A 71117-nucleotide genomic window follows, 5' to 3' on the forward strand; every position below is an offset into this window, starting at 1 on the left:
CCAATAATATGTTCTATGCGCCCTCTGATTAATGTTGTGTTTGTGGAATATGAGTCAAAGCAGCAAAATCCACATGTTTTTGTCCATCTCTGGGGGCAGCCATTTTGCCACTTGCACTTTGTTAAAATGACAGTTGCTCAGGACTCAGGTAACAACCAACCCACGGCTCAGACATTTTCAGTTGATAGTGGCAGAATGACCGCCCCTGAGATGGATATAAACAGGTGAATTTTACTGCTTAATTCATATTCCACAAATGGAATAGTAATCAGAATGCAGTGTTCCAGACTAGTGGAGGCGCAAAGAACATGTTAGTCTAAAGAATATTTTTGAGTTGACTTCCCTCGCCTCCCTGGCATTTCAATTCATTGCCATTATCTTCTATACCACTTTTTAAAAGTGAAAATGTAATTTGTCAGATCATGTTGTGTGTGTGTGTGGGGGGGGGGGGGGGGGGTATATTTATTTATTTAACAAATTTTAACTAAAACAAAACAAAAAAACTAATGGCATCCGGAAACTTTGCACCTTCCATTTTTCAGCCCTCCAAAAACATCGCTGTCTCCGACAGTGAAAGAAAAAAAAAAAGAAAAGGACTGGCAGCCAACAAGCCAATCAAAACTCGGGCAGATTTCGATTTTTTCCCACTTCCCGCTGCGATTGGCCCATTCGGCGCCTCGGGGAACCGCCTACTGAGCAATAATTGGTCAGGTTTCGCGGCGCTGTGGGTGTCATTTGAATAGGCCTTGTAGAGAGTCATTACGAGTCGCCCTGTGCTTGAGAGCGACTCAAATAACAGCAGAGGAGGCACTCAATGGAGCAGAGAACAGCGCGGATAACCTGATGAAAGACTTATCTGGACAGAACACGCCGTGCAGCTTTATCCGCGAGTGATAAGCGTGTCGGAGCAACCGGGCGGAAAGTACGAACAGTTTTGGCTAGTTTTGCCTTCTAACGGCTCATCGGACGTTTAGCTGCAACATAAAAGGTAGGCAGTTAAGTGTGCTTCGACTTCATTGCATCAAGTTTGTTTTGCTTTTATAAACTCCGGATGCATTTTATGTGTGCTGCTAACGCTTGGTTACTGTTTACAGTCGTTAATTGCGTTGTTTTAAAGTGTTACTTTCATTCAAGCATCCACACAAACGTCAACTTCGTTATGTAAGCATCAAACTTTGTACACTTGTGGAAAAGCCACATGCTTCTTTTTTTATGTAGTAGTCCCATTTGTTGTTATTTGTTTACCACAGCGAAGAGGCTATAATTAGGCTTGTAGTCCCACACAAACAAACATGACTTTCCAGCACCTGTGATGGGACTGTGGTTGCACAGCATGGCTTTCCCCCTCACAGGCAGCTCTGACTTAACTTGTGTTCTGACTCACTCACAAGCCCATAATGTGGACCAGGCATGGTGCCCGTGTGTGTACGTGTGTGGTTTGTGTATGTGAGTGAAAGAGAGAATAACAGATTGTGTGTGCCTGCAGGGAAAAGAAATGGGGAGAATAAAAAGTGTGTGTACTCCAGGCCAAGTTGCAGTCCTAAAAAAAAAAAATGCTTAAAAGGCTTTCCCTCTCGCCTTCTTTTTCCTTTATTTATTTATTTATCTTTTTTACTTTTCATCTCAGCCTACCTGACAGACTGCACGGAAGCCCTAAAATTACACCCCACCACTTAATTATTTACATAAAGGTAGCAAGGAAGCATCCCTGGTGCTCCACCTGGTCTAAAAATAATGTTTTACCTTTTAAAGTGACACATCCTCACTCATTTTGTGTGTGCGTGTATAACCGGGTTTGTCATTGTTTCCATGGGAGGGAGTGGGCAAAAGCCCATGTGCAAAGCTTGGGTTTATTAAATCCTCGTAGGAGAGGAGATAATGTGTCTTTATCCCCCTTGACTCGAGGTTAATACTGTACTAGCCTACCAGATCATTCAGGGATGTGTATGTGTGTATGTGTGCAGCACACACATTGGGAAATACATAATATGTGTGTGTGTGTGTTTTAGTGGAATAAAAAAACAGAAGCTTTAAATCCAATCACTATGATTTGGGTTCTTGTCTCCAGTTTGAAGTCCACTTATGGCACATCCATTCAGGTGATGACGACAATGGAGCAGTGGTGGCGTTTTGAGACATCCCAAAGAAAAAGATTGTGGGTGTAAAGAGAAGTAGGCAGGTGCTCATGATGAAAAGAAGAAGGAGAAGAGAAATAAGAGATCAGAAGTGACGCTCGTGATCTGTTGCAGAAACTTGTCTCGGCATCAACAAAACCATCCAAGCTGCCTTGGCCATACCTTCTCGGTGTTAGATTGATGATATGGATGGTAGCAGTGGGAATGACAGGGTAACGTCTGTTGCAATATTGTTGTGATATTTACCAGTTTTTGTTGTTTTACAAGACATCGCCAGCCCAGTTTTTTTGCTTTGACTTATTTGCAAGCACAAATTCAGGAGTCAAAAAAGTGTTGTGCCTGGTTCAAAAACACTGAAAACCACCACTACAATAAAAATCCTGACAGAACAACCAACGTTTTTTTGGGTGCAGGCTAAGCGGTTGATAAAAGCAAGTGATTTGTGTGTGACTTCACAGTCTGTTTTTAAAAGGTTCAACGCGTTAAGGAAACCACGAGTGTGTGATGTACCCGGACTTTAACCTTGTTTATTGTTACTAATAGGGCTGACCGTAAAGGTTTTCACCTTGAGAAAAACAAGCCTCCCCTGTACGGACTGTTATAGCCTATTAGTGCCAAAGTACATGAGGTGCAAAGTAAGACCAAGGCAAGGTTTAATCACACCTTGAGTAAGTAAAGCTTCCTATCTTGCCCTTCGTACCGGAATCATACATGTTAACAACAAAATTAGTACTTTTAAAGACACTTTGTATTACTGCTTCTTTTTAGGATTAATTTAATTGGGTCAGCCTGTCAAATGGTTAAACGTATATAAGCATAGACTTGTCATAAAATACACACCTCGTTTTGTTGTTTATAATGATTAGGCCATTGGGGTTTTTTTTCCCGAAATATAAAAAAAAAAAAAATTGTGTGTACTGTAGTTATGTTACATAATTCATTAAAAGGGAAGTCAACCCCCCAATTTTTTTTGGACAATATGTTATGTGTGACCTCACTAAACATGACATTCTGATTAATATTACATTTGTGGAATACAGTATGAGGTATGTAGCAAAATCCAGCCGTTTTTATCCATCTCAACGGGCGGCCATTTTGCCACTTGCTGTCGACTGACGATGATATCAATGTTACCCAGGGCTCAGTCAAAAAACAGGCGAGCTGTGATTGGCCGTTGCCTAAGCCCTGAGAAACATTGATGTCATCTTCAGTCGACAAAATGGCAAAATGGCCGCCCCCTGAGATGGACAAAAACAGCTGGATTTTGCTTCATAACTTATATTTCACAAATGTAATATTAATCAGAATGTCATGTTTCTTGGGTTACATATAACATATTATTATTGTCAAGAAATGTTTACGGTTGACTTCCACTTAAAAAAATAAAATAAAATAAAGGAAAAACTTTGTAGTTATTGAATGGCTAAAAATTTTGTTGGACGAAGTCCATCCATCTTATGCAACAATTTTGCAGCCAACTGTTTTATGGGTCAAGTAGATGTTCCAATGAGTTTACTGGCGTTCATTGAGGGCAATTTACAGTCGGCGAACCAGCTGCTCATGCATCATACATCATAAAATCTACATTGCAGCTGACCTTTGCCCCTCAGAGCGTGTGCTTGTCATATCTGCTCAGATCTGTAAATAAGTTTCGATAGGCACGTCTTTCCTCGCCACCAACACTAATGCTTGTTTGTTTATGACCCTTGAGCAATACTAGTGTGGCTTTACAGTCTACGATGTCAACGCAGATGATAGATGCGAGGTTAATAATCCGTACAACTTCTGAGTGATGTGAAACTGATGCGAGCCTCCAAACGGCGCGGCGGCGTCACACAGCCTGGCCATGGCCGGTGTGTGAAAGCTGCTGTGTGTGTGATCTGCTCTGATCTCTTCCCGCGGGTCTTTGTGCGATTGTTAACACCATGACAGGACAGATAATACCTCCATTGTCGGAAGACCCCACCCCCCCTTCATCCTCCAGCCCCCACACCCCTCGACATAGCTGGCTGTACCTTTTTTTTTTTTTTTTGTAAATCTCATAATGTGATTTGGACAAAGTAGCGTGCCGAAGGTCCAGGGATTGTTATCAAACTAACTGCAGTAAAGTCTGGCTGACACACCCCCAAAACATTTTTGTAGAGCAAAACTGAAAACATCGATACAATATTCTATTTTGGACAATGACGCAAACAAAAACTTGGAACCTGAAGAACAGTTGGAAACAGGAAGGAGTTTTTAATAACGTCAACAGTTAAAGAGAAAATCGCCTCAAGAGATACAGAATGTCCAAAGTTTGGGATCATTTCACACTTATCAAGGAAGATAAGTGCAGTGTGTTACCACAATAACACAAGGTGAACGTATCAATGTTGGATAAGCCTGCCATTTCTAGCTAGAACATATTGTAACAACCCCACAAGGCACCACGGATAGACACTGCCGCCATTGCATTTTTAATCGCTTTATTGAACAGTGAGAAAGTACGAGCTGCCACTGTCACATACTCGTTTGCTGACACCCATGTCACTCACCAGACCAGGCCATGTCTTTGAAGTCCATACTCGCTCAAAAACAGTTTTGTTTTTTTTATGCGCAAAAGGAGCGATTGGCTAAGTTAAACGTAATATGAATTATGTGATATTGTTTTTCCTTTAACATTGAATGTATGCGCAAATCACTCAAACTTTGGTCTTATTGAGCATATTATTGCTGCAAAAAAAAAAAAACGATTTGACAATCACGAGCACCTTTGCTGGTCTTCAACACAAAGAGAAACATTATCGTACCTTCAAAGTTTGTGCAGCATAAATGGCCCCAAAAGATATCACATGTTGAAACGAGAAGTTGTGTTGTCTTGTCAAAAATGTTTCTTCGAAACGCTTCACACACAAGCTTGTTTGGATCCATTAGGAGATAATGATAGCCTGCAGCTCCTCTTTAACTTCACTTTTAACCTTTCGATGAACTGCAGACTGACTACTACTTACTTTTTGGTCTACAGAAAAGTTATTGTCTGTAGTGTCATCAAAATAAATGCTTCCAGATTAAAGGGTAAATCAACTTAAAACGTATACATTAACATAGTCATAGACTAAACAGAGAGTCTGTATACTTATGGTTTTTAAGTTAAGGCATTTATTGTACTTCTATTCCCTCATCAAATTACTTCTCAAAGGCTGTAGTCTTTTCGGAGCTAAGAATCATAGAGAATGCTAACTTTAAATTATGCTTCCAATGTCATCATTAAGTTGTCCAACCTGCAATTTAGTGTAAGATTTCAAGCTGCATTATGGAAGTACTCAATTTCACACAGGGGTCAACTTTTAAAGAATTCAGCTCAGAAAAGCCAAATGTTTTAGATGCCCCCACCCCCAACCCCTCCTTCGCAAAGACGGTCACGACTCAGTGAAAGGTTGGAAGGAGAAAAAAATGTGTGTTTGATTTTCATGTGGAGTTGACCGCTTTATGGGCTTTTCCAGATGACGTATTGTAAGTTAAAGCCACAGTAATCTTTTAACTCGGTTAGGAGGATGACTGCGGATCGCAGAGTTCAGTAGACAAACTGCCGCTGGGCTGGCTGGCACTGGCTTGCCGCCAAGTGTGTGTGTGTGCCCGAGAGAGCATGCGCATGATATTGGCTGAAGCAAACCCCTCCGTCGGGCGTGTGATGGTCAAACAAAAAGCTCGGTGGATTCCTCTGGGCTTTGGTTTTTTCTGACATGCTGTATACGCACATCAGTGTTTGAGGCATGCCTGTTGTGTGTGTGCTTTTGTGTGTAAGCCCGGCTTGATTTACACTGGCATATGGTACTAAGACAGGATGAGGATGGCTCCAGAGTTAAAGCATGCCCGGGTGGTGATTTAGGATCAGCTTACCTTCCTCAGATCCAATTATCTTCACCATTACGACAATAAAATCACTGCTGTCCTAAGACAGCGCCCTCCCTGCCTGTTTGTTTGTTTTTTTTTTTTTCTCTAGCAAAGTGACAAAAGTGCAATTGCGGCACAAAAGGCGTCGTATGTAGGATGAAAACAAGTTGTAAGGCAGGGTAAATTTCCACATGGGATGTCTTTGCAAAGTTCCAAGCCTAAGGGAATGCACAGAGGAGGGCTGTAATTATGTGTCTTAAGCGTAATGACTTTGACACACTTTTGAGTCTCCACTTTGAGCGATCAGCGTTCACGATATTTGCACAAGCTGCCAAAGTCGCTTAAAGATTGACCACATTCCAGGCACGGTATAGTCAACAGGTTGCACAAGTGCCTGGACGGAGGCGTTTTGTGAGTTACGCCTGCTCAACATAGGGTTTTAACTTACACAGAAAATTTAAACACACCATTTATTGGACATAAAAACCAAAACAGACACAATGAGTAGTCCTGTTTACCGATTGTCTTCCGGCAAATAAAATGCCTCAGCTGTCTGAATTCCTCTGTTAAGTTTGGATTTCTTACAAACAAATACTTTTACTGTAAAACTCAACTCAACTTTATCTCCAAAGCGTTTAAAATAATAATAAAAAAATAATCTTTCACTTTTATTTTTTTGGATACATCATAGAGATGTGATCCAGCATTAATTTAAAAGAACAAGAAAAACAGGAAGCGACTGCGCCGTGCGATGACGTCATATGAGTTTGCTTTTGTAACTCTTGATAAACCGTAGCATTTCTTTGCTGTTGCATTAATATTCGCTTCTTTAATTAATTCCAAACAGATTTATGTTTCGTCGCCCCCCCCCCTTTCCCCAAACATACCTTACTTTATCATCCGACATTGCTTTGGGACTACAAACTTGCGTGTGACGTAATATCCGGTCAAAACGTGTGACGTGTATCCGGTCATGCCAGCGGTTATTTGCAAAACCTGGTTCCATAGCCAAAATTTGCATTTGACTTTTTTTCGATACGGGTCAAAATCCACCCACGCCAATCGTTTTTTTTTGTTTTTGTTTTGTTTTTGCGAATTTCTAGCATTTCCATTCAGTTTTATTTTTGAATTTCTTGAGAATTCGAATAAAAATGAGTGCAGGTAAACCCTACTATTGACACCCCCCCCCAAGTTTAATAAGCTATTGTGGCAAAAACAAATAATGAAGCTCCTCAACTCACTTCGACATAGTTCATTGGCACCAAGATGGTGCCAAAAGACCACTCCCACAAGGCTTTATTTAGCATGAGCATAACTGATGGAAGTAAAACACAAAAACTCGCATTGAAAGTGATGAAAAGAATGAAAGATTTAGACAAATAATAGTGTCTTTATTCTGATCTCTCCCTAGGTGATCATGCCTCCCACCACCCCATACGCCGGAAAGTTCAGCACTTGCGGACTTTACAGCAGCAGCAGCAACAACAACTACCAGCAGCCACACAGCCCGTACCGCCACTGCTCCTCTGTAAAGTCCACCAAGGAGAGCGTCTACAATGAGGCGTATTCAGCGGCAGAGAACCCATACGACATACCGCACGCTCACAGCTTGTACTGCGGCGTGCCCGTGGACTCGGCGAGCACCAAGGAGCGCCATTACAGCAGCAGGAGCGCCGTTTCGGACAAGCTGCACTCCGGCGCGCAGCCCCACAGCCCGCGCCAGCACAGCACGACCTGCCCCGCGCGGGTGGCCCGCCAAACCAGCACCAGCAGCGGCAGCGAAAAGTCCTGCCGCAGCAACGCCGCCGCCAAAAGTCGCCTTTACGGGAACGGCATCATCGCCAGCTACGGGGAAATGTGTTACCACGACAACAGTTTGGTTTCAGCCTCTCTCGAGGCGCTGATCCAACACTTGGTCCCGACTGTGGACTACTACCCCGATGTAAGTCACATGCCCTCTCGTGTATTCCTAAACATACTCCCTTTTATTTCAGTCCTCACCTTTTCTATTCTGTGTCCTTCGAATGGTCAGAGGTCGTACGTTTTCACCTTCCTGCTGAGCTCGCGCCTCTTCCTGCACCCCTACGAGCTCATGACACGAGTTTGTCACCTGTGTGTGGAGCAGCAGCGGTCCGGAGACACCCTGCTGGATAAGGTGGGCGGATTGTTTACACACCTGTCTTATACACACACAATTTGACGCCTGTCTGCAAAAGGGACAAGAGTTCTCACATTGTTACCATTTGAACTGATTTATGTTCGCCCCAGATAAGGAGTAAAAGCCACACATACGTACACTTTGCACACATGACTGTTTTATTGAGCCAAGCCACATAGTTTACATTGGGGGGGGGGAAAGTCACACAAATATGTACTGTATGCTGAAATAGTGATCGTCTGTGTTATTCATTTAATAAAAACTATAAAATACAAAATTTTTCACTCACTTAGCCGTTTTTAAAGATTACACATTGCGAGCAAAGAGGGTTCATCTCAAAGTTTTCAACGCTTATTCTTTTATGGCTTGATTGGATTGATTAGATCAGTGATTCTTAAAGTATGGTGGGCTCCCTCTAGTGGTACGCAAAATAATAACTGCCTTAGTACACTTTGGTTGGATTTAACTTTTCAATATAAAAGATTTGCATTTAATCTTTAAGAACTGTTTGTTTTTAAACTTTATTTAGGAACATTTTTTATTTAACTTTGGTGCAATATATTTGAATTGATTGATTTAAAAAATATTTATTATTATTTCTTTCCATTGTAGTTAATTTACAAACTGTGCATAATGTTAGAGTGGCTTACCATATTAAATAGATTTTAGTAATAAAACCTCTGTCTTGTTTTTAATTCTTAAGACATTTAAGTCTTCTGTCCCAATATATATTTTCATGTTTGTCAGCTACGTATTTCTAATTGTAATATTTTAATTAATTTGTTTATTCATTTATGAACTTAAAAAAAAGAGGTGCATTTATCTATAGGAAATAAAAGGAAAAAAAAAGCATATCTTTAGGTGGCACTTGTTGAAGGGACAAAGTCGAACAATGTAGATAAGAAGGAAGTATTACGAGTTTGCCAAACAAACCTACTTGGGTTAAAGCCATTTATGATGTCACATGATGTTTGTCCAGATCCGTTTCCGCGAAGTGGCGCCGAAGCTGGTGCAGCTGCTGACCGAGTGGACCGAGACCTTCCCGTATGACTTCAGGGACGAGCGGATGATGCGTTGTCTCAAGGACATGACGCACCACGTTGCCAGGGGTGACGAGGTCAGTGTGGAAATCCTTTTCTATTATTGATTTTTTTTATTTTTTTTTATTGTGTTTCTAATTGCAATATTATTGTTTGCACCAGTACTCATGGCGAGCCATGCAGCAGATGACCCAGCGCTTGATAAAACGGCTGTCTGCCCTCGGCCAATACGAGGAGGCGGTAGCCGCGCTGAGCGCCGTGGCGACCGAGCGTCCCGCCTCCCTGAAGAGCAAAAGGGAATCGGCGCTAAGAAGCGACGTACTGAGCGTTTGCGACGACCCCTTTATCCTCGCTCAACAGCTGACGCACATTGAACTGGTAAATACTTTTTGGATTTACAAGTGTGTGTGTTTTTTTTTATAAGTTTATAGTGTGCACTTTTTTTTGTAGAATTAAGATTTGGTTTCATTAGCATCCCCTTCCTGGTATTAATTGTTGTTGTTATTGTTTTTCTTCCCTTCACAGGATAGGCTGAGTTTTATCGGGCCTGAGGAGTTTATCCAAACTTTCGCCTTGAAGGACCCTCTGGAGAACCACAAGGTAGCGTCTGTGAGCAACAACTCTACTCAAAACACATTTAAAAATAAAAAATAAAAAAACGTTTAGTGACGTATACTAAAATCCAAATGGATGCTGCCAAAAACTTTAATTGACGTTTACTAGGTTTTTTCCCCTCAATGAGCAGTGCAGGTTGTAAAATCCCAAAACACCAACTAACTATGGCCAGCAGATGGCAGCATTGTTTCTCTTTTCAATGCACTCCCAGGGTGTCAAATTACATGAAAACATGGCGGATCTTAGGAAATAGAATGTTTTCAAGGATGACATGGATGATCAAAGCAGTTGTCACATTAAAATCTAATTCACAGAGCGTCACTAAAACAAAAATATTAGCGTCAAAGTCACTGTTGTGCAGAAAATGTATCTTTTCACAAAAGGCTTGTTTTCTCCTATTTTCAATGTCACTGAAAATTACCTGTTTTCAAATGGTGATTAATAAAGAAAAACTTTTTTAATGAAGCCACAGCACACAATAATCTGTTTGCCTTGAAAGATGAGTTAAAATGCTCGAAATCGTCTGGCACTGTCGTGGTTGTTTTTTTGTATAACGTGTGGCAGTAAAAGAGTTAATAGATATGAACATACACTATTTAATCTTTAAAAAGCAGCGACTTTCTTGCGTGCGGTTTGTTAAGTTTGTAATTAACAACATCAAATAAAAGCAAACAGTTCGTTTCAATGTTTTTATTTTCTATTTTTGTCTTTGGCTTTGCATCTAATTTGGAGCGATAAATTGCTTTAGAAACCACATGGAGCCTCCTCCTGGCTGTCGAGTGTGAATTTTGCTCAACTTGTTTTCATTTGAAGTAGCTTTTGAAAGTGCATCCAACAAAATGGGCGAGAGGCTCCCTGCGTGCGTCTGACGTGCGAGTGGTGCTGCGAGTCAGCCGAAGGGCGCCTTGCAATCGGCACCGTAGCGGCCCGGCGCTCTGTCATTGTGTGTCGGGCACCTCGCCAGTTATATAAGACCATTTTGTGCAAGGGTTTAGTATGGGAACGAGTCTTGAGGTAGAACAGTGTGCCACCACTGTTATGTAAGCATGTCGGTCGGGGATTAAATCAAGGCCAAGTAGTTTTACTGCGCAAGAGTAAAATCCTCAAGCATGTTTCGGTCACAAGGAAATGTTTGAATTTGTAAACAATGCGGACGCTGGTATTGTTTAAACCGCCTTGAATTCCAAACAAAAACTTGATTTGGAATACATGTACAAACGTTCTAATATATTTTATTAGCCATTACAAGGATTTTATTCCAGACATAACTGTACCTTTTTTACATGAAATTTACTTACCAAAAAAAAAAAAACCCTAACAGCCCATATAAGCCAGGTGATGCGAAGGCAGATGCAAATGAGATGGAAAAAAAACCCAGCGACCACGTCACAGGTTTCATTGTGTAGGAGAGCTTGAGTGGGAGTGAGGGCTCTCAAGAGCCCGTCCAGCAGGAAGTGACTGATAGGCAGACAGCCTGTCTTTGTCATTTATAATTAACATAGGCAAGATGAAAAAATCATGACATTCGACGTAGCCAAGCCAATACTTGTATTTCTCAGAGAAGTGACGGATATGAATATTGTTACTTGGAGATTTCTCAAGGGTTCAGTAGATGGACGTGCATTTGTTTCTTCATATTTAACATATCCAACGTTTATATTTAGGGTTTCCACTGGCCATCAAAAAGCATTAAAAGTCATTTTGCTGAAATTAAGGCCTTAAATGGCATTAAGTCTCTTCTTAATCTGGGGGGGTGGCTGGGTACATTTCTATCTGTTTCCGTTTTGCAGCAATTAGCATTAGAGTATAGCTAATTTTCATCATTATTCACAAATCTGTTTAAAACTGTGGGGAAAACAGCTCTTTGCAACACGGTCCTGGTTGATCTCTTATACTCTGCTTGCCGCTTTTGTAATAACTACAATTTCTTTAACCATTCTCTGCAGTTGAGAGGCTGCATCAAAGCCTATGGTATGCGCTAGCGTAAAAAACATTTTTAAAAAAAAAGATTGAAAAAAGGACGTATAAATACGTTTTTGGCACACTTACACCATTTAAAATAGAACGCATTTATACGTTTTTGGGAGCAAATAAGTTAATATGCATTTAATATTTTGTGCAGAGGCATTAAAAATGTAAATGCAATTGTAGTAAAAACATTTACATAAGACGTTGTACAAAGGATTCACTATAACACAATGTAGCAATAATAAATAGGATAAAAATATATGTATTTATTGGAGGACTGCTGACTAGTTGTAATTAACAGTTAACAAATTGGCCTGGAGTCCACAAGTTGCTCCATGTTCCAAATACCAATTGCTCTCAATTTGGAAAGAAAAATGTACTGTTCCTGTCGCCAACGTCCAACATGAAACACTAATGTCACCCAGTGGCAGAAAATTACCTCAACACAAACCTCTGATTATGTTTCACACTCCTTATATATGTACTTTGGAACTATATTTGTCCACTTTTATGTTAATTAACAAGCATATGAAAAACTTACAACACATTTTATTGTACATTTAGAACAGATACAAAGTGTGAATTTTTTTTGATTCATTCCGTAATTTTTTTTTTTTATCAACTGACTTCCCCTGTGTTTTTCAGGGTTTCTTCCGAAAGCGCAAGACCAGCAACCTGGAGACGTACGTGAACTGGTTCAACAGACTGAGTTACCTTGTGGCCACGGAAATCTGTATGGTACGTTCACAGAGGCCCCCCTGTCAAGTGTTTGGGACTTTTTTTGCTTCATTCTGTGTTTTCGCATTCCAGCCGGTGAAAAAGAAACAGAGAGCGCGGATCATCGAGTTCTTCATCGATGTGGCGCAGGAGTGTTTTAACATTGGCAACTTTAACTCCCTAATGGCCATCATCAGTGAGTATTTAGTTAGAATTTTCAATACCCCTTTTTTTTTTCAGACCGATACTAGTACGAGGAAGTCGCTGATGCTGATAACAAGTACTTTTTGAAACATAAAATTTGCTCCCCAAAAACTGACGGGCAATTTTAAAGAAAGGACTATACATTTTCCGTAAAATTGCTGACATTTTTTTTGTTTGTTTTGTTTTAAAATAGTAGCTGTCATATTTGGTTTGCTAAATGGATAAACAAAACGCAATTACTTGCTAGATCAATAATTTTGCATGGTTACTGACTAGTAACCCGAAGGCTAATGTCGCAATGGATTCAGCCATGCTGATCATGCCTGTTGTGACATCGTTTTCATACCCTTAGCCGATCTAATTACCCTTTCAAATAGCTTCCATTTTGACCCCACTCTTGTGCCGATTTCTAGTTTCCACTGTGCCAAACAAAAGCAGTCACAACGCCACCTCAGGGTGGGATTTTTAAATAGCTACCGTTGGCGTGACAGAGTTCGCAACAATCCCTTTGTTGCAATGGCCGCATTTGCGCCAACGGCTTATCAACAGAAGGTCTTTCCCTCTGGTCCGTCCGTCTTTGCCTGATTTATAATTCAGAGCTGTGAAATGGCAGCTTTTGTGAAAGGAGATTTGGCCACTTTATTGTTGGCATTTTATACAATTGTGAAGCATTGTTGCCCTACAGAAACGGACTCACTGTGCTAAATGTGATCTTTTTGTGTTATCTCAGCTGGGATGAACATGAGTCCTGTTGCCAGACTGAAAAAGACTTGGAATAAAGTCAACACTGACAAGTTTGAAATTCTTGAGGTGAGAAAACCCACACAGCCGGGGGGCCGTCCCACTGTGCTGTTACATTAAAAGGCTCGTGCTTATTTGGCAATTGTCTAATTAACGTCACCTGCGTCTGTCTTCATTCAGCACCAGATGGACCCATCCAGCAACTTCAGCAACTATCGCACTGCGCTCCGCGGCGCCACCCAGAGGTCTGAGACCGCACACAGCGTCCAAGAGAAGATTGTGATTCCTTTCTTCAGCCTGCTCATTAAAGACATCTACTTCCTGAATGAAGGCTGCGCGAGCAGGCTGCCCAACGGGCACATCAACTTTGAGGTTGGTCCGTCACTCAAGAGACCGTCTGTGCTTGTTTGACGCGCTGAGGCGGGATTTATTCTACAGGCCTAATTTAATGCCAAAACATCTATTAAATTAAATTAAATTAAATTAACTCATTCACTGCCATTGATGGCTGTTGACATCAAAAATTTATTTAAACAATTTCTATTAGTTATTTTTTCCCCCACTGTTAACAAGAGTAACTATTGAAGTCATGCGATTAATTACAATTAAAAATTAAATAAAAGAAAAGATTATTAAAAATTAGGAGCGTCGGGCAATTAAAAAAAATTATCGTAATTATTTGCATGACTTCATGAAATAACTCACAATTAATCACAAATTTGATATCTGTTCTAAATGTACAATAAAAAAAAAATCTAGGTTTTCATACTCTTGTTAACAAGTGGGATTTTTTATTTTAACTACTAGAAATAGTTTAAATGAATATTTGCCGTCTATAACCGTCAATGGCAGTGAATGAGTTAATTTATGATTTTTATAATTAATTTAATGATTTATTACAATTTACTTTCCATGTGAATTCTAAGTGACACATATCAGATATGGGCTGTGTTTACACTGACAGAACACACAACTCCACAAGTGTCACAGTAAATTTTAATATGGATTAAAAAAAAAACTGGTTAATAATATGTGTAATATAATTGGCTGTATATTATTCCATGTTTTTTCTCTACATTTAAACTTATGTGGCAGATTGTTTCACTTGAGAGACAGAAATCAGAACTATGTTTATTAATTGCCCGTTATCTATTTTTTAATTTAAATATTCCCACCCCTCACACTTTTTTTTTGTCTGTTGTAAAGTTCAAAACTAAAGAACAAAGTATTGTAAAGCATTGAAATGTTCTGCCATATCTTTATTGTTGCAAGCATTAAGGGACCAAAAAAAACGAGTTATTTTCTTAACTGTATATATATATATATATATATATATATATATAATTTTTTTTTTTTAATAATTGGCTGGCTAATCAGTTTTGGGCATTTCTGTCTGCCAAATATCAGAATCGGCATCTGCCGCAAAAATCCATATTCCCACCGTCACGTACATAATGTAATACCGCCCCCTTGTGGCCAAGTAAAATACTCAATAATACTGAATGCCTAGACATGACACTCAGAGTAACTTGCTTTTTTGTTTCCAGAAACTTTGGGAGCTGGCGAAGCAGGTGAGCGAGTTCCTGGTGTGGCGTCAGGTCATCTGCCCGTTCGACAGAGATCGCAGAATCCTCCAGTATCTTGTCACCACGCCGGTCTTCGCCGAAGACGGTCAGTCAGTCTCCTGTTAAACTTCTTTTTTTTTGTGCACACTAGATTGACCAGCGCAGCCTTGACTGACAGGCTTGTTTTGTTCCGCAATTATTGTTCCCCATTGAAACGGACAATGACTGAAAATTGTGTGTGGTGATTTGTTTGTGCAGAGCTTCATCTGGCCTCTTACGAGAGCGAAGGGCCGGAGAACAACATGGAGAAGGACAGCCGTCGATCTCTCCGGTGAGTCCTCACACAAACGCAGCACTTTGACCTTTTTATATTAACTCATTCACTCCCAGCCATTTTTCACTGAAGCAACCCCTTTTCTTGGATTTTGACCGATTTTGCAAGGCCCACAGAATATTGCGTTCTATTGCTATAAAACATGGAACCTACCAAAATAAAGATTAGTCTCTTCTTTCATCAGAAAAAAAAGTATATTCTTATCTGTTTCCGTTTTGCAGCAATTAATATAATATAGCTAAGTTTCTTCATTATTCACAAATCAGTTTAAAACTGGAGAAAACAGATTTTTGCAACATGGTCATGGTTGTTCTCTTATACTCTACTGCCACCTGCTGGCCGTTTTGTAATAACTACCATTGCTTCGTTTTTCTATAGTTAGGAGGCTGCACCAAAGCCTTCTGTATATGTATATATTTAAAAAAAAAAAAAAACATAAATATGTTGTTGGGACACTGTATACATTTACATATACGTAGGTATACATTTTTTGGGAGCAAATGAGTTAATAACTCTACTTATGATTTCTCTCCATAGATCTTCCCTGTTGCATCGAGAGAATCGGTCATGAGGACAATCTTCCATTTTACAGGATGTAAATAAACATGTCAAATAGCATGTTAAAGTTACGTGGCCATACATACCATATACATTCCCTGGGCCTGACCTGGAACAGCTGAGTCTGCATTTTTTCTCAGTTCAGTATCCACAGACTTAAATAACTGCAAACTGATATGCGATTAGAGCCCTCCTATGCTGAAGGATTACACGTTCTGCGTATTTTCATGACCTCGTGATGTTTTTGATCCAATCCATTTCTTGTTTCTGAGGCACTTACTGCAGAGAGTATGTTGGGAAAATTGGGCGGACTTGGATTATTACTATCGGCGTGGAAAGAAATGTGTCCAGCAATCGCTTATGATAACACTCAATTCAGATGTTGTGAAAGGAGGAGACAGTGAAGGACCAAACAGTTTTTATTGCAACACAATGGAGACCAGAAAGCGGACATTCTACCTTGTTGTTTTGTTGAGCGTTTTGTTTTTAATGTCAACAATGACATATCGCTCTAACATGGACTCCTATGTGGCACTTTGACCGTGTTTTGGTAAACCAGTTGTGTGATCATACAAGCTAAATGATGCACTTCATCTCAGTCTTCGTGTTTTCTTAACTGGACAATACGCCTCCTCTTCCTACAGTATTAATTTGTATTTTGTATCAAAAAGTATAACAATGAATGTTTATTTCTATATGTAGTCACTATGCTGTTTTTGTTTGAAATTCGCATACCAGCTAAGCTTTTTACAGAAGTCTGTTTGTGGACTACAGCTTTAAGACAAATAGGAAACAAGTCGTCCTCCATCTCTCGTTTCATGCTAAGGGGACACCTGTATCAATTTGTTTATAAATATATACATATGTTTAAAAAAAAGTTTGTTTTATGTTCTAAATGTTTTATAAAATGTTTTTCCATGTGCTTTGTTCAAACCTGACTGTGTATTGAGTTTCTCTTGGTACTTGTATTGAAATCTTTGTGAAAAGACAATTATATTTTTCCCCAAATAAACAAAATAACAAAGTATGGGTGTTGTTGTTTTGGAAAGAAACAAGTGAAGTATTTTTTTAAGAGAAATGACACCAGGAATAAAAGTAAAGAAATTTAATAATTATTTACATTTTGTCACACAATATGATGTGACGGGTGTCTTTGGTCTAAACTAGTAATGCTGTTGTTTCTGTTTCAGTTTCAGTGAACTCTAGTGAAGTTGATGCAGCGGCCCTGTGGACAAAAAAAAAAAAATTGAAACAAAGCTTTAAAAACGCAGATTAAAAAAAATATATGCTGAAGCGTACTAATTTTGCTGCTTCTTTAATTAATTGCTATACTTTAATTATTTCACAAACACTGAAAAGAGTTGGTTCAATAATAACCCAAATATGGATCAAAAATGGACTGGTCCACTTTATGGGTCAATTTGACCCAACTTCCTGGGTTGTTTTATACAAAATGACCCAATTCTTTGGACCCAAGTAGAGGATCTGACCAATATTCATGAGTTGTTTTACGCTGAAAGACCCATTTCTTGACTCAAAGTTGGCTCAAATCGACCCAAGTAGAGGATTGGTCCATTTTTTTACCCATCGTTGGGTTATTTTTGACCCAACTGTTTTTCGAGTGCAGAAAGATAAATACAACTTGTTTGATGCCATAACCTGTACCATCAAACAACAAATCAAATTAAATGTGAAGATAATTTGCAATCAAATCAATGTAAATGTCTTACCTTGTCGTGCGTCGTTGGCCTCATGATTGCCACTCTGTCGTACTGCCTTCTCAACAAAGCCACCAATGCATCAAAACGGCCCTCAGGTTCACATAAAAAAACAAACACATAAATTACATGGATTCTTAGTTTATCGAAATCATGTATAACGATGACTGCATGTCTCACCTTGATGGGCGTGTACCATTTGGGCTCTGGTAGGGAATCGTAAACGGGCGGAGGCCTTGGCGGTGGTCGAGGTATGATCATGTCCTCCTCCACATCATCCGGCATGGTGACCACCGCGTTCTTGGCTTTCTCCAGCCTTGAGCCTTCCTCTGTGGAGCCCTTCTGCCCCCAGCGGACCTACAATGCATACACACCGTTGCATGAAGTGGATGTAAAAGTCTACACACCCCCTGTTCAAATGCCAGGTTTTTGTGGCATCAAAAATGAGACGAAGATAAATCATTTCGAAACTTTTGCCACCATGAATGACTGTACAACTCAATTGACAACAAGATCAGTAAAGCTTACTAGACAAAATGATAGAATGGGAATGACTAATGCTATAACTGTATTCATATTTCTAACACATTTGAAAATCACCTCCATGCGTTTAATTCCACCAGGTCCTCTCCCTCCATAATATGACGCGTCCACTGTGGGCCATTTGTGTTTGGGGAACAAATCTTCTTCTTGCTCCTAAACAATAAAAGCAGTAGAAAGGAACAAAGATTAAATGATCACAGTATATATATATTGTTTTATTATACATTAAAAATGCTCTTTTAATATACAGGTGCATCCCAATGAATTCATTTAATTTATTTCAGTATTACTGCATATCATATTTTGCACTTACATTAAATACTTTTCAGAACCCTATTTTTAAAGTAATTTCTATATTATTGTATTTTATTTTGATAGTTACTTATATATTATGCCTGTATCATAAGATTGAAGATGTTCTTTATTGCAATCAATAAAAATAAAATACTATTTCACCATGTGTGTAGTGAATGTACACTTCTACAGAATCACTTGAATTGAACTACTGAAAATATTTGGATTTTTCACAATATTTTTTTTTTTGTTACAACTGTGTTTTTTTATGTTAAACTAACTGCTTATACAACTATTTAAATAGTATTTATATCCTGTCAGTGATGAGAGTAGGCATCATTCATATATCTTACATAATAATTATACTGTATCTGTATTCTAGTCTTATTAAAAAATATATTTTTTTAATTTAAATTTAAATAAGATAACGATACAAATGTTTACATAATAAAACTACCGGTATTTGACTGCCATTGAGCAACTTTGAATGCTACACTTGCAGTACCAGTGTTAGTCAGTAGATGCCAACGTTGCACTGTTTCCTTTAGAGCCGTTGATAGAGAGCGTTTGGCCAAGATGGCGTAGAAATACTACGCTGTGATTGGTCAACTGCTGGTCACAAGACGGCATCCATTTGTTACCCTGTTGGCCAAACTCTCTCTATCAAGGGCTCTGGTTTACTTCATTGCAAGAGCCATTTGCCCCCAAAAAGCCTTATAATATTATATTAACTATACTCGCTAATGATCATTTACGCACAGTTCATCTATTGTTGTTAATTGCTTATGTTTTATTTTATTGTATCTTTCTATTCTTCCCGTCTACTCACAAGTATAGGAGGGGGAGGAGGAGGAGAGCGAGATGGCGGTGGATCTCTAATCACCTGCAGGGAGAAAAATCAACAGTCAACTTCCAATGTGTGTATTGAGTTCATGTTTAGTGCTTCCAAATATGCTTACACACTCACCACAGTGCAACACAGAGGCCAGAACCACCAAAGTAGACCCAAAAGCAGCAACAGCAAAAGAGCCAGCAGCAGCCAGAACACCCAACTCCCATTTGACTGTGACATATACACCAAAATGATGTCATTGCGTTAGTTATTAATTCATTCACTGCCATTGACGGCTATAAACGTAAAAAAATAATTCGAACAATTTCTATTAGTTTAACATTTTTTTCCACTTTTGTTAACAAGAGTATGAAAACCTAGAATTTTATTTTATTTTTTTAGAGATATAAAATGTGTGATTAAGTAAACATTTTAATCGCCTGACGCGACTTAAAGATTATGAAAAATTCGGGGCGTCAGGCGATTAATTTTTTTATTGTAATTAATCGCATGACTTCACTAGTTAACTCACAATTAATCACACATTTTATATCTGCTCTAAATGTACAATAAAAAATATAAGTTTTCATACTCTTGTTAACGAAAGTAGAAAAAATGTTAAACTAATAGAAATAGTTCAAATTAATTTTTGACGCCTATAGCCGTCAATGGCAGTGAATGAGTTAAGAAAGCCGAGTTTAAAATGACAAATTACAATAATATGTAATGCATTCATTTAAAGGCACACATATTATTATAATGTACATGTTAATTATAGTTGTTTTTTGATTCACATACAGGCTGATTGACAGTGTGTGTTTTCTTTCTATGTACATTAAGACAGATGCTCACACAGTTTGTGGCCTGGATGGTAATGGGAGCAGATATGTACGACTGCCCATTGTTCAAACTGACCAGCACCTCAACTGCTCTGAAAAAAACATCAGGAAATGATTACTTCTTTCATTTATTTAATTTTTTACATACACAATAAACACAAGCAAACAGTTCCAGTCCCATAAGATACTGTTTGTTCAATCGTTTGCCACACAATGAAAGAAAATATTATTAATGCCGTGCATGTTGGTGACCTTGCCTGACTTGTGAAAGGAAGTCATTTCCATTGTTAACCTCTCATTATATTTGGAGCAGATTTCCTTGTTTGGCGATAAAGTGAGACATTTTGAGTTAGTCTAGAAAGAGCACAGCTAGTATGTGTGAACTGTAGAACTACTCAAAAATGATTGTAGGTCGTTTTAGTTTAAAGCTACTGAACGTAGATTATTTAATTTCGAATTGCTGCTGCCACCTGCTGACGAAAAATGAAACTGCACATACACTTCTTCCCATACACACATTACATCACATCTGCAGACTATTGGCCAGAGGCTTGCAGGAGTACCCATTGTGAACACCTAAGGTGTTAATTTACTAATTAGAAGACAGTTCAGTCACAAATGGTCAAATAAAAAGGCTACTGTAAAAAATATGTTTTTAGAAAAAAAAAAGTTCCATATTGCAGCTTTAAGCACTGTAAAAGTTCACCAGGTATTAAAACACAATTGCATTTATTTATCTATATTATTTATGTATATTTTTACTTTACGGGTCTGAACTGTGTCCTAAACAAATATACTGTCATAAATGCAGATGAGGTCATGTCATAAAAAGAGCCGGTGCTCCAAACTCACTCTTGGCTAGAGAAAAAAAGTGGATGATTATGCATGACTGTTATTTCAAGAGCACTACTTGGACTTTGTATTTCTTTCCCGTGGGTGAAACCCTTTTATTACTTTAGTTTTTACCCAAAAGGGAGACATTATAGAAGATTGACTTTTTTTTCCTAAAAATAATTGGGCCTCCAAAGTGTGCTTCCATAATCACAGTTCAGTCTTTGCAAATTTGCATATTCACAGACTTTGGGGCATCCTCTTAGGCCTTGCTACACGTACCCGGGTGTTTTGAAAACCGAATAATTATTGTGTAGGAAAAATTGACGTCCACGCTGCCTCATTTGTTAAAAGCATGTGTTGAACGCGTTTTTAAGCGCATTTACAAGCATACCAAGCCTCTAGGGGGCAGTAGTTATTTTCATGACTGCTACCATTATTCCGATATCGCTCATATTCATGTCCAGACCTAGAGCAAATTCCTTGTTTTCAAATGTTTAAATCAACATAATACATTGATGCGATACGTTCACTCGAGTTGATAACATATATTCATGCATGTAGTGATGTTTACAGACTGCTCGTTACTTACTGTCCGACCTCGTGCAGCACAGGGGCAGGACACAGCAGATGACCTTCACTAACAGGGGTCGCCTTCTGGCCTATGAAGAAGAAACAACCAAGGCAATTTCACTTGAAACACTTTTTTTTTTTTTTGCTTTTCATATTCTGACAGTCAAGTCATGTGACGACCTGACCAGCCATTGCAGTGTTTTCATTCATTTGTATTCTGTGAGGTGTTTGCAATTTCAATGTTTGTGTGATTATTGCGATAATAAAATGAAGTAAACAGGAAGAAGAGAATTATAATCCAGTCATGTGGTGTCATGTCCTCTTTTCGTGAACTAGTCAACTGTTCTCCATCCATCTTATAAAAGAGAGTCATATCCTCCCTCCCTCCCTCCAGTCTCATAATGCCTCCTCTGTTCTCTGGCTTCAGTCAATAAAAAGCAGCTACTGTTTGACTCTCCTTCGCAGCGCACAGCTCGGCACATAATATAATTTTAGAGATGATGATGATGGTGTCATTGCATTTCAGGAGGCTGCATGAGAACCTGTATCCTCAACAGTTGAAAAGTCGGTAACAGTAACAGTAAACTCTGACCTGGCTTGTGTTTGTTTTACCGTGAGGTGAGACAATAGATCAGCTTTTTAAATAGGATGACATCATACCAAATCGATCAGTACATTCCTATCCACGCTCACAATTTAATAATAAAAGGGGATATTTATTGAATTTGAATATATTAACTTTTACATTGCAAGTGTCAAAATAACATATACATTAATTAACTAGCCAAGGGTGGTTTTGGGTAATGTTGTCATGGTCTGTTGATTTGGTTTTGGTTAGATTTTTCTGTTGTCTTTCTCTGTCTCCTCATTTTTTTTTATTACGTCCACCTGTGCTTGTCATCCAGGTGTCTCTCGTTGTCTTGTCAGTTTGTGTGTAGTTGTGCTGCATTCGAGGAAGGTGGGAAGTCGAACTTTTCCGACTTCATACCAGGCAGTATGCACAAGAACGCTTCTTTGAAGTTGGAAATACAAGTTGCGAAATCGGGGTGGGGGTGTAAAAAGGACCCCGACTTTACTTGACAATGGCGAACCCCGTACAGACAAAGACAAAAACATAATTTACACGATCATAAACATATTTATCTATTATAAGATTAATTTAATTATTTGAAAAAAGTAACTTGGCGTAACCCAACGTGATTTGTAGTGACTGCGTTAACCCGAAAAACAAAACATTTATCGGAATGGGCCATCTTTGTTGTTTACATTTGTAGATATTTCCGATTTCCCACCTTCCTTGAATGCAGCATAAGTTCCCTCCTTTGGTCAGTTCATTGTCCATGACAAGTCCTTGTCTCATCTTGTAGTTGTTTGTTTCTTAACCCAAGTACCTGGCCATGTCTAGTTTTCATAGTGTTTGACGCTTGTTGTTTTGGACTTCTGTTTATTTGCTACTTTTTTATACTCAAGTATCTTGTTTGCCTTCTCGTTTTTGTTCAATTAAATTACTACTAAATCACTTTTTTTTTTTAATATAGTCAGTAGGCTATATAGTTTGGAAAAGGGATATACTGCTGACACTCAGGATCTGTTTAAAATGCATAATGTCTCCTTCAAATTATATTTGACTCACTGTATGTGTCTTGACCGACAGTGAGGAAGCATTGAACGTTGTCTGTCCTCTTTGATCCACTGAAGCCGCTCCCTCTCAACACCACATTGAACGATTCTGCAGACAAACGCATACTATTGAAATGTGATGTTACAACAAGGAATGCGCTCACATGTACCGCGTTTATTTAACGTACCATTTACGCAAACACTCGACGGTTCGATGGTGAAGATTTCTGAGCAGGACTGCTTCAGAATCTAAGTGGAGAAACGGTTCTCGATATGCATATTGCCTCACCGCGCTGCACATGAATAGTTTGTGATCAAAGCTCACCGAGCTGACGACATCTTTGAGAGCGTGAAAGCCCGACAACACTGGGAAGACCTGCTGGGCGCCGTCTGCTATTTCGGCAAGCTGCAGAACAAAGACAAACAATCCGCAACTTATGTTATAAGTGTTTTTACTCCGAATGTATGGCTGTTTACATTTCATCAATCATTTGTTATCTACAGCAGCATTTAAGGAGGAAAACGACATGAGATGCTTTCATCTCCTGCTTGACAGGAAGCTCGTCAGGCTTTATTTAATTAGAGCGCTCTAATGACTTCCTCCTTTAAAGCCACAAAGCACTCCGGGTCATCGTTCCGTGTTGAACAACACATGGAAATGTTCACTACAGAAGATGTCGCTCGTCATAAGACAGTAGACAGTTATGAAGTCATAAATACAGTAAATAAATTCTGTATGTATGAAAAGAAATTATAGGCTGCAATCATAAAAAAAAAAAAAAATCCAAATAAAAAACAGTAACAGTAACTAGCAGTTTGTGCATCATGGTTTGAATCCACTTCATGCTTTCTGGTGTGCATAACTTGACCACCAGGGGGCAGTGTAAACAAAAATAAGCGGTAGGAATGGTGGATGGATAATCCTACAAAGAAGTGTTTCACTACAGAGTCACTCATCGCTGCAATATTATTAGTCATTTTCCACAGAAGATAAATAATATATGCCTGTGAGTAATGTTGCATGTGTTCCTGCACTGTTTGTGTTCAAATATCCATTCCTTAAATCTACCACAACATCGATGTCAGTTTTGTTAGCACATCGAATGGCGTCTTGCATTGTGCGTTACCATTAAGCTAATGGACTTTTGTAAGATGGTTTGGTTAAATACACAATGAGTAATTCAGCTGTTTTTTTATTTTAACATTTCAACTAGGAATGGCAAAGAACAGCTTGGCAAAAGCACACAGCCTCTTTTTTTTTTCTTTTTTTTTAAGAAGAAGAAGAATTGAGCATTTCAAATTATGACACAAAAATTGTAGCACGAAACCGTGTCTCACCATAAACTCAAAAATTGTGTCACTTGTAAGTCAAAGCACTACTTTAATTCGAACCGTAGACCTTGCATCTGTGCACTTTAAAAACAGTTGGGTCAAAAGTAACTCAAGTATGGATCAAAAATGGACCGATCCACTTCATAGGTCAATTTGACCCAACTTTGAGTCAAAAAATGGGTCATTTTGTATAAAACAACCCAGAAAGTTGGGTCAAATTGACCCATATAGAGGATTGGTCCATTTTTGACCCATAGTTGGGTTAATTTAGACCCGACTGATTTTAGAGAGTGGTGGGTGAACTCATGGAGCTCCATGCAAATAATAAAGTCGTTATTTTGATATTACAAGGATCTATAAAACAGGTTCTTCCTACAAATCCTGACATTTGGCATCTCTAGAAAAGTATTCCGGATTCAAAATCAAAAGTGTTTGCTTTGACGAGTGAAGCGCTCCGTTGAACTTTAGGACAGCGTATTAAACTTGATCCTTTCATCGATGTAGCCATTGGCACACAAACAATCTCAGTCAAAACGTGTTGCCTAACAGAGTGTTTTCACAAAAAAACGCTTAAAAGCCTTCTCCTCCGTTTTATATTGATCTTGTAGCGGGACCTCAACTGACGAGGCAAAAACACTGACACACACACACTGAGAGACAAATAAACCCCTCCGTGTGACAGAGCGCAAACATCACAGAGCGCCCACCTGCTTGTGGTCAAAGTCCATGACGCCGACACAGTAAACTCGGGCTCCAAAACCTCGGGCTTTGTCTGCCTGCAGGGGCAACACAGGCAAAAAGTCTGATCGAGTACAAAACGAAAACGGGACCACAAGACTTAACAATATGCTAGGAATTAAATGATTTGAAAATAACATACAGTACACAGTGGTAGTGAAAGGCTTTTTTAAATCGGAGTCGATGAATATGATTAATTATGTTGTTGTCATAGGTAAGCTGCTTCGGCTGTGAGCCACTTCATTAGGTACACTTGCCTTAAAAAGATCATTGAGATTGCAATGTCAGAGGCACCTAATTACCACTATGTTAATTATTTTGCTTGTAAATACACTGTGCATCTGGTAGAGTTTTTTTTTAATCCCCGCCCCCCCAAACCAAAAAATATTCAACTCTTGAGTAGTCACAACACCGATACCAAGTACCGATACCACTACAACTTTTGATACATAAACTCTCTCGAAAAAGCAATGATATATCATTCTAAACAAAGATCAATGTATATATCCAAATATAGCATTTTTTCTTAAAATTGAAATTAATGGCAAAACCGGTGGTTGAGTACCAGGTAGGGTTAGATACTCACTATCAATAATATCTGGGTTTAATACTCTACCTCTATTAAACACTCTAAAAATGATCGGTCAAGAATAACCCAAATTGGGTCAAAAATGGATCGACCTAACTTTTTGAGTTGTTAAATTAAATTAATCCACAAAGCAAGCAATTTTTTGGGGGTTGTTTTGTGGTTTATTCATATTGATTAACCCAATAGAATTTGGTCAAAAAAAAACTGACTTATTTTGTTATTTAACCCAAAAAGTCGAGTACAATTTAATTAATAGCCCTCAAAGCAACACCAGTTTTTGGTTGTTTTGTGGGTTATTCATTTGATCCCTTTTTTGGGTTAATTAAATGACCCCAAAAAGTTGAACTGGTCCCTTTTTCACCCAATTTGGGTTATTTTTGACCCAACCGCTTTTTAGAGTTACACACAACTGCAAACTATAACTGAGTGCGTTTGTCACCTCCTGCACACTCAGCTCAAAAGGGTAAACCTCCAGTTTGCCATCAGTCAGGACGATGATGATGCTGCGAGACGGCGCCGTTTGTGTCCTCATCTGCTCCGACACCTGATGAGTGAAACTCTTAATGTAACTGCATGTGCATCAAACTAACACATGAATCTTTTATTTGTTATCTTTTTACGGATGATACGATATTATCTTTTGTGAGCTAATGAGTCAAAAATCAAGGAATGCTCCATTTGGGTTTATGAAATTCATACACAAAAAGGAGAGATTAAATGAAATTTGGTGAAGAGCTGGATAAAGTCGTAAAAAAAAAAAAAATCACTCTGCACTGTTACAGTAAACTTGCATTGGGCTCAATTAGTGCAGATCTGTGCTACAATATGCCCTCTAGTATTTTTATTTTTTTAGTTATTAACGCAACCAATTCAATTCCTTGCTAAAAATCTATGATCGCGTATACATACTGCTTTCAAGCCTTCGTGCATGTATGTTTCACCAGCTGGGTTGATTTGGCTCAGTTTCGTCAGACCTTCATCAATCTTGGACCTGGGAATCCAGAAACCACATTGTGGACAGCACAGGTTGAAATACAAACAACACTGATAAGAGGCTGCTTTCTGTGTGATGTGGTTTTCTGTGCTTTTCCACGAAGAGGAAGAAGAGGAGGAGGAGGAGGAGGAAGTACCTGTCTCCAGTTAATGGCAGGATTACAACCGCCTGTGCTGAGAAGACAATGTAGGACACTCTCATCCTGGGACTGAAACACATGCATACAAGACAACATTATTCATTATTAGGAAAAAAAAGAGTTACAATTACCTAATAAATTCTCTGCTTCGGTCTGTGGAAACAAAATGAGGAAGGAACCTTTCTCTGAAGTCAAACTCACAATAATAAGAAGCCTGCAGCCTTGCCAACAACACTCCCAGCGTCTGTCCTGACTCTCTACCGAAGCCAATACCACCTCCACATCTGGCTGAGTGTTATGAATCTATATTTAGTAACCTGCTATTAAACCTAAAGATATCACACACACCGTCTCCACCATTAACCAGAAGAGGTTTGGAGCCTTGTTTGAAATGTCAGCTTCCCCAAATAGGTAGCCCTACTTTTTTTTGCACTCACATTTGTGTTGCACTTTTTAAAACCTACAATAAAAGCCCTCCCTTGCTTTGTTTTGATAATTTTTTTGAGAAGATGTGGAAGAGGACGAAAAAAAAGTCCCCTCACTCACCTGACAAACTTATTGGTGAGCTGCTCCACAAATCCAAAGATCTCATGCCAGTGTCCGGAAACACTGCCTGACCTGCAAACATAATCAACAACACATTAATGCAAAGTCTAAAAATAAAATGAAACGCATCCTAAATAATGTTCTGACGCATAATGTGGCAAAATAAGCGCTTCAACATACTGAAGAGGCCACAATAATAAACATGTCTTTAAATGAGTATAACATGGAGGACAGATGTCAAACTCAAGGCCTGGGGGTCAAATCTGGCCCGTGAAAGCAGATCTTCGACTACTAAAAATTAGGTATCCATTACTTTGTTGTGTACTAATGCACATGTAATAATATTAGGCAGTGCTTAAACATTTATATAGCTTCACAGTCATAACTGCCCTCCGAGGGAAACTGTAACTACAACGTGTACCGTGACAAAAATTTGTTGTTTGAGTAGGATGTCAATCAAAACTGGAACGAAATTCACAATCAATATTTGGATTTTGGCATCCATCCATTTTCTACAGTGCTTGTTGGCATTACATTACGGACGAGGTGGCAATTTAAAGTCTTCAACAACAACAACAACAACCACAAAGGAGCTTAGATTCGAACCCAGAACCTCAACTGGACAATGAAACAGTCAAGTGCTGACCAATAGTTCACCTTGATGTAGCATACAATTTTTTTTAATTTTTTTTTTTTACATACGTGCACCATTACATAGCTATGTGCATATTAATACAGCATAAAAAAAACATTGTTTGAGTCACTTTCCCCACAAGTTCAAGTTAAGGGTAAGGAGTATGTTAAGGTTAAATTGCAGTGGCGCTGTGGGAACAAGCATACTAAACACAACCATACAAGGACAACGAGCAGTCAGTGCACAGTTAAACTGTGCTGCATGTTACCCCGCTAAATATATCTCACTAACCTGTCCAAAACAAAATAAACATCAAATGCACCATTGCAGGACTCTTCTTCGCCGTCCGTCAACGTAGAGTTCACCAAAACAGCCGTTAAAAAAATGATTGTGCAGGACATCCATAAACAACCCATAATCCACACACAGTGATTTACTCCCAGAAGCACGACGAGTTGTTTTTTCTTAAGAATCCTTCATCTTCATGTTATAGGCTTCATTGTGCCGCGCGGTGCGTTCAAGTGCCTCACATCCTGGAGCTCACATACTGTACAGATTTAAGAATCAAGATTATCATCCACAGTTGTCCGAACCATGCGGTCACACCCGAATAGCACCACCCTCCGTGCATTTCAAAATTAAAGCGCCGCTAGGTTACATTACTACATTACAGCACTGTTGTTGTTGTTTTTTACAATAAAACAAACATTTCGTTTGTGCTTTCTTCCCACACGGACAGCCTCTACTGGTCATAACATTAGGTACACCATGGATTCCAGTAAAACTAGATTATTTAGATTTTTGTTCCCTTATATTAACTACAAGATGTGTAATCTGCCTGTATTTATCTTTTCTTTACCTTGACACATAATCGATTTTAATGTGAAAATACAGAATATTGCTGGTACTGAAATTTCTGTCATAAGCAAGTTTGGAATGATATTTGCATTGTTGTAATACTGGTTTAATGACGTAATGGTAGAATGATGAATATTTAAACATCTTTGTTTTGTTCTAAAAACAAACGTGGGGAATAAAAAAAAACAAAAAAACTTTACAATGCTTTTATTTTGAAATCAGCATCATCACATTTCCTGTGTTGCTTATAAGCGTCTGTCAAAGCCAAAACAGTTGGCACTATTTGTAGCATAAATAGTCAATGACTTGGACAGAAAAAATGCAAAGCATGACAGAAGACTTATCGGGGTGCTTAATATAACGACGACATTTATCATACATTATTACAGACATGTCTGGAACACAAATATGTAAGCTGTTTTATGGATGCTATCTTATCGCATCAGTGGAAAACTAATGTTGCATCTGTTCTTGAGGTCCCAACACAATTGACATTACAGTAACACGAAACAAACACTGCACTGCAACGTCTCCAACACAAACAAATACATAATATTCTTGCAAATGAATTGCAGAAGGCTAACAAAAGGCCAAAAGGGTGTTGTTTTATTGAGTTTGAAATCATTCGTCAATTTTTGTCTCCTGAGATGCGCGGTTCATTTGCAGATCTTACTTTGTGATCAATTCTGTGATCCCCCCCTTTTTGGTTAAAAAATCCAGATTGTTTTTATAATACAACATAAATGATGAGAGTGTCTCTTTACATATCAGCATTCAGAGAGCATGAAGTCATGGCATCTGAAATAATACATACCAATGCCGTTTTGTCAGGAAATTGAATCTTTGCCTGATTCAGGATCCCCTTGGAGAGGCCTGTTTTCACTTCACATGATCCCTCTTTTGTTTGTGGGTGTAACCATTACATTGCAGGCGAAAACACACACACATTACATAGGCAACAATATGCCCCATAATGTAGCACAAGCAGTCTTCTTGTTGTCTTTTAATCCGACTTGCATGTGGAACTTGTGCATAAAAGGCCCCGTTTGGTAAGGGCAACCACCTTCACCTGCGTATGGTGTTCGGGTCTGTGAGACCTGTTTTTAGTATGGGAACGTGGGTCCCACAGACCCCGACCACCATACAAGGGTTAATTAATGCACACTGAACAGTTGAACATGGCAGAATTTTTGTAAAATAAATCAAATAACATTTTCTTGTCAAATGGTTTCATAAAACATGTTATGTATTGTATTAGATCAGATTAAAAAAAAGAAGCTTGATCAAGCACTATTTTAAATCAACATATTTCACATGTTCTGCCAGTAATCAATTTATTATGTCTTAGGTCTACTACTAAGTTTGATTTCGTCCTTTATAGGGCAGTTGTTGAAATAGTTTTTGTAGTGTTAATTTTATGAGTTTTAAAGAGATGTGAGCCTGTGGTAATTGACTTCAGATGTAAAAAAGAAAAAAAACGTTTTCTTTTATGTGGTGAGTAATTTACATTATAACATTAACGTTACATTATAACGAAACAATTTTACTCTGAGGTCACAAAAGACAAACGAGGGATATTGTTTTGGACTTTGCCATTAAACATGTTTTTTTTTTTTTTAACCAGAAGAGGGTGGGGTGTTCCTCATTCAACGTTGGTTTAGAAATCAACTGGCAAATGCTGAAGCCACAGCCCATAAATGTGACGTTTTCTTCTCATTTAGTTCCCCATGCTGTGATGAATGGACTGCGGGTGAAATAATTCAACTTGACCAGCAGGGGGAGAAAGAGCGCCGTGTCAGTGTTTACCATGCATTCATGTACAAAACGAAAACAGGCTTTGCATTAGTTGCTGACGTTACCTTGTGCGTGCTACTGAGCAATCATGAAATATTTGGAGGGAGAAACGCGAGCGGCTTGACACATCGGCGAGATCATGACTGAGATAAGAGATCACCGACTGTGGCACGGGGACTAGCGGTCACTGGTGAGTTTGTTGTCAATCAATTTAGCTGCCCTATATAATGCCTGTCAATGTTAGCATTAAAATAACCAGCTTGTTTGAAGCGTGTACATTTTCTAACTACTCCTAACATGTTTAGGGTAGAACTATACATCGAAGGAGTATATGTATGTCAGTCTAGGTGACATTGTTAAATCGTCCGTGTTTTGTTTAATGTTGGCAGTGTCTGCAGTGACCACGATTGTAAAATGCAGAATGTCATTCAAAGGATGTTATGTTGGTGGATTATAAACTAGGTTCATCTTGATGCAGCATTCCTTGAGCAAGCACCGTGACCATTTGTTTGCATCTATCTATCTATATCTATCTATCTATCTATCTATCTATCTATCTATCTATCTATCTATCTATCTATCTATCTATCTATCTATCTATCTATCTATCTATCTATCATCTTAGTACAGCGATTTGTAAAATATCTTTCCATCCAATACATCCATCCTGTCTTTAATGCACCTCAATTTCTAAGAATCTAAATATCATTCCACAGAATATAAGTACTGTAATTGTGTCTTTTCTTTTGTCAGGTATGATTTCCTGTCCCCTCCCCACTCCAGCTTGCTTAGTTTGAAGGAGAAGAAGCAAAGATCAAGATGCTGAAGACGACCCACTATGCGGAGCTGGGCAGGTACCCAGAATGGACTCTGCGCTTACCGCCGCAGCAGATACGACTGTACACCTTTGAACAACTCCCCATGTACCTCCGACAGAACCCTTTTATCACAGGCGGCTATCGGGCCCACCTGCCTTCCAAACTCTGCCTGAAGAGGTGAGACTAATGTTGAACGCTATAAAAAAAAAAGAAGAAGTTATGTGCCAATTTAGTCATCTGTTCCGTTTGTTTTTCCTCCACAAGTATTTTTGTGCTGTCCAATGAGACTGTGAATATCTGGAGCCACCTGTTGGGCTTCCTTCTCTTCTTTTCACTGGCTGTCAACGACGCTGTGAAGGTGCTGCCAGCTTCTGGAGCCAGCAGTGAGGATTACGTCATCTACGCCATAGGACTATTTTGCTACCAGGTAAGATGAAGACCTACCTAGCTAAACTTATATTTGTTAAGGGGATGAAACCTGTGTCAAAAAAGTACTGCATTTCTGTTTTGAGTCGATTCTGTCCCATGTAGCAATATTGTAATTCAGGTAATTTGCGTTTCCTAAAACGGGCTCATTGAGTTCTTTCCTCCCAATCAGGTCTGAAACTGGTTTGTATTGTTTTTTAAGACCTGGAATAGGTGTGGTTTTGCAGTTTAACGTGTCTACAGCTCATGTGGAACCAGTTTAGTGTACACCCGATGGCCTCAACTGTACAGTGATTAGACAATAGTGGAAAGCTAGTAAAGCCTTGTGATTTTGGTTTCATCAGACAAAAGTTTTATCAAGGCGGTTCGAGAACCACCTTCCTCATAAATGATGAAACTAACTGAGGCAACCGAGGGAAAAACCTGAGACAGATCTGGGGCTCAATGTGGTGTGGCTTTCTGCCTCGACCGGTTGGGTTGCCATTTAGACTTAAGGGTAAGGCAGTGATTCACAAGGTTACTCACTTGTTGCTGATTGCTGTCTGTTGGACCAGTTTCAAAGAGTCAATCAATTGTAAAGTTTTTCCAAGCTTGAAGACATCTCATGGTCTTATTCCTTTCTGCTCGCCAAGCAGTGTGTATGGAGGACCAAAAATAACAACAAAATAAAACTGATAATAAAAACGAATGAAAAAATCTAATAATAAAAATAAATATAATAATAAATATAAATGTAAATAAAAAAACAAAGAAAAAAAATATATAAATAAAAGTAATAATACCTCCACAAAATAAAAAAGAAAAGATTAAAAAAATAAAAATAAATATATACATATTAATTAAATGTCAATCAATCAATAAATAAAAACACTGCTTTATTTTCACTTTTATTTATTTTTATTTTGGCATTTTTAGTCCCTCATAAGTGTGTACTACTGTGTATGAATTGTATTAGCCATACATAGTAATGTAATAATGGTATTGTATTACTCACTACAATATTGGACGCTACACTCTAAAAACAGTTGGGTCAAAAATAACCCAACTATGGGTCAAAAATGGACCGATCCTCTACTTGGGTCGATTTGACCCAACTTTGAGTCAAGTTGGGTCAAATTGACCCATAAAGTGGATCGGTCCTTTTATGAGCCATAATTGGGTTACTTTTGACCCAACTGTTTTTAGAGTGTAACATTAGCACAGTGCTTGTAAACATTTTGTATTTGTGTTCCTTCCAGGTGTGCATGTTGTGTTCCGTGGGCTATCACCTGTTCTTGTGCCATCGATCGGAGAAGACGAGTCGCCGCTGGCTGGCGTTGGACTACGCGGGCATTTCCGTCGGCATCTTAGGCTGCTACATACCCGGCATCTTTTACTCCTTCTATTGCAATGCCGTATGTGCCTTAATTTCCCCCAGCCCTGATTTCATTTAATGATCTAATCAGTTGCTATTGTCTCGTTTGACCAGTTTTGGCGGCAGGTGTATTCGGTGCTGGTGCTGGCTATGATTCTGTTGGTGTTCGGCGCCCAGTTCCATCCGCGGTACATGAGCGATGAATGGCGCTTCTTTCGGGTGTCCACCTTCTTCGGCGTGGTCATTATCGGGGTAGTTCCGACGTGCCACTGGGTGGCGCTCAATGGGGGGCTCACTTGTGACGTCGTTAAGGTGAGGAAAGCTTTTACATGGGAATCTCAGCACTTTTTCCAACGCTGCATTTTGTTATTTGTGCAGACATTCCTGCCTCGCCTGATTGTCATGTACCTTATCGCTGCAGCTGCCTTTGTGTTCTACATTACCAAGATGCCGGAGCGTTGCTTTCCTGGTGAGCCTGTTTTACTCGCTAGCCGCTGCACTAAGCAAGAGGACTTTTGTGGAAGTCACTGCTTAAATCAAAAATACATTGAACATATTGTAATACCCCAGTGCCCTTTTCAATCATTGTATTGAACTATAAGAAAGCAAACATGTAATAAGCACATTCCAAACAAGCTGCTGATGGCCACAAATCACGCTGAGTCACTCAACATGAAGACGGAACTCTTCACTCTCATTCGCTGACGACTATGTCACTCATCACGCCAGGCTCCGTCTATGAAAGCCATACAAACTCAGGCCCTGATACAACTTGAGGATGGCGACCCCAAGTGGACAAATATAATAACTGCACCTCATGTGAACATGATTCGTTGACATTATTCTAAAGATAAAAACATTTATGTATACAGTAATATAAACTTTTATTTTATATTTTATTTATCTCCTTAAAAAAAAAAAATCCCACAATTCATCCCTAATGTCAAAAGTATTTACAGTACATATCCTTTTGTCTCTTAGGTCATGTGAACTACATCGGTGCCAGTCATCAGGTGTGGCACGTTCTGGTGGTTGCCATGCTTTACTGGTGGCACCAGACCGCAGTCGACATCATGCGGTTCCGCCACAGCCAGCCCTGCCCGCTACAGATACAATGACAACGATCAAACAACATTAGAATGCACATACAACCACTTGCTGTTTTTTTTTAACATGAAATTGTTTACTTTTGGTCAATGCTTACTAACGAGCATGTCCACCAGAGCCAATATGTGTCAGTAGGAAGTTAGTTAGGAATGTTAGTGCATGAAATTTCTATTTATATATAGAAACATGTATAGTTTTTAGTTTTTTCTCTCTCTGATAATTATCTGTTGCTTGATTTAGAATGAAATATCGTATATGCATTGGCACATTGGATTCCTGGGGGGTAAAAATCGAAGGAGCTTTTTTATTGAACAAATGCGCATCGCAGCCTCAAGTGTTCAAAAAAGTACGGTGGGGTTGATTTGAATCCGGTTGGGGTGGACATTAGCATGTTATTTATTAAGCATGACCCAGTTTGTGTTTGGAAGCACGAAACGTGACAGTGTGACGGACGTACCTGATGCCATGTGTTGCATCACGATTTTAAACTTTTAATGCTGTTGAAATCTTTTATCTCCAACAAACAGAAATTATCATCATACTGCACTTCTCTCTAAAAACAAAATTTACTTGACTAAACAATATAGTGACCAGTACACTACATTGCTTGTGGGGAAACAGAAACTAAGTCGCAGGTGTCGAACCCAAGGATTAATATCCTGTATTATATGGATCCTGTGTTCCCACATTCATATTTACAAATCAGTTCATTTCACTCATTGTAAAACTAAACTACATGCATGGTATACATATCTATTTTTCTATACTTGTTTAAGGTTGATCGCATGTTTTCTGTTAATTGGGTGATTAGCTGCCTCTTATGTTTCTCCTATTTTACAGGACAAATATAGGCAGGCCATCTGTTTGTGACTACTGTATATTATAATCTATGTAACGTGTGAATAGGGCCAGTGTGAAGTAATCCAGGTATTCTGAAAATGTTTATTGTTCATATTTTTGCTTCAGTCATTGTTATACAGTATGGATTTCCTTTGCCTTGTACCAGAACAAACGAACCAGAACAAATGTATGCAGTGCATTCACCGAGCTGGTTTTTGCATGACAATGTGAAAAAAAAAAATCGCTTTTGAATGACTAAAGTATGTTAGTTACTGAAGTTGGTTACTAAGTGTCATTATTTACTTTTTCTGCGCTTTTTAAAATACCCATGAGGCCAATGAACATTCAAGCTAAAGGTGTTCGAGCTTGTTATTCCTAATTTGAACAGTAGAGGGCAGCGTTGATGCTCTTACTGAGAATCGCGTAAAGGCCATTTAAACCTGTAAGTCATGATTTTAAGATTTGGTCAAACAAAAACTCATCATACACTGTGCACATAATAAGTAATGAAAACCTATTTAAAGCTACACAGGATGTAAATATGTAACTGACTTGAATAATTACATGAAATTCTGTTACATGCTGACACTTGTTACTGATGTTTAACAAGACATACTGTCAGAATTTATGTTGGGAAATAGCATCGTAGAGGATATGACACATCACTTTATTTCTGATAGTGTGACACACTGTACTCATTCTTCTGGATATCGGTCAACTTAGCAACTTAGATGACTCAGGATGTTGGAAATCTATTTATATACAGGGAGCCGTAAAAGTCATTATACACTTTCTTCTTCTTTTTTTTTTCATGCATTATAGTTTCAAAGTAGGGCTTTAATCCTGGTTAGGATTTCCAATTATGGTTTCAAATAATAATAAACAATGCCAATTTATTATTTGATATACAGCATTTGGTTCATGATCATAATCACATAGTAAACACAAGTGTTTGATGGAATTTATTTCAAGTGTTGTGCTTGCACAGGAATGTTAAACACTAATGCAAAAAGGAATGCTCAAAACACATCCGTATTTCTTTTCACAGTTTTACAAATGAATAGAAAAAAAGCACATTTGACAGCAGAACAAAAAAATAAAAATGTTGGCTGTATTCACTTTTTTTTAAATTTTTTTTTATAAAACATGAAAATATGCAGAGACAATCCGTGTTGAATAGTTGCATTCATTCAGTAAGTTACTCTAAATGACATCGTTAGCCAAACTTTCTGTGAGATAGTTTCACACTTAAACAAAGCATCAACGGTTACTCCCAGTAACAATGCAAATTAAAAACTAAACAAACACACAAAAACACAACAAAAATGAAAACACGCTTTTAGTGACAAACTGAGAGCAGACTTGCAGCAATTGAAGAAGAAAAAAACAAAACATTTTTTCATAGTACAAGTTAAAGGTTTTGAGGGGGACAGTTGATGATTTTTAGGTCTTGGGTAATAATTGCCTTTGGTTAACATGTAGACTTTGGCCTCCTGGATTTAGCGTGATTAATGACACGCCGAGCAAAGCTTTGTTCAGATAATCTACTAATTATTTGTTTTTGTTTTTTTAATGGATCCTGTTGTTCTTCCTCTAAGCAAGACTAGTGGGGCATTTCCAAATTCTGGAAATGATTAAAGGGTGTCAACAATATTGTATATCAAAGTATATCAACTCAGAGCCACCTGAATAAATGCATTTAACAGATAAAAAAAAAAAAGTCCTTTATTTTTCAGTGAACAATGCATATGCAGGACGGTTTACCTGGGGTCCAATTTGGATGCATATGTAAATTAGTAGAAGTCATACTTGTAAAAAATATATTTTAATTTGATAACAGGCTCCTTAACAGTGTTGTCATTTTGATGTCCATGTGCAAATGTTGACAAAACATATTTGAATGGACAGACAGTTGCGCAATGTGACAAACTCAAACATGTATTCGTACCAGTCCACAGGATAAAACTTAATTTGTACCGTATGACAACAATGAACAATCTGATTTGTTTCATTCACTTCGTCTGTTCGAGCATGAGTCTGAGGGGTGGTGGCCCCAAAGGGTCAAAAACCATACTGGCAAAATGCTCCATTGTAAAAGCAGTTAGTTTGACTTTGATCTGCGCCACAACAATTCCATATACGGTATCTGTCAGCTGATAAAACGCGTTTAGAATGTGCCTAGTTTGGCTGAATTTGAGCAGTCCCATTCAAAAGTGAGACGGACGGTGGTCTAAAAGGGTCAAAAAGGGTTTTATGTAGCAAAGCGCTCCCTTCTTACATTGGAGCTTAAGGCAACAATGTGATCATTAAAAAAGATTAATGGTGATTGATGCGCCAACAGGTTTGTTTCGCTTTGATCTTTTGCCTTGTTTACCTTCTCATAACAGATTCATAGACTCGTTTGTGTCTGTAATGAACTGAATATTGCGTGATGTGACTGTGTAGTCATTTCTCACTAAAGATAACCGTCTGTGGGTTAAGGGGTTATGGTCTGCGTTCTGCTGAGTTCTGACAAATCTTCCCCCCTCAGGAACCTGGAAGTTCCAAAATGTCCAAAAATGTTCCACGGGATATTCACAAATTCACCTATTTGCACAACCTATCCTCTATCATTTGCTGAAAAAAATTCTGTTTTAGTGCTCAGAACGAAGCCCTGTATACTATAAAAATATATATTGGAGCCATCTTGGTGCCAAAGAACTACTTTTTGTTATTGTCATCTTGTTGCATCTATAGTCAATCATGAATCGCAGAGTCATTAATGTACCTAGCATTAGCGCTACAAAAAAAAGAAGAAAAAAAAAAAAGAGAGAGAGAGCAATGATGATGACATGTCAAATCGGTAAAATTACCGAATGAACAATACTGAGCTCTCCAGAAAAAGACAAAAAAAAAAGAAGAAAAAAAAATGTACCTGGCATTTCTGTTTTTGGAATTTGGGAGTAACCTGGAATACCAGAAGCAAACCTAGGCAAGCAACGTGGAGAATTGTCACCACATAGCGGTGAGTTAAGATTCGGCCATCTTAATTCTAGGCCACCTTGCATTCCTTTTGTCTTTTGCGCTACAGAACAGAGTCTTGTGAGCTTTTGTCTGGTTGGCGTATGTTTGTCTGCAGGACCGCATGGTGCACCGTGTGGAACAACATTTTGCTCATGTCTTTGCCACCTTTCCCAAATAACTGCCCCTTTTGCAAAGTATCTATGAGGGAGGTGTTACAGCAGGCGAGGACTACTCTCACACCGATCTCCTCGAACTCCTTGAGCAGTCCCCCAAAGGCAGCCATGCCGGTGGAGTCGATGAAGGGGATGGCAGAGCAGTCCAAAACAATGGTGTGGAAGTCCAGTTCTCTTTGAACGAGTGCCACGACGGCGTCGCCGTTGTTGGCGTTCCCGTTTGTCTGCGCTTGCGTCATGGACATTTTTTTGGCCTTCTTCTCCGCCTTTTTCCGACTGGTCATCTCCAAGAACGGCGTCACCCCGACAGCTTTGTAAAGGGCTTTGAGGAAGGTGTCCTTGTTGGCGTAGTAGAGAGGAGCCTGGAAGCGGAAGACTCGCACTCGGGTCGGCGGGACGAGGTTTTGGTATTCCTCCACATCCTCATAGAGATCAGAGTCGCCGGCCCGGCCCAGGAGAGACACCTGATTTTAGACATTTGATTAGTTCCTCTCATTCAGTGCCATTGACGGCTATAGACGTCAAATATCTATTTTAATTAACTGGGCTGGCAGTGAATAAGGATTTTCAAAGTATTTTAGTGTCGCCTCAACTCTGTAGGACTCTGTAGGTTTTCAAGAATGTATGAGTCAATTTAGCGGACTGCACAGGAGATGGTTTTGCCCCGTTTAAGTCTATATACTGTAGGTACAACTACAACCAAGCCCTGTTCCAAGCCCTAATGGTTCATTGCCAAGGATACAAAACAATCTAAAAAACGCAGGACTACGGTTTTCTAGAACTAGGGTTGCCTACCAACCTAAGGGTCCCCTCTAAGTGACAAACCAATGTACCCATCATTCACCCAGGTCATTCCATTCTCAGGGCATTGAATCGAGCACTACTGGAATTTTCTAGTTATCTTAACCCTGGAGTACCCACGGGGTCAAATTTGGCCCCTATAAATTCTGCTACTCAAATAACAAAGACCTTTTTTTTTTTTTTTTTACAAATTTAACTTCAAAAGTCCAGAGTGCCACTTCTGACCCCTGCATGGGGCCATCTGGTGGATGAATATTGCACTTACATGAGCCAGAGTGGTGGTGACAAGATGGCTAAAATGCAACAAATAAAACAAAAAATTATATTGTTCAATGTAGCTGTGTATTTGATTGATTATTTTCTTAAATTCTAAATAGTTTACTGACAGTTTTTGTTATTCTGATTTTTCGAAATGATACCCCTAAATCTCAAAGGGTCAAATTTCGCCCTAATCCTAAATGAGAGAGTAAAGGGTTAAAATTGAAAAAAACATATATTTTGGGGTTCAGTGTACTTATAGCAGTCATTTAATGTATAATTCATAATTTTCCAAAGAAGAAAAGGGTTCTTGGGTTCTCCAGGGTTAAAAGATTTTGCACCCCTCATCTGATCAGGGTTCGTCTTCCCAGAGACAAAGAATGGTACAACCCAAGGTCCAGACACCGCATTCCCAGAAAGAACAAAAAAGAGATACTAAATAACCTTCTGAAATGCTTCCTGTTCTATCACCGTCACTCACCTTCGGGCTCTGGGTCTTATAGATGACGCAGATCATAGAGTAGGTGATGCCAATCAGGAGGCCCAGCTCCACGCTGATCAGAGCCGTGGCCGACATAGTAACCAGCCAAACCACGGCATCGTTACGGCTGGCTCGCCACTTTGCGGGGACGTCCTTGAACTTTCTGAGTGCGCCGCGAAGGCTAACAATGATAATACAGGCAAGGACGCACTTCTGGAGCGCGTGGAAGAAAGGTGCGAAGAAGAGCAAGACTAACAGGATGACCAAGGCGCTGATCAGACTTGATACCTGATGGAAGAGCAAAGTAACACACTCAGGAATTCTGTTACTATATTCTACAACGACTATGATGTTCTGATGACCATTTCTTAGGTTGGACTTCACCTGTGTCTGGCAGCCAGTGGAGTCCTTTACCATCGTTTTTGCCAAAGCCGCGCTAGTGGTGAAGCAATGGAAGAAGGACGGGATGATGTTACAGCAGCCGATGGCTAACATCTCTTGATTGGGACGAACCGTGTAGCCATTTTTCTTGGCAAACATCTCGGACAGCGACACGGTGAAGGCAAAGCTAGGAGATAAAATGACATTTTTCTTGATTAAAAATCAGTGAAAAATTCTTCGGCATCACTGCATTTTAATGACCCAGATGAAGAAATGCTCCCACCTAGCAATGACAGCATTAGCTTGTTTAAAAATTACCTGATGACCGCTAGAGGAACGGCGTCCAATGCTACTCTTGTCATCAGACTAAAGCTGGGCACTTGAGGAGGAATGAAGCCAGTGGGGATGTGACCTGAAACGCTGGTGCCGTAATGATGGTTGAGATTCCCAAAATGACTGGCCAGCGTGGCGCCGGCAACCACGACCAGTTCAGTTGGCAGGGGGATCTTCAAACGATCCTTGTAGCGTTCCTGGATTTCTTTCCCTGCCACTATAGAACCCCCAAAGACGATTTAATGACTGCCTTATCTCACATTTTCTCACAATACAAAGAGTTCCTTTCTTACCCAGTATCGTGATACAGATGGCACTAGTGATGAGGTCGCACACGTTGGTCTTGTGAATGTTGGCGAAGATGTTGAACCAGGTGACGGCAACAGTGCCATAGCCCTGATGGCGAGGGATCTTCAGACCCAAGAGGTATTTGGCTTGGACGGTCAGGATAGTAAACGAGGCTCCTGTGGCAAAACCGTCCAACATGGGAGCCGAAAGGTAGACGGAGACGAAGCCCAGTCGAAACACAGCCATCATGACCTATGGAAAACTTTGTCAGACCTGCTTCAAGACTGCGTTCTAGTATCACTTTCACTTCTATTCCAATCTTGATACTGTTGAGAATCTTCTGCCTAGATTTAGTCATAACTGTTTTAATTTACTTATTTCCTCAGTAGAACTTTTATTTGTTGATGTGTCTTTGTAAGTGCTGTCACAATTTCTGCTCATGTCATCATGTCTAAAGGACCTCGTCTGTTTCCACATCAATGGGACAGTGTCTGGGGTTGAACTCAATGTGTGTTGGATGATATGCTGTAAAAGTGTAAAAAGTCTTATCTGCTTCCGGCTGTCGTCATGTGTATTGAACTCAGGGCTGGGGTTTTTTCAAGATAGTATAAGAATGCTATGAGTCCGCTGAAATAGCACACTTGCGAGGAGCAGCTGTGCTTTTGTAAACCCGCTTGTGTCCAGAATATTCTGTAAAATAAATCCTTCGAAGGACCTGTTCACCGATCTCCAGTCTGTATTCAGAAAATCAACATTCTCTCAACCCGGACAACAACGAACACGCGGAAGACCAAGATAGTCTTCTAACAATACCAAACTGTTTCATCTCTCCATCCAGTTTCTGCTTATCCTGAGTTGAGTCGTGGGTGAACTGGTGCACACTCAAGCTTATGTTCTGTGATACGTGTGGTAGTGTTGTAGTCAAGACCACATCAACTGAGACCAAGACATTATCACGACTAGAGTGTATCGAGACGTATGGAAGTCGAGACTGAGACAAGACCAAGATTGACCAAGACTGACCCCCTAAAATCCCGAGTCCACCCTGTCCGAGACTAAGACAATACAGAGTAAACGTGTCTTCGATTCTGAGACAAAAGTGGTCTCAAGATCGGTCTTGGTCTTGAGACTACAACACTAATGTTTAAGGTAGGAAATGTGGAAGTTAGTTCATTACCTGGTAGATCCCTGCCAGGAACGTAAGAGCTGCAGCAATGCTAATAGCGTAGCACTCCTTCCCACACTGCACGCCCATTATTTCCACACTGTGAGTTTGACTGGCTGTGAGGTTGATGCTGAATGAACCGTTGAACTCTGGAGGACCAGATAAGTCCTCGTTGAGGTCAAATCCAGCGAGGAACACTTCTCTGTCAACCACCTGCACAATAGTAGAGGCTGTTACTGTTGCTGTTACATCAGAGGTGGCAAATCCAGGTCGAGAAAGTAAAAACCCTGCCACAGTTTGGCTTTAGCCCCAGGTGCTAGCTAGCAAGCTCCCTAGCTAGCTCTTCGGGTGCTCAGATACCTGCTAGGGAGCTAGCTAGCTAGCACAAGGGGCTAAAGCCACCTCTGTAGAGCATACAAAGAGAGAAGGTTGAATTACGAGGTGTGTCACAAAATATATATTTCAAAATCAAACTGACGTCCTTTTCTAGAGGAGTGAGTTGTTAGTTTAGGTTTGAAAAACATCTTTTGTGAGACCTAAGTAGCTGTAGCTCACCTGTCCAACCATGAGACTCATGAGGCTAAAGATGCCTACAGAAACATGTCTGGATGTCCCCATGAGGAAGTAGATGATGTTGGCGTAAAATGAGGTGTACAATCCATAGATGGGCTCGACTCCAGCTAGCAGGCAGTAGGCGATGGCCTGCGGTACCAAAATGATTCCCACGATCAAGCCGGACATGGCGTCCCCCCAAACGTACTCTCGCAGTTTGTACTTGGGCAGCCAGCGCACCACGGGGAAGAAGCCCGACAAGGTGGATCGTACTCGGGGAACAGAGCAGCTCAGACTCCGCTGCAGCTTGGACTTGATGACCGAGACTGCGGGCTGTGGATGGCGAGCCCTCCGCTCCAACAGAGATGGTGGATGAGCTGTTGAGGGTTCTTTGGGCTCCTCCATGGTCTCAGACGGGGAGAGTGTGCGGCAGATGAAGAGACGGGCCGAGGGGTTGATGACAGGGTGGTAAGCTGTGCTCCTTGGAGATCAACAAAAAGATGATCTGTCTTAATTGATTGCATTTTAAGGTTAGTCTTAGGATTGGGTTCGGTTTGAGTCAGGGTTCAGCCGTAGACGGACCGTGGTCATAGGAATTCTTTTAGAAAAAAAAAAAATAAAATAAAAAAAAAAATAAAAAAAAAAAAAAAAAATAAATATTTTTTAAAAAATAAATAAAAATAAAAATAAAAATAAAAATAAAAATAAAAATAAAAATAAAAATAAAAATAAAAATAAAAATAAAAATAAAAATAAAAATAAAAATAATAAAAAGAAAGAGCAATGATGATGACATGTCAAATCGGTAAAATTACAGAATGAACAATACTGAGCTCTCCAGAAAAAAAGAAAGAAAAAAAAGAAGAAATTCTTTTAGAATTTGGAGCTGATGTCTGGCGGAACTGGAATCGCTCCTCGGGTATGAATTCAGGGTTTGTGTTCAGGGTTTGCAGGGGCTCCCTGGTTGTGGTTAGGGTGAACTCTAATTAGGGTTAAAATAGGATAACCCGTAAATGTTCTGTCACAGAATAAATACGGTTCAATGTGACAAATTATATATGATAAACATCAACCAGGGAATCTTTGTGTGACCTACGGACAAAATAAGGACGAAAAGCTGGAAAAAGTCAGAGTACTATCAGGTAGTACAACGGTCACGCTGCCTTGTCAGCTCAGATTGAAACATAATTTATGGACACATATATATTTCTCTTCATATCTAAGACTTTAGTGACCCTGAGGAACGACTGACTTGCTGTTTTGTCGATATTTGCAGTCTTTGTAACCTTTTGTCAGTTGTTGGATGGTTGCCAGAACTTGGCTTATCTTTTCAAATGTTGGCCTGTTAACAGTGATTAATTAGTTGGAACTAAATCCCGGTAAAACAATTGCACTTCAAAATGTTGATTGTATTACATAATTTTACAAAGGGTCAAACTTTCCTTTGAAGTTGATCACACTTAATGAATCCTAATCAGTCCGTTCAATTGTACCCGAGATTATTTTTGCAATGATACCTCTTTATTTCAGTGGATAAGATCAGCAAACTTGGAGCAGTTAAGCCTTAAAAATTGTATTCACTGACTGCAGCCATGCGTTGTTTGTCTCATGGTTTCCATTTGGTTGGTTTGAGGAGCAGATAATGAAACCACGCGTCCCAGTAGCTGTAAAACATTATCGCCCTCATCACAACAGAGCTATGCGGTGTCTTTTAGAGCTCTCAAGGGCCGATATGCCACTGAGGTAGTCAGTAATAAACTATTATCGTGTCTATATTTCTCAGTTGGGGTTAACACATTATTGGCGACTTGAAAACCGTGCGAAAAAAGCTTCTTTTTTCTTTTACTTTTTTTTTTCAATTAAAGTCCGAAATAAAAGCAACGCTGTGAGCTCTCTTGACTTAGGACACAAGTTATGTAACTATTTCGCTTTGTGATCTGACACAAGCAAGGATGAAAACTTTTCCCACACAGTCCGAAGACTCGAGTCTATCAATAAATTAGTTTGCAGCTAAACTTGGGCTGTCTTGCTTATTGTTAAAAGCACCTGATAAATGGTTGCGCATGGGAGGCGATACACTGATGATCTTTTGTAAGCAGCGGGAAGATTGATCACCACGTCACAGACTAAAGCAATGGGCGAACTCAAATCAATATGTCCTGCTTTTCATCATGTGGTATAAAGAACGCGTGTAGCGCTAAGACCTTTGTGGCCAGTGCTTAACTTACACGAGGTTGACACTTTTTTTCCCGCTGGAATAATTACCGCTTTTCTCCAAAATCGAACAAATGAACAGCACAAATGAATAATTTTAAGTGTTATATAGGCACTACGAAACATTTCCGTAATTCGAAACGGGATGCAGTCTTTTGGGTAAAAAATGTGTTATCACTTTATATGCAAATATGTTGCAATCAATTTGCTTCAATAATAACACGTTCATAAAGTGTCAATAAATAATTAGTAAGCAGCAATACAGTAACAATGTACATGGAAATATGTTTCGGTCAGCTATGCTGCTTCTTACAGCTGAACACGGGCTTACTTTTATTTACTTGATGCATATTTATAATGATACTTTATAACATGTTAATAACACATTTATAAACCATTAATAACATGCAAATAATGCGGCACAGCAAAAGTCCATTAAATGACTCCTTCACACTTAATACTCACCTGGAGAAGTCGAACCGCAACACAAAGTCTGACGTGACGTTCTAAGTCGGATGCGTTTACTGAGTGATCACAATTGCGCTAGATAGAGAACTAAGAGCAGCCCTTTGAGTAAACATTTTTTACTGGCTTGGCCGCTTTTAGTAGGTGGGGCTTGTCCTCATTTGTATTACATTTTTACAGGATGTTTACTGAGTCAATTTTTGACTGAACTGCAGTGTTTATCTGGCAGCCTGTCAGCTCACGCCGACACATTGATTGCATGCAAGTTAACGTGTTTGACCTTCAGTGCAACCAGTCTGCAGGTTCACAAACGAATCAAATGTCATCAAGAATACACTTCGCAATTAAAGGTATCAGTCACATATTTAATTTAATTTAATTGTTCCACTCCAACCGTTTTTAGTGTAGGGCTAGTAATCGGTTATTATTATTATTATTATTATTATTATTATTATTATTATTAATTATTGACAAAAAAGAAAGAAAAAAAAAAGAGACAAAAATGCTAATACTAGCGTGAAATGATTATCATTATGAATCACAATGACAAGATTTAATGACAAAATCTGACTTTTAAGCGGAGCAATTTCTGTTTATCGGTTGTTGTTGCCTTATCTCAAACACTCACGCTCACACTCCCGAATATATTATATGTTCCAAAGAAAGGTCTGTTTGTCAGCGTTTGAGCGAATCATGTCACCGCATTCCTCGTATGAGTCTTGGTTAAGATATTCGTCATGTGTACTCATCAACCATAACGTTCCCTAATCTAATAATAATAATAATAATAATAATAATGATAATAATAATAATAATATTAATAACAATAAGAATAATAATGATAATAATGATAATATTAATAACAATAATAATAATAACAATAATAATAATAATAATAATAATGATAACAATGATAATAATGATAATAATAATAATATTAATAACAATAATAATAATAATAATAATAATAATAATAATAATAATAATAATAATAATAATAATAATAATAATAATAATATATAATCCTGTCATGGGAATGTGTTACAGCTTGAGGTGATGAGATGATATGATGATGTCAGAGGAGGAGATGTTCCATCTCAAATGCATATGAATGACACACAAATAGATTATTAGATAGCAACGTTTCTCTGGAAAGTCACCAATGGACTTCTGCGACATCTCCTCCCACAAAAAAAACAACAACCACAAGATGTTCCATTCATCTCATCACATTGTTTGAACCATACGGCTCTTTCAATCCTTCCGCCAGCACCATCAGCTGACATGATGTTGAGAAGTGTCAACAGAGAAGGAAGACTCACCCCGAGAGGAGCTTGGATGGCACGAGGAGGACATTCTGTCTCCTCCCGTGCCGTCATTCCATCCAACATCTTTTCATCTCATTCAAGCTGCTTCCTGCTTCCGATTGCAAAGCATGATGGGAGACGTCTAAAAACCCACCCCCCCTGCCTCGTTCCCATATGCCGTCTGGAGCAGAGCGAGAGGGGGAGGGGAGAGAAAGGAGGAGGGAATGTGGCGGATGATGGTTGCCATGGTGACGCCTGCTCAGGACACTCCATTGCTACATTTGTTGATGTCTTTGAATACATTGTTTAAACATAATAATAATAAAATAATATAAATTTTGATAATTAATCATATTTAAAGGCTTAGTTTAAACAGTTGGGTCAAAAATAACCCAAATTTGGTCCAAAAGGAACCGACCTGGATTTTTGGGTTATGTATTTAACCCAAAAAGTTGGGTCAACTGAAAATGTACAAAACAAATCAATTTCTTGGGCTGTTGTACAAAACAACCCATTTTTGGGTAAAACAACCTTTTAAATCGTTTAAAATGAATAACCCAAAAAGTTTTTTTTATCTAATTTGGACTCACAAAATGTCGACACAACATATATATAACTCAAGCAATTTTTTTTGTCTGTTATTTTTTGTAAAAAACAATTATTAGGTTAGGTAACTATTGGGTTGTTTTGCGTTATTAATTTCAGCTAAATATGGGGGTTAAATGTAAAACGCAAAAAGTTCTATACCACTTATCGTCATCAGGGTTAGAGGTGAGCTGGATCAGACTTTGAATGAGCAACGAGGTACATCCTGGACGAAAACCACACTCTCCAGTTGGGTCAGAAATTACCCAATTTGGGCCCAAAAAAATCCACTACTTGGGCTAATTTAACCCAACTTTCTGGCTTGCTTTTCACACACAAAAAAAGGGTCATTTTGTACAACAGAACCCAGAAAGTTGGATAAAATTGACCCCAGCAGTGGCTATGTCCCCCCTTGACCCAAAATTGGGTTCTTTTTGGACCCAACTGTTATTAGAGTGAACCATTCATATCGAATGACAATTTTGAATCGTCACTGAACCTTGATAATCTCACACTCAACATTGGGTCAAAAAGGACTGACCCAACTTTTTGGATCATTCTTTTAACCCAAAAAGTTGGGTTAAAAGAGTCAGCGACAAAACAACCCAATTTTGTGGGTTGTGCTATACAAAACATAACAATTTTGGGCATTGATTTGTGTTTTTATTCATTGAACTCCTTTTTGACCCAGTTTGGGTTATTTTTGACTCAAATGTTTTTAGAATGGATACATTTTTTGACAGGTTGTACCAAAAAATTATATACTTGAAATTTGGGCAATACTATGATAAAAAAAATACTTTAAATTTGCTTGCATAAAAATTCAGTTTTGCACTTACGCCTTTACTGTCATACAGTACGTCATAAACAGAATTATACATACTGTAATGGAAAAAAAATCATCTTGAAACTAGGTTTAACGGGATTCAGGTATGAGACGAGCTTATTCCAACTATGTTCGCCATTTTTTTAAGGATCACTCTGCAATCCCACAGTTTTGCCACAATGACCCTAAAATTTCCATCAGTTAACCTCCTCAACTCTTACAACACCCAAACACTATCTTCTACTTATTAACAGCCTCGGTGGAGAGAAGCACATTCGTGATTCAGCATTAAGTGTGACAAAGGTAAAGTCATACTCACGAAGAAAATGGCTGTCATCTGATGTGTGTGTTGGGCTCCCTTTCATCATCTTGAAGCAGAAGGTCAAAAAGGCATTCTTCTGAGTTAGCAGAAAGAATCCACAATGCATATGGGGAAAACACATAGGCTATTTGCTGCTTTATTTTTATTTGGGTCAACTTTTTCTCTGTTGGTCACTGAAAAATTTACATATTTGCCGATTTTGTGCTCAGGCCAAAGCAATAAAAGGAAAAATAAATAAGTTGCTTTGCTGCCATCTTATGGAATCTTGGTGTCAATGAACTTCAGGTTGCTTTAAATATTTTTTACATAAATAATTATGACTAACATCCATTTTTCCCCCCAGGCAGTGTTTTAAGAATTTGAGCAACCTTTTCTCCAAATACATCTGAGCCATTTTGTTCAGATCGGAAAGAAAAGGAAAACTCCCCAGCAAAACTTAAGAGGCTTTATGGTGAACTGAGTTTTCTCACACACAAAAAAAGGAGAGCGATGATGATGACATGTTGACTCCAGAAGAATAAATAATACTATTTTGTTTTAATTCAACACCTACAGAGTTAAATTTAATACTTCAAAAGTATCTATATTGGGCCACACTAAATATAGTTAAAACAACATTTTTGAAAGTGGTTTTTTTTTACACTGAAATGGAGTTAAAACAACTCTAATGGTAGTTAAAATGTAATACTTTAGTCAACACTGGTCAGTGTTGATTTTATACTAGTGTGTAGCAATTATTATTCGTTGACAGGTGTGAAGGCGGAGATTAGTTACATCTCTGCAGAGTTAATCTAATACTAGGTGATGAACTCTGTAAAATAACACCAGTTACCTCTGGAAATGTTAGAATTACACTTCAGGAGTTAAAATCAACTCTGAAATTCAGTCAGCTTCAGTCCTATTTTTCTGTGCAGGCAATTATAAACCTTTTTCACACAATCCCTCACTGTATGTAAAACAACTGAATTGGAGCCATCCAATATTTGCTTCCATTAAATAAAATTCCAAGGTTTTAACAATTTTGGAATGATTGAGGAGGTCTGAATGCCAGGACAAGCACTGGAAAAACCTGCCATCTTCAAGAAGGCCTGGATTTGAATGCCCAACCTCAGAACTGTGAGGCATACGAAGTAGTCACGAGGATACTGTATACTGCATTTTATTTAAATAATTAAAAATAAATCACAGCCATGTTCATTTGTTTTCCTTCATTTGTCTTGTCTAAATTAACCCAGAATTACCACTTAATTCCAACGTAATGTGTATATCTGATAATATTCCAGAAATACAAAATCTTAATTTTTTCTTTTCTTAAAAACTTCCGGAGGACGAGTAAATTTATTCAACATGTTCTGACCTACTGATTACTATTGGAACGTTGGTGATTGTTTTACACTGACATCTAGTGGTCAAATCGTATATAGCAACCGTTTTTTAATTTATTTTTTTTGCATTAATTTCCTTTACAAAAATAAGCAAGCACAATCAGTTTAAATATCTAGCGCTGTTATATTATATATACGTTATATATATAATTTTTCTGCAGAAATACATTTTTACGAGGCATCTAAGTGTATAATTGACCTCTTCCGGGGTGCTTTTCCCTCCGTGTTACTGCTTCGATTGTGAGTGGGACCCCTGTGAGCTCGACATGAAAGTAGATAAATCAGGAAATCCCTTGGACTTTATTCACTAAACATTGTAAATCCCACAGCAAATTGCTTTCCACATGCAGACACCTCTTTTCGGGGAAAACTGATTAGGAGAAATATGCATCGCAACAGGCAATGAGTCATTTCTTACCCACGCGCACGCACGCAAGCACGCACAGGGTCGAGGGAGAAGGTGCACTTTAAGCAACGTAAGTGACGTTGGCACAGGAGTCAAACGTTGAAATCATTTCTTTTGACTGGAAGCAGCGATAGCATTTCTGAGAGGCTTCCCAAAAATAACAACTGATTGGTTAATGGTAGGCTCGGTGCCAATCGCTGATTGTTGATTGCTGCGATTGAATAGGCGTCCTGACGACGCCTTTGTGTGGGAGCGCTGTTAAACCTTGTGAAAAATGTGTCTCAGGCCCACACGTAATAACATATTCCTCCTCTGAAAACACATTTTAATTTGTGTTCATGTTGATTCAAAGAGGAGTGAAAACACAGGGTAGGAACGCCACCAACCTGGACAGAACTTGATGTCTGACTGTATTTGTAAGGGGGAAGAAGATGGAATTTTTTAAAACAATATTCTAGAAACTGTCAGTTTATTTATAACCTCCACCCAAAAATACACAATGCGGAAAGACATTTGTCTGCAATTTGTAGCCACTTTTCCGTTTTCATTTCCGTATATAACACAATATAAAACCAAATGTACAAAGTCAAAACAGAATGAGGCCCACATAAAAATTAGGTAACAAAAATTGCTGTAGCCTTTTTTTTTGTATATTATGCCTGAATTATAACGAAATTTGTGTATTTTCCATGAATAAATCAAATGTAAACAAAAGTTAAATGGCTGTGCAACTATCAGGATGGACGTCAACAATTAATTTATTTCTTCAATTGACCTGAAAGCTGGCTAAAATCTGTTTTATGGATCCTGCAAACAAACAAATAAACAAGTAAACATGTACAAAAAAACAACAACATTTGTATCATTTAGCTACACAAGAAAGTGGGACGGCCATATTATTAGAAACAGCTTTCACTTTGACCATAAACTACAACCACAATAATAAACTTATTGTACATCAATTCCTCAACGGCATTTTTTTTTCTTTGCACAATGTTTTAGTTGCAATGATCTCTTTAGATCGTGCAATTGTACCCTTAAATAATCTATCTGCCCTCTAGTGGTCAAAATAAGACATTGCACGTCTACAATGGAGTTAAACAAGTTGCGTCAAGTGCTGAGGAAAATAACAATACCCTAAATTGTGTTAAAATTGAATGCTTCACTTTATCACGTTTGGTTAACTTCTTGCATCTTACCATGAAGGCAAATCTCACAGGTTGGTTGCAAGATATTTCATCCATGCATCCATGGATTGTGTGTTAATGCACTACAAATGACTGTATATCAAATACAATTCTGGCCTATAACACTCATATGATGGCAGAAATAAAATACAATTCAGACTCATTCACTCATTTAAAATAAAATTGTCAGCTTAATTGCCAAAACAAAAAATTAATAAATAAAAGTGGCATTTATGAACTGATAGAAGAATGAATTGTAATGTTGACTAAATTGTCATGCAGTCAAAAAATTATAATAATTGATATTTATTTATCCAAAGTATTTTGTTTGCTTGTGTGCGTGAAAATGTCTGTTTGGTATATGAAATAATTTGACTATGCAGATTAAGATGCATTTCTTTCTGCTTTCAAAAAACACAAATATTAAATATCTTTACAATATACTAATACAACCGTTGAAAAAGGATCGAATTGCCTTAATGCATTAAGTTAAAGTGCAACATTACTGTATTTATGCAGGAACGAACCCAAGTCAATTATTGTTGTTTGATTTGATGCTTTGTTGTCAAAAAAAGAGGAAACGCTTCCTTTCTTTCATCGAAGAGCTTTTCAATTTAATTGGACCCACAATTGACTCTTAGGCTACTCTGAAAACGATATAAAAAACAACGAAGCACCTTACAGTCTTTACATCCCATCGTCCAGATGTGACAACGTCCACAAGCGTACATCCAAGAAAAGACGACATCGCTGGGTGCAAAGTTACATCAGTTGACAGCAGTTGACATCACAGAGGACACTTGGCGTCGTGGCGGGAGAAGTCTTCCTCAAAGAGGTCCGAGGGAGTCCTGGGACTCCTGCTCATTGGCCAGTATAGTTCTTTTGTTGTCACAGTAGCTTCGATTTGGCAAGAAGGACAATCTGAAAAAGACAAACAAACAACATTCATGGGTCACTCAAAGAGCTGGACCTCGACAACAATCGGAACAAATTATGTTAATTTTGGTCTCGTCAGACCACAGTCATTCAAGTCATTAGTCTGCTTGTTTCAGTTATGTTTTTTAATACTTTGTCCTTCACTCCCAAAAACGTATTTATATGTTTTTTTCTTCAATGCTCGAACATACAAAAGGCTATGATGCAGCTTCTGACCTGAAGAGGGTCGCTAAAAGCAATGGTAATTATTTAAAAAAACAGCCAGCAGGTGGCAGCAGAGTATAAGACATCAACCAGGGCCATGTTGCAATAAGCTCTTTTTGCCAGTTTTCAACAGGAATGTGAATAATGATGAACTTAGCTATATTCTAATGCTAATTGCTGTTAAACACAAACAGATACAAATATACTTTTTTTTTCCTGATGAAAGAAGAGAATCTAATCTTTCTTTTGGTTGGTTTCATGTTTTATAGCAATAGAACACAATATTCTGTGGGCCTTGCAAAATCTGTCAAAATCCAGTAAAACAGTCGGGAGCGAAGGGGGTTGCTTCAGTGACAATGGCTGTGAGTGAATGAGTTAAGAGATAATTCATTGGTTTGACAGAAAGCACACTCCCACAAAAAAAGGGGCGTGGCCAAGCCTGGCGGGAAAAGAAAAACAAAAATGTTCTTCAGCTTGGGCTCTTCTTTTATACCCGAGTGTTTTCTGTACAAGGAGCGTGTTTGCTGTCCAAACAAAGCCCGGTCTCTGTCCTCCTCTCAAAAAGTGGAGACCTCCAGCAGTCCAAGCTTTGGAGGATTTAGTGTCCGACAGTAGGACGCCCTGCTAGTTTTGCCAGCAAACGTGAAGCATGATTACACATAAACAAGGGATGAGTGTCTCCTCAACATAAATCTCAATAAGTGTCTTGTGGAATATTTCTAAAGGACGTTTTCAACATGTATGAAAAAAGCATCGGTCGTCATGGAGATGAGTCAAAGACAATTTAGCACATGTCGGTTGCAGAATTTAGGTCTATTAAATATTCATTTATGAGCTCATTTGACAAGAACAGCGCTCATAAATAAAACATTGCAATGACTGTACCCTGGTGGTGCCAAAATACTGGACAGACATCACATTTTGGATTTTTTTTAAATAGAAATATGAAAGATATGAGTATATTTTGGTTATTTTGTTAAGGGGTTCCTGCTCAACAGTCCAAAGTTGAACCAAGCTGACATACTCAATTCAAATAAAAAAAAACTTTCTTCTTTTAAAGATATAACCAAACATGGACTCTAATGAAAACTTAAGAATAATATCCATCTGTCATCCATCCATTCCACTAACTAGCCATCCCATTTTGGGTTTGTAGGGAGCCGGAGACTATCCCAGTGCCTAATTTATGAAAGATTTGCTTTTGTTAACTTTTCCTAATTTTTCTTAAATGTCCCAATTTAAAAAAAAAATATATATATATATATATAACATATCATTTACTCAGCAATGCAATTTGGGGGCTTCTGCATTATCTAAGGGCTGACTTGGAGCCAATCACAAGAAGGAGTCATGCGATGTTGCCTATGGCAAAACTCCTTCCAACTCTGCATTTATTTGCGTCTGGGTTATATCAGCGCACTTTGACAATTAGTGCTGGCCTTTTCCAGAGCAATTTTTCTGGTGTGCTGTCTCAACTTTTGTAAGCAATATTACGCTGGATTTACTTCATGTAAGTAAAATGTTTGTGTTCCACTAACACTTCCAGTTATTTCACTTCCATCCATCCATCCATCTGCCTGCAAATGAGCATTAGAAGTGCTCTGTTTAAATTCTGTATGTGCATTAGCTTCAAGAGTGATTCACACTTAAGTTCACCTGTACACTATTGTTGCTTTTGAAAGGGGGTAGGGGGGGGGGGGGGGGGGGCTCAACCGTTATCAGTTTAAATTCATTCAGGCTGAGTTGAGATCCAGGTCAGTGCAGTGAACATACATATATGGTATGATGATTCTTGGCTAGACTTAGCTAACATCTTGTGCCTTTAAGGCCTAGGCAGATGTTTTGAGTATCAGACATATCAAATGGAAAGGCCTACTTTACACATTGAATATATGAGCGTAATACATTGCATACTGTATATCTTTGCTGGTTTAAGTGAAGATGTTTTTTTCCACAAGAATCTTCATACTGACATGTTGTAAAAGTGAAGACATCATAGATTACATCCTCAAAGTAAAAAAACATTAACACAAGACCACTTAGTTTGACCGCCTAATGCCATTTTGGTCCGTTATGCTCCTCAGGATCTTTTTTTCCACTAATCTGCTCCTTCGCTGTTTTGCTTGAGAGCTATACGAGCGCACTCTAGGAGAGCATTTAAAGGCTGTCATTTGGGGGTTTTGGTCATGAAAAAGATCCACTTGCTGGCAGGTTTAATAGAAAGAAAAAGTTAAGAACACCAGGAACCGTTGAATTGTTGAAAACAAAGTTAAATATATTCATTCTGACAATGCTAGTATGTTAGCTAGCTTTAATGCTAGCAATAGCTAGCTAGAGTTAGCTAGCTGGTCAGTATGAAGATTTTTCTTCTTTTCTTGGTTGCTTTTGCTTCTTGCAAGCTGTGTTACCTAAACAACTCTTACTTGAGGCTATTTTCCGTGTAGTAGTAGGTAATTTGAGAGGCTGTGGCTAAGCTATTTATGGTATGTTATGAAGATACAATTCAAAATCAACAAGACTTTTTTTCAACAAGCAAGTTTTGAATTTTCTATTTTTTTGTTTGAACTTTAACTAGCTTGAGTCCAGAGACTTGATACTTGCAGCTTTTTTGTCCTTGCATCAACACGGAGGGGAACACAAATTTGTCTCCCCAGTGGAAGTTCGTGTGGATTGTTTTGATACATCTCAACTGCTGCAAGGCATTTGACTGAAAGCATGTGGCCCAAGAGAGATAAACACAGGATATATGAGACGTGTGTGTGTTCCTTTCATTTGCTTCTAATATCCTTCAAGGACATTAAATAATCAAATTTCACTCTTATCTCCTTGACTTTTTGGAGATGCAGAAGTGAGAAAGTTGCAGCGCTGATCAGGATGGATGATAAGGCAATTTTTCCCACTGGAATGTTTTTTGGGGGTTCAAATCCCTTCATTAACCGAGTTGAATGAATGAGGTTGACGGTTAATTACAAACTGTTGCACTGTTGTCGCGGTTTTGTATTATTGATAGGAAATTAGAATATACTGTAGGCTATTGCTAATGTGAGACAGTTAAACATTCCATTACCACGCTATGGGATAATGTGTATAATAGGATTTCCTCCAAAACAGCTAGCATCAGTGCATTGTTAAGTTTTGAGCCAAGTAAATATAAATATAATAAACGTTGGTAGTAGATTTTATCTTTTTCAGAAGTAACAGTACACTCACACACCAAAAATAGAACAGAAGAATTACTTGGACATCTCTCAATGCAAAAATATGTTGGACAGACCAACAGGGAGTTAAGCCTTCGTCCCGGCTGCCTCAGATGATAAACATGTGCAGAAACATTCTACAGGCAGTGGATGTATGATTGGCACCAAAACATGTTAAAACTTTTGACCCAAAGCAGCTCAAAATGTTGATTCCAACTAAACGTTACACACTCACTGGCTGCAACTTAAATCACTCTATCTAAGACGGGTTTTGCTTGGATGCCGGTAGTAGTTGATTGACTACCATGAGATGACGATTTTAAAACAAGTCACAAAAAGCCTCAACAACATAAAGAAAACAGAAATATCTAATAATCCCAGTGGGAAAGCGAAGGCATTCACTGTAATTCATCTGTGTGTGAATGCTGAAACATGCATTCAACTTCAGATGTACGTCCATGCATCCATTTTCTATACTATCCTTGGTAGGTTTTGCCGCAGGTAGTCAAGTGCGATTTTATTATGTGTGGTGGATATCAACATTTTTCATTCATAAAACCCGAGACAAGTCTGGGAGGGCATCAGGGCCATCACGGACTACAAGAGGAAACCACCATCACCCCTCAGCTTACAGTCCCACTCTGGCTGAGGACCTAAACCCCTTCTATGGACAACACCGACACTGTCCTGAATCCCCCCCCCACCCCCCCCATCGACTGACCCCGCTCCAGACCTGAGCATGCGTGAGGTGAGATGTGCCTTCCGCAGCATTAACACCAGAAAGGCGACTGGTCCGGATGGGAGTTCTGGACCCGGGTGCTGAAAGACTGTGCTGCGGAGCCGGCGGACGTCTTCACCTTTATCTACAAGACCTCGCTGTCCCGCTCGCTAGTCCCTGCCTGCTTTAAAGCAGCTACAATTGTTCCTCTTCCAAAACAGTCCAATATCACATGTCTGAATGACGACAAACCTGTGGCTCTCACCTCCATCCCTGCCAAATGCCTGGAGAGACTGTTCATCAAACACATTAAAGCTGCCCTACCGCCACCACTGGACCCGCACCAATTTGTCCACAGAACGAACCGGTCAACTGAGGACGCCATTGCCACGGTGCTGCATGTACTTTTAGAGCACCCGGAGCATAAAAACAACTACGCACGGCTCCTCTTTAGGGACTATAGCTCGGCCTTCAACATCATCCGGCCGTTCAAACTCCGGTCCGAGCTCCACCAAATGGGATTCAACACCACCCTGTGCAACTGGACTGTGGACTTTTTAACCAACCGCACGCAGAGTGTCCGAGCGGGCAAAAACACCTCCTCCACCCTTGTCATCAACACCGGGGTCCCTCAAGGGTGTGTTCTGAGCCCTCTGCTCGACACCCTGTACACTCATGACTGCTCTCTGCCTCCTCTCCGTCCAACCTCATCGTCAAGTTTGCCGATGACACCACCGTGATCGGACAACGACAATGAGACAAACTATAGGAGAGAGGTGCAACATCTGGAGTCATGGTGCCACAACAACAACTTGGTTCTAAACACCAAAAAGACCAAGGAGATTGTGGTAGATTTCCGTAGGAAAAAAACAAATCAACCTCTCTCTATAGGCAACGAGGTGGTGGAGAGGGTGAGAAACTTCAAATTCCTGGGGGCAAATTAAGTTAGCTGTTGTAACGAGTATTGCCCATCACCCTCATTTTTTTTTTTTTGCCTCTTTAAACATTTCCCCCTGGGAAATGTGTGTGCGTGCCTTGATGGATTAACCCTGTGTTTTCTCAAACAACCAGAGACAGTTCAGGAAAGGAAAACTCTTTAACTTCCCTTCAGCAAGGGACTGAATTTCGGTTTTACAACCCCCCAGGAAATACATTCCTGAATACATGTGGGGATCTAAAAGCTTGTTTAGCAAGCAGACCAGCAAAAGAACTGCTTATCAGTCCCCAGACCACTTTTATGGTCTGGCCTATCTACAGCAGGGATAGGGAACCCTGGTCCTCGACAGCCACTGTCCTGCCTGTTTTCCATGTCTCTCTCCTCAACTGACTCAACTGATGAGCTAATGATCAAGCTCTGTAGAAGCCTGATAACGATCTTGTTCATCAATCAGGTGTGTTGATGGAGGGAGACATGGAAAACAGGCAGGACAGCGGCTCTTGAGGACCAGGGGTCCCTACCGCTGATCTACAGGAATCAGCTATGTGTTTTTTTGGAAACGCCCCTCGAAGTTTTACGGTACAACAGTGCCTTCGGTGCGGTATTGCCGCCGGGCGCACCCCGACCAGCAACTGGGGACTTCGACATCCGAAGACCTGCCGCGGCTACCACGTCGCGCGCACATCACCACCAGCCGGAGTCCTGCCGCAGCATCTCAGCGGACGCGCCGACCGCCCTCGCTCCAACTTGGAGGTTTCTTCAACTCAGGACGCTCCCCGAGTCCCTTTCTCTCCCGTGCACCTGAACCAGTCCATAAGTGCGCCTTCATTGCAATCTGACCATACCAGGCGCAACGCTTTGATCCAAATATAAAAAGGATTGACAGGTCTAAACGCTTCCATTTCTTTTCCCCATCTAACTTTTTTTCATTACCTTTTTATCTTAGTTCGTTAGGTTGCATGTTTGCTTTTTATCTTTTATCCGCATTTTAATTCCGTTTCATGACTAGGTTAGACTGTGACTGATATGTGTGTGTTTACTAAATGAATCTGTTGTCTAGAAATTCAATTTCCGTCGAATCATTTGTGTCTTCTGAGTAGATTAATAAGTCTCTAAGAACTCCATAATTAACTACAGTAGCAACTTCAGATTATGTACACTTGATAATAGGTGTAGATCATTTTCATCGTTTATTTTGCCCCCAGAGGTTGCTGAGGAAATCCCAACTCCCCCTCAGTACCGTCTAAATTTCTCGTTTGCCGGTACGGCAACCCAAATAATCGCTACATCGTGTTCATGCCAACAGTAGTGTAAACCACATTTTTAAAGTCTGCAAAAATACCAACACTCAGTCTAACCTGCCTCCGCGCTGATTTACAGCACACCTCGATGGTCATTAAAATAGAGCCAAAAGTGTAATACTGTAAGTCAATATAGTTGGAGGCTAAGAAATTAGTATGGAAAATGATTGAATAAAAATGTCATTTTCTCTCTTTTCCCCTTTCAACCTAACAAACTTTTCAGAATGTTGTTTTTCTCTAGGAAATTAAGAATGGTTTATTGTGGTTTCCAGTTTGAGGAAAAAATATTTAAGGAACGACCTTGTCATCACAAATTTAGAATAAACAATTTCAGTACACAAACGACTTATGTATATGCAGGTCGTCAGCTGCCATCATTTCATCTCATCACCTACCAGGGTGCCAAAAGTGACAACATTAGCCAACGAGCATGACAAAAAAAATAGTCAGGGAGCGTAAAATCAACATTTACAGACAAGTGTCACCATGATATTCAGGTAATCCACCTTATCCAAATCATATGGTAAAATAACCACAGGCCAAGTGCGCTCAAACACCAAACTATAAAGCAAACACGGAAGAAGAAAAAAAAAAAAACTTGATTGTGTGTGTTTGTTCATGCATGTGTGTGTGTGTGTATGTGCAAACTACAAAGTGCATACTTACATTAGTGTCCTGTAGCCCCTTCAGAAGGCTTTTCTGGGTTTCTGGGACACAAAGTCCCCTATGTGTCATATTTGCTTCTTTTCAAGCAAGAACTCTCAATGAAGTAACTTCATCATTGCAATGCAACAAGTCTTCTGAACACTCATTTCCGATTCTGTAAATAAATGATTTACTATTTAACAATCAAATGGAATTTGATTTATGGACTAAAGCAATCCGTCAAGTTCTGTTGTCATTTGGTCATGGTTGTGTAAAAAAAGAACATTGTGGTCCTCTTTTGGAACATTTCCACAGAATTTTGTATTTAAAAAAAGTTATTTACCATTTGGATATTTCTAATGAAAACTTTCAGCTTTTTCCATCATTCCAAAAGATTTTGCCAGATCTTCAAAATCGATATCCAAGATTGTGAAGGTTTTTATTTACAAAACTTTGATAATGACTTTAGGGAAATACAGTATTTCGTTTTGCAATCTGGAAAGCTTCACCATAACTCAGCCGAATCAAATAACCCAAAATGTTCTGACATTCGGAAACCATCAGGGCTGTATTAGTTGGAAAGTGGACTATTTTCAAACATCCTGAGTGATTTTTATTTTTATTTTAACTATGTAGAGATTCATTTCAAACTAAGAGGCAAGTCCTGCAGTAAGACAATCCAAAAAGATGGTTGACATGCTGTGCAGAAAACATATTGTCGCACTAGCAATACATTTCTTACAATGCATTTTTAGACTCCTAATCCATTCATTTGTACTAAACGTAACACCACTTGAGGTGTGGCATTTATTAGTCAAATAGACGACACACTCAACAGTTTCATTAGGGCACGGTTCCCATAATTCTGTTTTGAACAAATTACAGTGATAATCCGTCAAGGCTCAAAGCTCCGCCAACTGCAGAAGGCCGAGGGCAAAAAGGCCTTTGCCTGCTTGTGAATCAACAAGCAAACGGCAAGAACTTGGAACAGATGGATCACACCGTGTGCTGCTACTGAGGTGAGTAATAAAGGAGGTGTGACACCTGCTAATCACATTTGGGATGAGACGTGACCCCGCTTGGCCTCCGCTGCATTTTAATTTCATCTACCCTAGTCCAGTACACTGTGGTTCCTTGCATGGTTAGGCCACTGCAAGCTTTTGGTTTCAACTTTTAAATCCCAGGAACAGGATAATTCAATTCAACAAGAATCTTGCCTGCAAATATTCTTGACATTTTATACCATAAACATGTCTTTACTTTTTAATTAGGGCATCACATATTGTTTTAAACTATTTTGCGTGACAGGACACCCTTAGGGTGAAATGTTAGCTTTTACACTTACACATAATTGATCAAATATGTGCATGGAACTCCAAGAGTACCATAACAAACCCATGGAGATTGAGAGCTTGTTTCACAATGGAGGAAGACAAGTATGTCAGACTGGCCAGTTAAATCAACATTAATGAATTTTAATTAAATTTTGATATTTTTCTACCGACTATAATCCCATCCATACAGCCATTTTCTAAAATCAACATACACTCTCCTGCATAGTCTATCCTTAAAACTAATGGGTCAAAAAAAAGAAGAAAAAAAAAAGAAGAACGAATTTGACTTAACTTTGGGGTCTATTGGGTCAAATTGACAAAAAATGGGCTAACACACTACTTGGCCCAATTTGACCCAACTTTGGGTTGTATTGGGTCAAATCAACAAAAACTGGTCTGACAGACTACTTCACCCATTTTGACCCAACTTTGTGTTGTATTGGGTCAATTTGACAAAAATTCGTACGACACACTATTTAGCCCAATTTGACCCAACTTTGGGTTGTATTGGGTCAAATTGACAAAAATCCGTACGACACACTATTTAGCCCAATTTGACCCAACTTTGGGTTGCATTGGGTCAAATTGAAAAAAAAATTGGTCCGACACACTATTTAGCCCAATTTGACCCAACTTTGGGCTGTATTGGGTCAAATTGACCTAAGAAGTGTGTCAGACCAATTTGGGGTTGTATTGGGTCAAAGTAGTGCTTTGGAGCAGTTTTAAGAGTGCACAACATGCAGGCATTTTGAACCCTCTAAAAACAGGGACAAAAATCCCCTAACTTGTGTCAAAAACGGACCTACTATTTGGGTCAATCTGACCCAACTTTAAAAAAAATTGGTCTTTTTGTACATAACAACCCAGAAAGTGGGGCCAAATTGATCCACATAGCAAGTCAATTCAATTTTGACCTAAATTGGGTTAATCTTTTACCCAACTGAGTCAATTATGTAATTACTGTTTCTGGAACTTGTGAATGGCTGCTACGCTGTTAACACTGCAGAGGTAAAAGTACCGGTAACCCAAATTGTAGTAAATAGCTAACCCAGCGCTGGGTCCAAAAGAGACAGAGCCAATGCTGGGTTATTTATACCCAGCGCAGTGAGTTGAGAATTTTACCCAGCACGTTGGATCATCTTGATTCAATAAGGGGTAAAAACTACCCATACTAATAAGTTAAAGGTACGAAGAAATGGGTTACTAATTTTATTTCCAACCTTGAGTGTCATATTAGTGTAGGAAAGGTGCTTTATAAATAAAGTTTGATTTGATTGAAAATTTACTTCAACTTTATTACATAAAACTCTAACTGAATCCAATCTTCAACCCAATCTGCTGAGTCAAAAATAATGAACCCAACTTGGGTAAAAGTAATCTTATCTGCTCAAAATCCACATCTACCCATATGAGTGGGTTAGGAAAACAACCCAGCACTTTTTGGGGGTGTATCAGCTCACCCGCGAACCGAATGAGAACAAGTGCCATGGAAAACTGAAGGATGGCTGTTTCTGTGGCTGCCTGTCAGGAATAGACCCAAACATTTTAAAAGGCACTTAAACACACTACCAGAGTCAAGTTCATGTTTGGCATACAAGGAGAGGCCAGTGAAGCACTAACACAATATTTTTGCTTCCTTCAAAACAAACACACCCAAATCCAACAGAATCATTTTTGCCAATTGGCTATGGATTTGGTCAAAATAAATAAGATAGAAATGATAAAAATAAAAGTCACCAGATGATCCAGCAAAAGCTGCGATTTCATCCCGCAATGCAACAGAAGCTCAAATCACTAAAGTAAAATCCAATACAATTTTTTTTAATCATTTTTGTTATTAACTGAGCTTTTTCATTCTTCACTTTCAATCCAATAATCATCATTTAGGCATCTAGGATACAACATTTTAGGTCCCTGGGGATACAGTAAAACAAGAAACACACCCGCACAAACATGCACACTCACACATATTGGGAACTGTAGGATGATTGCTGGTCATTTAACTTTTAACGCTTTTGAGCACTCCTAACAGTCTCAACTAAATAAATTGTTTCATTACCCTTTACTGTGAAGACACAATTACAACTGTCCAAGGGGAGATGATTGCTTCAGAGAGGAGTGTGTTCACATTAAAGCAATGTACTTCGTTTTTTATCGCCATATTGTCCAGAGCAGCCAGGATAGAAACTCGTGTACCACTTTCATCGCTTAGGTTGCAATAAGCTCCGTTTCCCCAAAAAATGCGTACTCAAAAAGAGTTTTGTTGTTAAAAAGGCTGGCTGTAGTTTTGCACATTTGGTATGTTTACTTACTGCAGTTGGTAAGACTATAAAAGTAAAATCACATTACAACTGACATACAAGGAAAAAAATAGTAAATGTGAAAACAGTCTAAATGTCATTGCAGGTAAATTGTGGATCCTTTTCTGCTGTCCGCCATTATTATCACAAAGAAAGTTAAGATGTTCCGTTTGTTGCTCCATATAAAAAAAAAAAACTCAATATACAAAGGAACTAAAAAATAATTTCTTGGGGCATAATTTGGTAGTACTTTGACTTGGTATGGAGCCATAAATATACATTGAGATAAACTACTAAATGTGGTTTTAACAAATTTGTGATTTTTAAAAGTTGGTCCAAAGTAGTAGAGAAGGGATCAAGCACAAGGATGGAATGGACAACTGGCGGCACCTTTAATAACTACAAAAAAAAAAAAGAAAAAAGAAAAAAAAAGAAGCTACTTTTAATTAATGTTTTTAGAAATACACAAGAAAATCTTAATAAAAAAAAAAGTTAATACCATTCAATATATTATTACCTTAAAAAGGGGAATTACTCTGGAAAATTATTCAGGAAAAATCCAAAGTATGGAAAAAATTATTGAAATCTACAAACATGCAAATTACGGTTTTGCCCAACTTCAAATGTGCTGGGGTTGACGAGTTTTAAGTTGTAATATCACCATTTACCACTAGATGGCACCCTACACCACAACGCGAGTAAGCCTAATTATTTTTTATTTTTTTTGGGTGAATTTGGAATGATAGGCAGGACAAAAATAGTACATTATTATACTAAAATTTTGAGCGAGTTGATTTTTTGTAAAAAAAAATAAATAAATAAAAGAAAAAGTACAAAATGTGTTCTTGCACTTAATGTTAGTTTCTTGTTCAGCAGTTTTATGCGGTCCTTGAATGGTCATTTGCGCTGGGGTGTAGGATAATAGTACGAGGTTATTTGTTTGAAAGTTGAAAATTGTATTATCAAGAATTTCATATTAAAAGCACATATTTTGCACGTATTTTGTCCATACCTAAAATAGCGTTTTTGTCATACATCCAGTCAGGAAGTATGTGGTCCTATGTGGAGCCTCCATTAGCACTGATGAAAAACTTGTGGCCCTCCCCAGCATTTATTTTGTCTCCAATTGTACAGACATCAAACATTGTGTGTTGAAATTGGTCGCACATTTTTCTCTGCTCATCCCACTTGTGTTCTTAATGAGATTATCTGCGAGAGACGAGCGGGGTAGCGGCGTCGGTAATTCCAGCCGCTCTCCCAACGATGGGAAAGTGCGATAGCGCAAACCCTCTGAGCCCCCGTCAGGAGCCTGGCAAGAGATGTGATGCAACCAGCAGAGTTTCAACAGGCTGAAATGAAGTTAGGATTTATTTTAGCGCCGCGTGTTGTTTTCGGCAGTGTATCTCTCGGGCCATCGGTCAGCTGAGGCGAAAGTCCTGAGGCTGCGTTCACAAGGGCTGTAGCTTAGATGTAATTAATCATGAGACTCCAGAGAGATAACGAGAAGTTCATTCTGATCTGAACATATTGAAACTGCTCAGCTCAGTTTTATTGGGTGGTGAACGTTAAGCTTAGTGGGGGGTGGGAGTGGAATCTACACTTCTATAGACTAGTTGCACTGCAAAAAATACAGTAGAAAATTTAAGAAAAAAAATATGGTAAAATTAGAAAAGGATTACTTTACTTTAGTGTCAAGGGGGGAGGTAACGGGTCCCATTTTTATTTTAAGTAAAAATAACTTGTCAAAGCAAAATAAGCAAATTGATGTTATGTTTAAGAGATGATATCTTACTTAAGATTTCAGTTTTTGCAGTGTGGTGGATCGAACCCTGATAGTTTTCTATGCGCATTCACCGAAGCCTTCTTTATTTAGGAATAAAATGTGATTTTATTCAAATTCAAGACACAGGTGTAGAATCTGGCTCTTTTCACCTGGAATTCAGAAAACAGCAGAGGCCCCAGAATTGAACCCTGTGGAACACCATTCGTTCCGTCATATGAATTCATATTGCGCATATTCGTCCAACCACTTTCAATGAAACAGAGCCAGCCCTATTTGGTTTTGGAATGTGGGAGGAAAATGGAAACTTAAGCAAGTATGGTGGTACAAACTTGAACCCAGAATCTCAAAACCTGTGCGGCAGATTTGTTGACCACTTTTCCTCAGTGCTGCTCCTGAGTAAAATAAAATTTTTTTTTTTTCAATTACTATATTACTGCAACATATAAAGCCCCAAAAAATTTTGATCCTCGCTCTCCCAACTAATTATAGACGCAACATTTTCAGAATATTTCAACAGAAGGAGGAAAAAGATGACGAAATATGAGCAAGAGTGAGCGAGGTAACGAGATTTACAGTGGATCAGCTGGAGGATTTTGGTTTCAATCAAACAACAATAAATTCTACATGTCTCATAATAAATCAGTGACTGCAACGTTTACACTAGAGCGGCCTGTGTGTTTTATCCAAGCGACTGCGCTCCACAAAACACCAGAGGTTAACCGCTTCTCCGTCAGTTACACGGCCACAAGACCCAAATCGGGGTAAGTGGCGTGGAATTGGTCAAATCCAAGGATGCGCGTTTTATCCTCATTTTTAGTTGCAAAATGTTATCTAATGTGATGTCATCATATCACACCAGCTGACTTTTGTCCCTTCTATTGCAATGAGATCTGTTTCCAATCTGATTCTGATCCTACCGAGTCCCCATTAAACAGAAGACAGGAAGTCCAAGTACGTGGGCGATGATGTCACTACGAGGCAAAAGGTAAATTCAGGATGGAAGCCAACGAAGCAGATTTAGTGTCACAGGAAGACTTTGACACACTGAGTTGTAGTTTGTTATGTTTCCAAGCAGAAAAGTGACACACACATGGGAGAACGCTTTCGCCTTTTTTGGCTTAACATTACGTGTTTAAACTTTCAAATACCTTTTTATAGCGCACCTATCATCCTTGTTTAACCTGTGCTTTTATTGTGGAGTTCGGCCTCGCACGTTACGACTCTTGAGAACCCGAGAGATGACACACAGCACCCAAGGGCAGATTCAACTAGGTTACTACGATGTATGAAGCAAATTTAAACATTTAAGCCATTAGGAGAAGTCGTCTTACATTTATTTATCATTAACTCCACGTATAACAAATATGGCCTTGTTAAATACAATTATTGTTGAAAGTTACACGTAATTACCATCTATTTGAAGCATTAAATAAGCAAAAATTTGTCTGGAGCCACAAAACATTTGAACGTGTGTTTATGTTAGTCTTATTGGTGCCACGCTAGAACATAAAAATATTTCCTGACATTTTTGGCAATTTGGTGGACATTTTATAGTAATTTTCGGGATGACATTTTTTTTACATTTAATTATTTGTTTTTAATTTAATCATTAATTCATTAAAACAGTATTTTATCTGAAAAAGGTCATTTCTAAATGTCCCCCCATTTTTTCATCTACCTCTCACATCTCTTTTTACAGCAACTTAAAAATTTGGACTCTCACATTAAAAATATATATTTTTTTAATTATTAGTTTTTTAATTAATCATTAATTGATTTGAACAATATTTCATCTTTAAAAAAATATGTTAAAAAAAAGTTAATTTCAACATTTTTTTTCCCATCTACCTTTCACGGCAACTTAAAAATTTGGACAATGACATTTAATTTTTTTTTTTAATTATTCGTTTTTCATTTAATCATTAATTTAATTTGAACAATATTTTATCTGAAAAAATATGTTAAAAAAGTTCATTTCTAAATTTTGCCCCATTTTTCATCTACCTTACACCTCTCTTTTTACAGCAACTTAAAAATTTGGACTCTGACATTTTTTGAATATTTATTTATCTTTTATTTAATCAGTTCATAAGAAGAATATTTAATCTAAAAAAAACTGTTATAAAAAGTTAATTTCTAAAAAAAAAATTATTTTAATTTTTATTAAATTAATAGACACAGAGCCACAGGTGAGGGACTAAGGAGCGTCCAGAGCCGCAGGTTGCAGACCCCTGCTATAGTTCAGCACACAACTGCTAAATGACTGAACACTCAGTTGAACATATGAGTCTATGTTATGTCGTTAAACAAAACTGATGGATCAGGCGGGTTTTAATTCCTTCCTTTCAGCATTCATATAACGCAAATGGCCATAATAGAAAATGATTAAGTTAGACACAAAAAAACATGAGCCATTTCTTTAACTTAATTGTACACATTGCACAAATTATTCTGTGAAGACGAACAACGAATTTTGCTGTGCCCTGTGGCCTTAATGTCGTTAAGATGACCCTTAAGCAGTAATACCACTAATATAATATTCTAAAGTGTAATTTTAATCATTTGTTCCAAAATCAGGCAGCTGTTCTCGTCAGCTTCAACATCATCAGTGCCAATCTAGTTTGCACTAGTAGCATTAGCATAGCCTCTTCTGTTACACATATGACGGTAATGATTAAAGAGGTCAAATGATGAAAACTCTAATTATCCAAAGGAGGCTTTGAACGTGCGCCCGTATTTTCAGTCTGGACGCAGAAGGGTGAACATCATCTCCTCCTCCTAAATTTAGCAACAAACAATAACAAGTTAAAGCTCTGTTGGCAACACTGAGGCTCCATCGCAATGACCGACAGTAGCTCTGCCACCTGTCGTCCTGGTAACGAAAGCTGTACTCGGCATTTGCATGTGACAGATCAGCCGCTAAAAACGGCGTGATTACCACAATGTGACAGGGGGATATTAATTTAAGTATGCTGTAATTCTTTTTGGTGTATTTTGATCGAATAACGTCAGATTTATATTTTACACCTGGGAAATGTTTTTTAAAAAGAAGGAAGAAAGGAGATGGTCATTATCATTAATGCTTGGTTGTTTTTATTTTTCACAAATCTAATTTCATTCTATCTGCTTCATACTTTTTTTTTTTTTTTTTTTTTACACTATCCTATTATATACAGCTGCTGTTTTTTTTTTTTTTTTTTTTTTTTTAAATTTAAGTGCTCTATTAATACAGTTGACTTGAATGTAGAGTGTCTCAAGGTTGTATTATTCGGTGGCATAACACTTCATTGTAATAACTGCATCAATTTATTTATTTTTGTATTGGTATTAAATGTATAATATTACAATTTTAAGTTCATTTCAATTTGTTATTTTATTTATCTGTTTATTTAGCTACATTCTTCTCATCAAACTATTCCATTTTATTTCATTCTGTCTTATGTTATTACAGTTGATGGTTATTTTTGTTGTTTGGATTGTGTAGCTGATGTTATGTTTGGAAAATGAGACGCAATGCCTGTTGTAGAGTCTGTTTTACTGACGTGTTTCGTCTCAATAAAAATATTTGAAAGAAAAGAAGTAAAGCAACTTTGAGGCAACAAGAAGCTCCCGTGTTTTGTTACAACCTAGCAATGCTAATATCCACTAGCTTGTCTATTGTGTTTCTCATTGTACTGTATGTTAGCATTAAGCTAGAGGACTCATGTTAGGCTAATGATAATGGTAATGTTAATTAGCACTTAAAATGGACATTTAGCAGATTATCATAAAAAAGTGGGCTTTCAAAAGTAGGTAAGAAAGGAAGTAAAACAACTTTTAGGCAACAAGCTACCATGTTTTGTTCCAAGTTAGCAATGCTAATATCCACTAGCTTGCCTATGTGTTTTATTTAAGTTAGGCTGATGTTAATGGTAATCTTACTTAGGACTTAAAATGAACATTTATGGTGACAAAAGAACACTTTTGCCTCAATGTATAATATAATATAATATAGTATAATATAATATAATATAAGTAAAATAAGGTTGCGATTTGTGGACTCACAACAACATCCTTAATCAAGCCCAAGTCAGGCGTTCATTCAAATATAATATTTGCGCTCATACATATCAGCTATGAGCATTTTCCTTCTTGAGGAATGTGCAAGTGTGCATGCAATTGCTTTTGTTTCGTCCGCGTCGGTCGAGTGTCTGTGTTCAAGTTAAACAATCCAGACGCAAGCGGCTCGCCTCCTCCATCATCCTCTCCACTTGAAGAAGGGAACGCAAACACAGCTGTCAACTGAGTCATGGCCGCTAACATCCACAATAACTCCGCGCTGCGAAAGAGCAGTGTTTATGGTCACTATTCTGATGAAAAATGTAATCTATCCTCTCCTAAATGTTGTCCAAAGGGTGAAATATTCTAATGCATATAAATCATATCTTATTAATAGAAAGAGCGATGTAATTAGAAGGTACAATAGCATCTCTATTGTTGCCATGGTTTCAGTGGTCTAACACAAGGTGGACTAGCCAGAACACCTGTCATGCTATTTTAGCGTTAGCGACAAAGCTAATGTTACTGTTCAGATTTGTGTGCAGTGTTTGCATGTATCAACACACTGACACCATCAATGTTTATTTGAAGGCATTATGTTATAAACAGACGTGTTGTTAATGTTTAGCACGTACTGTATATTCATGTTGTGGCATTTTTAGTGTCCCACTATATCTTTGTTGGATAACAAATGTGTTTCCGACTGGCTCACTGAATCTACCTCAAGCTTACTCGTGTCATTTTGTCTTAAAGAGAAATTTAAAAAAAAATGAAAAAGTGCACCATCTCGGCCAGTGGCTTTTTGTAAGCACAACAAATGAAAACATACAGTAAATCTATTTGAACTGTCATTGTGTCGTTTTCATGCATTCCGAATGACATCATTTACTTGGAAGTTCAAACAAAAATACACGTCTTTGGGCCACTAGACAATTCAAACAAATATAAATGCAGAGTCTACAGTTGAGAAGAGAATACTTACTTGGAAATCTTGTACTGGGGGAATTCTAATTGCAACGCAGCAGACACGTCCACATCAAAATTTAGCAGTAATAAATTTTATAATAATGCAAGTATTTGTGGAGACTAAGGTCAAGTTGTAATTCACAATTTAATAAAATCTGCAGAATTTCACAAGTTACTTCATGTTAAAGATTAGATAGCTCTTTAAATGAAAACCAACGTCTTACAAATGCATGACATCTAGTGGCAGAAAAATGACCTAAACACAAATCAATATCACACTCATTTTTTGTTACTGTATAATACATTTTTTTTATTTTAACTCAATTTTATGAATTATTATGAAATTACTGTATCAATGACTAAAAGATGCAGCCATATTTCTATTAGTTTAACATTTTTTCCTACTTTTATGTTAACAAGAGTATGATTTTTTTTCTAAGTTTTTAATTTAAATTAAAAAAACTTAGAAAAAATATTTTATTGTGCATTTTATTGTAAATGTACAATAAAATGTACAATAACTCTTTGACTAACAGACGTTTTCAGAAAAGGGATGCCGTGGGTGCCAGCCGATTTAAGCATTTTTGACTGATATTTCAGGGTCCACAGAAAATTATGTGTTTGGGCTATGGAAACACACATACTACCAAATGAAAGATTGGACTCTCATCTTTCATCAGAAAAAAAAGGTTGTTTCTACCTTATTCCATTTTTCAGTAATCAACAATAGAAAATGGTTAGTTTCACCTCTGTTTTGAAAAAAAACGTATTTTAACGTCTTTGGCACTCCTCCATAGGATTTTACTAAACGTTATTTAACCTTTTTGGCAGTCAAAGAGTTAATATATGTTTTTCTAAGTTTTAATTTAGGTTAAAACAAAAAAATAAATAAAAAATATACGATAAAATGTACAAAAATATGTTTTTCTAAGTTTTAATTTAAATTAAATTAAAACTTAGAAAAAATATTTTGTTGTACAGTTTATTGTATATTTCGAACAGATAGAACATTTGCGATTAATTGTGAGTTAAGTTTTGAAGTCTTGTGATCAATTACGTTTAAAATTTTCAATTGCCTGACACCCTTGGTGAATACCGGTAACAGATAACGGTATTGAGTCGATACACAACCTCATTTAATTCGCGATGGTGCCCTCTTGTGGCCGTTTTATGATCAGGAACTACTTGTAGAAATTAGAAATAAAAATCCCAAATTGCTATATTGGGATATCTAGATTGATCTTGAAAATGATGTCATTATTTTGGGTGGTATCTGCATTTGTCAGCCTGAGTGACTGA

The 71117-nt window shown here is 38.5% G+C and overlaps 5 protein-coding genes across 10 annotated transcripts in view; 2 read left to right on the forward strand and 3 right to left on the reverse strand.

Annotated features, from left to right (window-relative positions):
- The first annotated feature begins 740 nt into the window (after positions 1–740).
- LOC144064036 (ras-GEF domain-containing family member 1B-B-like) lies at positions 741–16933 on the forward strand. Its single transcript, XM_077586182.1, has 13 exons — positions 741–988; positions 7420–7950; positions 8041–8163; positions 9146–9283; positions 9369–9584; positions 9732–9806; positions 12435–12527; positions 12600–12702; positions 13441–13520; positions 13632–13823; positions 14999–15122; positions 15275–15347; positions 15888–16933. Exons 2-13 carry the CDS (start codon positions 7426–7428, stop codon positions 15919–15921), a joined length of 1776 nt encoding a protein of 591 aa, XP_077442308.1. The 5' UTR covers positions 741–988; positions 7420–7425; the 3' UTR covers positions 15922–16933.
- Positions 16934–16998: 65 nt separating this feature from the next.
- On the reverse strand, positions 16999–30005 carry LOC144064038 (anthrax toxin receptor 2-like). Of its 2 annotated transcripts, none has more exons than XM_077586184.1 (17): positions 29803–30005; positions 27497–27568; positions 26948–27019; positions 26727–26808; positions 26257–26361; positions 25198–25266; positions 23484–23564; positions 23347–23407; positions 23172–23267; positions 21558–21627; positions 20148–20226; positions 19431–19526; positions 19293–19346; positions 18227–18322; positions 17807–17983; positions 17639–17719; positions 16999–17133 (listed from the first exon to the last, which is right to left on the reverse strand). In XM_077586184.1, the coding sequence occupies exons 3-17, from the start codon at positions 27010–27012 to the stop codon at positions 17101–17103; spliced, it is 1245 nt and encodes a 414-aa protein (XP_077442310.1). In that variant the 5' UTR covers positions 27013–27019; positions 27497–27568; positions 29803–30005; the 3' UTR covers positions 16999–17100. The 2 variants fall into 2 exon arrangements, with proteins under 2 accessions (XP_077442310.1, XP_077442309.1); XM_077586183.1 differs by lacking the exon at positions 29803–30005 and adding an exon at positions 28422–28739.
- A 748-nt stretch (positions 30006–30753) lies between these two features.
- LOC144034045 (progestin and adipoQ receptor family member 3-like) lies at positions 30754–35604 on the forward strand. Of its 3 annotated transcripts, XM_077542567.1 has the most exons (8): positions 30757–30972; positions 31536–31636; positions 31719–31777; positions 31865–32027; positions 33265–33420; positions 33495–33692; positions 33759–33849; positions 34362–35604. In XM_077542567.1, exons 5-8 carry the CDS (start codon positions 33271–33273, stop codon positions 34496–34498), a joined length of 576 nt encoding a protein of 191 aa, XP_077398693.1. In that variant the 5' UTR covers positions 30757–30972; positions 31536–31636; positions 31719–31777; positions 31865–32027; positions 33265–33270; the 3' UTR covers positions 34499–35604. The 3 variants fall into 3 exon arrangements, with proteins under 3 accessions (XP_077398692.1, XP_077398691.1, XP_077398693.1); XM_077542566.1 differs by having other exon boundaries at positions 30754–30972; positions 31536–31777; positions 33802–33849; positions 34362–34510; XM_077542565.1 differs by having other exon boundaries at positions 30756–30972; positions 31536–31777.
- Positions 35605–36276: 672 nt separating this feature from the next.
- slc26a1 (solute carrier family 26 member 1) lies at positions 36277–46891 on the reverse strand. 2 transcript variants are annotated; one of them, XM_077542563.1, is made up of 8 exons: positions 46764–46891; positions 42766–43243; positions 42223–42423; positions 41051–41297; positions 40743–40974; positions 40428–40611; positions 40044–40331; positions 36277–38967 (listed from the first exon to the last, which is right to left on the reverse strand). In XM_077542563.1, the coding sequence occupies exons 2-8, from the start codon at positions 43165–43167 to the stop codon at positions 38392–38394; spliced, it is 2130 nt and encodes a 709-aa protein (XP_077398689.1). In that variant the 5' UTR covers positions 43168–43243; positions 46764–46891; the 3' UTR covers positions 36277–38391. The 2 variants fall into 2 exon arrangements, with proteins under 2 accessions (XP_077398689.1, XP_077398690.1); XM_077542564.1 differs by having other exon boundaries at positions 42766–43240; positions 46764–46812.
- A 4858-nt stretch (positions 46892–51749) lies between these two features.
- The window catches only part of LOC144063902 (5-hydroxytryptamine receptor 4), a 41142-nt gene continuing 21774 nt past the window's right edge, over positions 51750–71117 (reverse strand). For both annotated transcript variants that reach the window (XM_077585871.1, XM_077585872.1), the window contains one exon: positions 51750–52380. In XM_077585871.1, the coding sequence (XP_077441997.1) occupies positions 52287–52380 (94 nt within the window). In that variant the 3' untranslated portion in view covers positions 51750–52286. The remainder of the gene's footprint in view (positions 52381–71117) is intronic.

Source organism: Vanacampus margaritifer, chromosome 14 (assembly GCF_051991255.1).
Source record: "Vanacampus margaritifer isolate UIUO_Vmar chromosome 14, RoL_Vmar_1.0, whole genome shotgun sequence".
In the NCBI taxonomy this organism is placed as follows: domain Eukaryota; kingdom Metazoa; phylum Chordata; class Actinopteri; order Syngnathiformes; family Syngnathidae; genus Vanacampus; species Vanacampus margaritifer.

Bases quoted from the DNA above. Each gene is read 5' to 3' on its own strand.
- LOC144064038 (XM_077586183.1), bottom strand. From the start codon at position 28,546: ATGGGTTGTTTATGGATGTCCTGCACAATCATTTTTTTAACGGCTGTT. The intron at 20,227-21,557 runs GTAAGTAACGAG...TGTTTTTTTCAG, and splicing joins GTGCTGCACGAGGTCGGACA to AGCAGTTGAGGTGCTGGTCA. The intron at 18,323-19,292 runs GTGAGTAGACGG...TTTATTGTTTAG, and splicing joins CTCCTCCCCCTCCTATACTT to GAGCAAGAAGAAGATTTGTT.
- LOC144064036 (XM_077586182.1), top strand. From the start codon at position 7,426: ATGCCTCCCACCACCCCATACGCCGGAAAGTTCAGCACTTGCGGACTT. The intron at 9,284-9,368 runs GTCAGTGTGGAA...TGTTTGCACCAG, and splicing joins ACGTTGCCAGGGGTGACGAG to TACTCATGGCGAGCCATGCA. The intron at 9,807-12,434 runs GTAGCGTCTGTG...TGTGTTTTTCAG, and splicing joins ACCCTCTGGAGAACCACAAG to GGTTTCTTCCGAAAGCGCAA.
- slc26a1 (XM_077542563.1), bottom strand. From the start codon at position 43,167: ATGGAGGAGCCCAAAGAACCCTCAACAGCTCATCCACCATCTCTGTTG. The intron at 40,975-41,050 runs GTAAGAAAGGAA...GGGGTTCTATAG, and splicing joins CATCTGTATCACGATACTGG to TGGCAGGGAAAGAAATCCAG. The intron at 40,332-40,427 runs GTGAAGTCCAAC...CTCTTCCATCAG, and splicing joins CCACTGGCTGCCAGACACAG to GTATCAAGTCTGATCAGCGC.
- LOC144034045 (XM_077542565.1), top strand. From the start codon at position 31,602: ATGCTGAAGACGACCCACTATGCGGAGCTGGGCAGGTACCCAGAATGG. The intron at 33,421-33,494 runs GTATGTGCCTTA...TCGTTTGACCAG, and splicing joins ACTCCTTCTATTGCAATGCC to TTTTGGCGGCAGGTGTATTC. The intron at 33,850-34,361 runs GTGAGCCTGTTT...TTTGTCTCTTAG, and splicing joins GCCGGAGCGTTGCTTTCCTG to GTCATGTGAACTACATCGGT.